At 36.4% G+C, this 50,667-nt stretch overlaps 3 protein-coding genes and 1 long non-coding RNA gene across 5 annotated transcripts; 2 read left to right on the forward strand and 2 right to left on the reverse strand.

The window, feature by feature from the left end:
• The first annotated feature begins 1,434 nt into the window (after nt 1–1,434).
• Nucleotides 1,435–8,320, forward strand: LOC136816065 (uncharacterized). Its single transcript, XM_067072498.1, has 9 exons — nt 1,435–1,554; nt 1,821–2,127; nt 2,510–2,641; nt 3,431–3,508; nt 4,247–4,379; nt 4,950–5,124; nt 5,528–5,632; nt 6,237–6,435; nt 6,701–8,320. The coding sequence occupies exons 1-9, from the start codon at nt 1,462–1,464 to the stop codon at nt 8,254–8,256; spliced, it is 2,778 nt and encodes a 925-aa protein (XP_066928599.1). The 5' UTR covers nt 1,435–1,461; the 3' UTR covers nt 8,257–8,320.
• Nucleotides 8,321–12,194: 3,874 nt separating this feature from the next.
• LOC136816066 (uncharacterized) lies at nt 12,195–12,967 on the reverse strand. Its single transcript, XR_010847796.1, has 2 exons — nt 12,876–12,967; nt 12,195–12,712 (listed from the first exon to the last, which is right to left on the reverse strand). It is a non-coding gene; the product is annotated as an uncharacterized lncRNA (long non-coding RNA).
• A 1,587-nt stretch (nt 12,968–14,554) lies between these two features.
• Nucleotides 14,555–16,044, forward strand: LOC136816067 (protein-cysteine N-palmitoyltransferase HHAT-like). Its single transcript, XM_067072499.1, has one exon. The coding sequence runs from the start codon at nt 14,613–14,615 to the stop codon at nt 16,029–16,031; it is 1,419 nt and encodes a 472-aa protein (XP_066928600.1). The 5' UTR covers nt 14,555–14,612; the 3' UTR covers nt 16,032–16,044.
• Nucleotides 16,045–24,760: 8,716 nt separating this feature from the next.
• Nucleotides 24,761–41,383, reverse strand: LOC136816068 (myotubularin-related protein 6-like). Of its 2 annotated transcripts, none has more exons than XM_067072500.1 (24): nt 41,180–41,383; nt 40,518–40,812; nt 39,378–39,531; nt 38,630–38,735; nt 38,045–38,190; nt 36,824–36,886; nt 36,016–36,171; nt 34,194–34,360; nt 33,712–33,807; nt 32,633–32,705; nt 32,299–32,391; nt 31,861–31,899; nt 31,265–31,354; nt 30,629–30,742; nt 30,097–30,288; nt 29,579–29,725; nt 29,161–29,280; nt 28,913–28,992; nt 28,482–28,620; nt 27,869–27,991; nt 27,463–27,564; nt 26,842–26,852; nt 26,447–26,582; nt 24,761–26,078 (listed from the first exon to the last, which is right to left on the reverse strand). In XM_067072500.1, the coding sequence occupies exons 1-24, from the start codon at nt 41,337–41,339 to the stop codon at nt 26,031–26,033; spliced, it is 2,850 nt and encodes a 949-aa protein (XP_066928601.1). In that variant the 5' UTR covers nt 41,340–41,383; the 3' UTR covers nt 24,761–26,030. The 2 variants fall into 2 exon arrangements, with proteins under 2 accessions (XP_066928601.1, XP_066928602.1); XM_067072501.1 differs by having other exon boundaries at nt 41,176–41,243.
• Between the last annotated feature and the right edge of the window lie 9,284 nt (nt 41,384–50,667).

Below are 50,667 nucleotides of genomic sequence, written 5' to 3' on the forward strand. Positions count from 1 at the left end.
GGTTTGGTCTATTTGTGGCTTGGATTTTTACAGATTTTTACTTCAAGTATTTTTCAGCCATGTCAATCTCTTGATCTAAAAGCATCTCCAAGGCAGTTTTTTGATTTTATATGCTTATATAAAAAAAGTGAACAATCAAAGAGAAAAGCTGTGTTAAAAATGAGTTGTCACCAATCTTAGAGATCTGCAAAAATCAGAATTAAATCATTGGGTTTCGTGAGGTTCCCCAGTTTTTAAATGATGGTCGCGCTCCTATTAGTTTCCTTGTGGTGAAGATTCATTGCCCCTGAATTCCAATTTATTCAATGGAAGGCCAAATTCCAACTCTCACATCAAATTCCCGCTTTCGCCTGAGAACTAAAGATAAAAAATTCCAGCCCTTTGAATCATCGATTGAAACAAATAATAAATGGCATTAATGGGGTGACCTTTATAAGGTTACATGACGTTCAAGGCCCTGAAAAGCCATTTGGGCCTGTGGACCTTTATCATATATATGTTTTTTTTTATAAGCAAGTGTATGCCCCTTGGTCAGGCTCGTGTATGCTTAAGTTCTCAAAGCATCCAGGCATAGTTTATGCTTATTATATGCTTAAGAATCATTCTTATGATTCACCCCGAGCCAAGTTTTTAATGAAATTTCAGAAATTTTGTAAAGTTTGTTCAGATTTTGGGAGCAGTGGAATGTTAGCTAGCCGTGGAATGTCTTATTTTTTACTTGACCTCAACTAAACCTTTTTAAACAGATAAAAATTACCACTTGAAAAATATTTTAGGCTGACATATATGCTCATGTTATGCTTAGGAATTCTGCAAATCTGAGCCTTCATATGCTTATAAGCGTTATGCTTATAAAAAAAAACATGTAATGTGGCAATCTCACTAAAACCTTTTGATTGAATGACTTATATATAGAAGCACTCAGTAGAAGAGACCACTTTTGTTTTTATTGCAGATTTCAATTTTTGTCATTTTTTTATGTCTCAATTACATGCTTTTTGTAAGCATAAACATCCACAGGCTCAACTCTTGAAGTGTGCATTAACAATGTAAGTGTATTTATACTGGTCTTGGTTGCAGAAAGTCACCTCATTTGTGTTGTTAATGATAAGATCTTAGACCACGCTATGTTCCAAAACATTGTGAATGTAAAAAAAGAAGACGTTGCAAAACAAAACAGATCGAAAGGATTTTCCCCCACTATTTTCATCGGAACAGAACTGCTCCGTTTTCTTCGTTCGGAAATGAGTATGATTACTTCCTATCCGTCACAAATACCACATCGGAGCGGTATGAAACCGTAACGTCTGAACATGGTCTTAGAATTAATAGTTCTGCTCTTTGATCACCAGTCAGACCATAATTTATTATATACATGAGTAGTTTGTTTATCGATCAATCTTCTTCATACAGCTTTTCTATTATGTTTTTCAGATGAATTAAGAAACAGATAATATTGTAATGAAAACAATTGAAAGTGTAGCCTTGACAACAAATGGTAAAGAGAATATCAAGGAAGAATTGATTGAAGTCAGGATGGACATTCCTTCACCTGTATGTGTTCAATTATTTTGTGCAAAATATAATCAACTTTTGTCAACTTTTTAAGGATTGGGAAGTCTTAATATTATCAAGACAAAATTTCATGGTTGTTGACCCCAGATATATAGTTCATACACAATACAATAAATATAATTTAAACAATAGGCTCAAAGTGCCAAAATAACTGTAGAGCTTCTACAAAAATTTACTGGTTCTTAAGTGTATTGTTGTATCAAAAAATAAGTATTTAAAATATGTTATTCTAATGTCTATCATAGGAATCACCTCCAAAAATGGTCCGCAAGAGCTTTCGTACAAAGAAAGCTCCAATTCATTTGATTGCAAGTGCTTTAGAGGAAAATCAAAAACTGAAAGCCAAAGCTGCCAAGGCTAAAACAATTCGAATGAAAACACAATATTCATCAAACCTTTACAATGATTTCAAATGTGACCATTGTGGATCAAGATATGTTGTCAACCCAATGCGCAGAGGAAACAAGATTAGTACATCAAAATACAAAGCTGCACCAAGGCATAAAGTTGATCCTGAAACCCAGAATCTTTTGACACTCTGTAATGCTTGCGGTATGAAGATTTCTTTTCGTTAGTCTACTTCATTTTGAAAATGGTCGGGTAGCTCAGTCATCAGAACATTTAGTTATGGGTTCCATCCTGGGTCACCACCAACTCAGCAAAACGAGTGGGTTAGATGGGGTAATCTGATCTGCGTGTTAAATTGCTGGGAGTAGTATGGTTCACTACCTCAGCATTAAAAAAAGGATGGACCCCCTCACTCCTCGCTCCGCAGACAACCATTAAGTGAATATTCTTACTGACTGACTTACTTGAAAACATTGAAAATAATGTTTTATTCAGCAAGGTTAATCCTATTCATGTCTATCAGGTATCAAAATATGCATATTCTTCATTAGTATTCTTTTTATGACACTTTATCCTTAACTTTTAGGCCTTAAATTTGGTCGTACAAAAAAGAACCGTTTTCTGAAGGCACAAATGTCCGGTGAAGATCAAGAACAATTTCTCAGAGAGAGTGAACAGTTTGGGAAAGACCTTGCCCTAAAACTGGAAAATGAATCTGGTAAACCTTATTGTATTTGAAGGGGTCAGAAAGTTTTGGAAAAGGAGCATTTTGATAAAAAGAGAAATGTTGGTGATTCTTGTTAAAACTGATGATATTTTTATTGCTCCTCTTTTTCAGATAATTCCCTTGTGCGTTTTAGTGTGGAAGGTTTTTTATTCATTTCTGAGAGATAATGATCATTGGTACTACTGAAAATAATGAAATATTTAGATATTCTTCCTCTTTCAATAATACTCAAGAAGAATCCTTTTTTACATCGCAACCTATACAAACAAAAAATGCTGGTACAAATAACTAACAACCAAACCATATGTGCAAGGGGGTTCCAGGTCCCACTTGAAAATTCAGGTCCCACCTTATCCTAAAATTCCCAACTTCAGCCCAGACTCCCAGATCCCAGCTAAAAACAAAAAAATATACTAATTCGAGGAACAAAACAAAATTTCTTTACCGTAATATGAAGATGCAATATATTACATATGATATATTAATATGTCTATTATATACATTTAAAAAGCAGATATATTAAGGCTCTCAGCTTATGCAAAATAAAAGCAGCTCTATCTATCTAATTTTACTTTTTCCAAAACACCCAAAGTCCCACCTAAAGAAATTAACTCCCACCTTAACTTGTTTCTCCCACCTAAAACCTGGAAAACCCCAAATCCCACCTGAAAAATTTCGACCCAAATCAGCAAAAGCCCCCCCCCCCCCACTATTCTGGGGAGGGGGGGTGCACACTATGTTTCAAACCAAAAATAAGATTTTTCAATATTTCTTTGATAGCTTCACAGTTGTTTTGTGCTCATACAAAGAAGATTGGATGTGGTTGTATTCAAAAATACATTATCGGAAATTCTGAAGGTATATAAAAATTCACTTTTGAACTAAAATTAATTTAAATTCAAATTAACTAAAAAGAAATTTTCTACACGGGATATCATAACCCCTTAAAGCAACATCATGGGATCATCCCCCCCCCCAGGAAGATGGGGGGGGAATCAGATTTTGGTGCCAGGGGGGAAGTGAAAATTTCAAGCTTGATGGGGGGAGAAAGGCGAATAGGGGGTATATTCAGTCCTCTACCTAGTGGGGGGAGGAATAGGATCCTTCCTGGTGTGTTTGGGCATTCAGGCTTATGAGCCTGTCTTTCTAGGGATTTTGAGAGTCTTTTTTTTGCTATAGTAGCTTGCGAATTGAGGCGAGTCTGGATCATCACTTCGCAACCCTTATACAATACGGCTTGGGGGATTTCCCAATTGGGGGGAGCACAAATTTTAAAGACAGGTGGGGGGGAAAGGCCAGATGGGGGATTTTAGCTCATATTAGGGGGGACCAAAAAGCTGGAGGACGCCATGAACATACTGCAAGATTTTAATTTGACAGATGGTTGAAATATACTCCCAATTTGGCTCTGTTTTGTTTATGTTATTTTATGTATTATTGTTATATTTTTACCTTTGTTCGCTGTTCATTCTGATGGTGAAAAAAATCAATTTTGGCTGATCAAAAATTTTTTGCTTTATTAACTGTACACTATCCACCTAAGTCTTTAAAGATTTCCTAAAAATATTTTCAAAGTTAAATTCTTTTCCATCAAAGATTCAGAATGGTTCACCGAATCGATTACAGAAAGAGCTAAAGAACTTTTGGAGGTCTTGGAAAAAGCGAACGAGCTGAAAAAGATGAAATGTTATGACCCTGCTCAACTGGAAAAGAAACCGGGCAAGACCAAGTAGGTTCAACCCTTTGGTTTTGCTTATTGTAAAAATCCTACAAAATTATACATTCAAAATATAAAAGGCATAACAAATAGCCAGGCATCAACAAAAATGTAAAAATGTGGATTTTGTGTACTAAAAAGAAGAGAAAGACAAATCTAGGAGTTCAGTGTTTAAAGATCTTCCGAAAGCAAACGAAATTATGGAGTTTTTTATCGTCACTTTATCATGGTTTTATTTGCTATAGAAATCTTAATCCTCTAACTTCTTGTTGGAACTTTAAAAAATTTGTCTGTTCTTAATAAAAACTGGCTTAATATTTTATACAGACAAAAACTACCACTGTTTTTCCTTCTTTTTTTGAGAATTTTTACAATTTGGTTTTGAAAACTAAGGGATTCTTTTCTTTATTTTTATTTTAGATTAAGATCTTCCTTTTTAATTTTATCGGTCAGAAATCCAAATGAGTTCGTGTGGTGGTGAAACAGCGAAACAGTTCATTGTTTTTCAATCCTAAGATTAACTCAAAGATTTTCATTTTGTTTATGATTCCCATCATAAATTTTTCTTATTATTTTTTTCAGTTCTTTGAAAATTGGACTTGGTAACGGGCATCGTAAATCCAAAGAGTTTGAAGATTATGTTTTGAACAAGAGAGTTATGTTGAGGAATGATATGAAGCTGTGTGAGAAAGCAGCTCAGAGGATTCTTTCCTACTCCAATAATTTTCTTCACAAACGTATGAAAACTGACCCCAACGTAAGATTGATTTGTAGTTTACTTCTAATTTCTATACAGGGTGTCCCGAAAAAAGTCCTTTGTCAGAACAAGACTTCAAGTAGAAAATTTTTTGTGTCTGTATGTCAAAAGTTTGCATTTACATACTTTGATATAACGCACCCTCTTTAAGTCGAAAATTCGAAAGTAAGAGCAAAACGAAACTGTTAATTCTAATTCTCCATTAATGAAGAAATTCTTCTTTTTTTGTTTATATCATTTGCTACTAGGGGTATAATTTGTTAAAAACTTATCATTAGGATTTTAAGGTCAAATTTCTTAATTTGACTGTTACGTAAGTCCATCCTTTCAAACATATTTAGGGTTTGTTATTTTAAATTTCGTAAACTTGTTCCTGAAATTCCTTGTGTTTTTATTCTTATAGAAAGGGATTCGTGTAGAGAGACAAAAAGGAAAAGCAGCACTAGGAAAATTGAAGGACATCGAAGACCTTCCACTAGAACCTTGCTGTGCTGATAACTGTGTTCGCGTAAGTATCACTCACTTATTGATATATTCTGGTCCGTAAAATACACACCTATAAGACAACTTCAGACAGACAACGAATAAATTCGGAAAATTCAGACATTAATATATGTTTACAAATATATTTCACGTTAACTCTCCAACTCTCCAACTAGTTGACCTCCCCCAGTTCCCTTGACTAATGAAGCTTTCATTCAAATTTGGTGTAATCAACAAGAAATTATGGACCCTTTCTCCCAAAGAAGATTTTTGCCTTTCATGTAAAGGACATTTTTCGTCTTTGTTTAATGCTATCTAACCCTGACCTCGGAAGTTCTTGTTCTTTGGATTTCATGCTTACTACGTTCTTTAAGATGTTTTAATACGTTTTTAAATTCCTTTTTGTTTTACTTTTGGTCTTCAAATCCAAATTTGAGACTCAGCATCGCGTAGTTAATATAAAACTATTCTAATAAAAAAACGTGTTCGTTTTAAAGTGCATCGGAATACTAAAATATTATATCAGCTCAATCTTTAAGAAAGTACTTTTATGGTTCAGTAAAGAGGAACCGAAACTGAACTTCTCGGGAATGTTTGCTTTCCTATTTTCTTCCTATTCGTCCATTTAGATGGCTTTGACCCATTTTCGTTTACTGCGTTGTTGGAGAGAGCGTGCAACCTCTGGTCAAGTCGAAGCGCGTCGTGTGCTAGCGGAGATGCTGACACCTTCAGGTGGTAATCGAGCGAACTGTTACAAATTCATTTCGTGGGTGACGGGGTGTAGCAATTCGACTATTGGAAAAGTCAACGAGCAGATGAAAAGTACAGGTACGTCGACTCATAAGGAGTATTTATATTGGAACAATTTTATCACAAAATTCGCGTTTTTTCGATACCACTTTTAGAATATACCTTTTCTACATTATTCATATTCATGTGTATAACCGTTGAAATTCTAGTTCAATGGTTCAAAATGTTTTTACTACTCTTTCTTTTTAGGTGTCTAAATTTCAAATCTTTCCTTGCAAAATGATCTGGAAGTTTTTCTGTTTTGATACTTATCAATCTGAAACATTTTTCTTTTCTTCGCTAGGCGGAGATCGGGAGCCTCCGGAACACGGGCTGAAGAAATATTGGCGAGTCAATCCAAAGAGTGTAGGATTGAACGGCGAGGAGACAGAAGAAACAGCTTTCGTTCCATCTTACCAAATCCTTCAAACAGCTGCCAGTTCTGCTGGCCTCGCCCCTATGATGCAACAAAGTGCCGAGACCGAGAAACCGTTAGCCGAACCACAAAAGAAGAGAACGCGAAAGAAAGCTAAGAATAATACGGACATCAGTAAGAATGATGTAGGAGTTGTACTGATGGGGGAGAAAATTGATTTCAATTCTGCGAGAACGGGAGGTCGTATCCCGGCCAATATCAAGATAGTCGAAAACACTGATTCACTTGTCTCAATGTCTGCTCAAAACACAAACTTATCCACTTATCCATCGGCTGTTATTGCAGTTAATGGACAATTCTCAAATAACGGGTTTATTTCGATACCGGCAGGTTTGACGAACGAGTCTACTGTGACGGTACCGAACACAATGACACTACAAGCGCTTCAATTACAACAGCAACAACAATTACAACTTCAAATTCAATTGCTTCAACAACAGCTACAAAACTCTCAAGCTACTCTAGCCGCCCAAGCACAGGCGGCCGCCCAACAGGCGATACGCCAACCTATGGAAAATGCTGCTACAGAATATATAGTAACACCAAGTGCAATTGAACAATCAGTCGGAAATCCTGTTGTAGTTCAAGCAGTTACGACTCCCATTCAAGCGTCGGTTATACAACAAAACGTCGTGCCACAAAACCTTGTACCGAACGTTGTAAACACGGAGACAGTGATGCCTACAATCGTTGCTTCAGCTAACAATAATCCAGGACTGGCAGAGTTTCTTACACCAACGGCTAATATGAATAACATACTACAAGCCATCGGAAATAATCAAACCAAAGTCACTCCAAATATATCGCTAATGACTTCTCCACTACGTAATACGAACAATGAAATTAATATTTTGACCACGCTTGCTAATCCGGTTTCCCTCAATATGTTGAACACTTCGAGCATTAGTAATCTTACGGACTCTTCACCGCTGACTGACCTCCGCGCGGCCGCCCAACAGGTGCATTTAATTGCCGCCACTCAGGCTCCACCGACAGTAGCAGCTGTTAGTCAACCAATGACAATTTCTCTGCAACAACCTTCGATCTCTTTAGCTACATTACCCACAATGCTTTTCTCTTCCACAACACACGATCCTTTAGTACAACCCACTGTCCAATCACATACACAGCAGCAACAACTTATCATTCAACAAACGGCCGCCACTACGCCTCAAATACAACGCGTGACTGAGCCTCAACACATGGTTTTACAACGTGCGATTACAAGTTACTCTAACCCTGTCGCTGCAACGAATCAGCTGATAGTCTATACAACACCTCAAACCCCAGATACGAATAATACTTTAAATACAATGTTACCCCCTATAACGTCATTTAACGCTGACGCTTTTCTGACGAGCGTTTCTAGCGGCGTTGGTACCGCTTACACTGTTGTACATAATACCTCAATGGCTGATTTGTAAATAATGAGACTGTTTGTAAATATTATTGGAAACGAAGTGAGACACTAATAAAATCGAAACATGATTTTCTATGTTTTGAAATTCTTTCAACCTTTATAAGCTATAATAATGCGAAATAATAATAATTTAGACAATTGAAATAATTGTTCATTTTTTTTGTAGTGTATATAGAATGTTGTATCAGTTTAAATTATTTAAAAATTCGGTTTAGAAAATAAGGATGAATGACCTTCGAGTTAGAAAATACTATGTACCTACTAAGCATTTCTTAAGTCCATTCGCTTTCAGTGTAGAAACCATACCATCGGAATTGAGATGAGCTGGAGTTTTTACAAGATGCTTAACTGATTGGTTATTTTTAAACAATAGGGATGACGCGTTCTTTAGAAAAAGTAATAAAATTGTTTGTCTCAACATTTAACGACCAACAGAGTCATCAAAGAACTTGTAAAAACTCCAGCTTGTCCCTCGGAATTAGACTAATCCCGTTTGAAAGTTTTTAGAAACAATGGTAGAAAAATGAGTGAACACTTAAAGCTAGAGAATTTACTATTTACTAGACCTATAGATATACACGTTGTTTTTTTATAAGAACAAACTGTATAAGAACATAAGGCCTCGATGACCAAAATATCAAGAACAAGTTAAGAACATATTAAGGCTTCGTAAAACATCCGATTTCTTAGGAGAATGGACAAAAAAACTCAAAAAACGGTGACAATAAGAACATGTTAAGAACATTTTTAGGCTTAAAACTCAAAAAGTTAAGAACATCGAAAGGTTTCAAAATTTTTGGATGTTCTTATAAAAAACGTGTATAATCTTTACAAGAGGTTTATTCGTTAGAGTATGAGTAGGAAAGCCTGTTAAAATTCTAGTTCTATTAAAAATCATCGTTCTAACGACCACCTTAATTTATACGGTCATCGGGTCATAATCCAAACCACCAGGCCAAACACATCTCAACTTTTCAGCATCAAAATATCTTGGTTTCTGACACACACCACAACCCATTGTTGTTCCATGCCAACATGCTAAGAATTTATGTTTATCGGTAGGATGAACTGCATTACCCAGCCAACTTTGACTCGTTTTGGAGCACAAGTCTGGACATTCCTCAATGGCTTTTTCTTGTTCTTTTTTGGTGGGTGTCTTGTACTCGCATGCTAAAAAAAACAAAAGTTTAATTCTTGATCAATTCTCAGTTTAAAAAAAAACGTAAATTTTGGAATAAAATAATCTTGAATCCATAATTCAAAGCAATGGTTTTTAGCGATCTTCGCTCTTAGTGTGCCTTTAGTTTATCAGATTTCGTGATCTCGCTAAAACTTGTACGATTCATCCGACAAAGTCTCTTACCGACGAAAAATAAATTCAATGTTAACACTAGCGATAAAACAATAACAGACTTCATTTTCTTCAACCTTCAAAAAACACTCAACTTTATCATCGACGTATATCAATTGACTGTTTCTTTCTCGTAATACATACTCTTGAAATAATTACAGTTTACGTTAAGTTTAATTACCCTCAGTCGAACAAAAGCGGAAGTGGCTCTAATTAAACTGAACTCATTATTTTACTCGCTAATTGCGTGTATCTACGCTACTTAGATATCTCGTAATCTTTAGGTAGGGAGAAAAGTTCAAATTCCTATCGGTAATTTGGGAGGGGACACTTTTCATATGGGAATTCCCTACCCTGAGTATCAGGGGCCGAAGTTTCAAAACATATCATCTTCTGACGACCAAGTAAAAAACTTTTATCGCGTGCATGTGTCAATGGAAAAAAATTGAATATGGGGGTGTAGGCTAGATCCGCGGCCTTTTTATCGCAAGTTTTGGTATAGGATTTCCTACCAAAGAAATCGCGTGACAACAAGCAATTTCACTTGTTTGAGAGATGGCGAAATAGCATTTGCCCCTACCTTTTTTGATCTCGCGCTCCGAAATCAATTAAAATGCTAGATCCTATTCATCGGCACGGAATTTAAAAAGTCAAATTTTTGCTGCACTTTTTTTTGCTGGAGAAAGCTTAAAGTTTCCTATCTAGCTTCGGGCTTTACAGATCTGTGGGTGTAGGATGTAACATTTTTTAGGAATTTACCCCTCGGATATGATGACTTTTGACCCCCAGGACATTAAAAGTTACCCTCAAACGGAGCAAAATTACCCCGGACAAGGCAATTTTGTAAATTTTTCACTAAACTAAACTTTTGATTGGTAATGTTACTTCAATGGAATCGAAGTAATAGACATATCTTTATGTTTATGTTATGATTCTCTATCACTGACCCTTTTTTAAAAGCGTTGACGATATTTTTGAGTTATGTTTTCAATGACGCGAATAAAAATATCAACTTTAAACATAATCCAAGATCTTGGATTGTCTTCATGGTTACTTTTTTCTGGGTTGATTGCGCGCTGAATAGAATCGCTATTCGCCTTCACAGGTCCGAACCAGATTTCACCCTGTGCTTTTCACGTTAGGAATTCCCTTCTTCTAAAATATCACCCATATTTTCTGAAGTAGATTTTTTTTCAAAAGCTTCGGAAACCCTGTCGGTTTCCGTATCAGAATACAACTACAAGTAGAAAAGTTTTTGTACTTCTTTCTCTCTTTAACGCAATACGGTAATACGGTAATTAACACTTAAATACACACCGTTCTCACAGACCCGGTAGGATTTTTCAGCCAGTGGGGATAAAAATAACGGACTGAAACTCGATGGGGATTGATATTCCCATGTTTTTTATGGCTAGGGATTTGAATTCCATTGTTTCAAGTCAGAAAATTCAGTGGGCATGGGAAAAATAGTATAATATTTTGCTGTGAGGATTGATTTAATTGATTATTTTCAGTGGGGACAAAAATTGGAGGATAATTTTCCACTGGGACGATATTTTGGCAAAATTTTCCAATGGGAAGGGGTCCCAGTGGGTCTGTGAGAAGGGGGTGCTTAAATGGTTACAATGATAAACATAAACGCAATAAAGTTATGAATATAATTCAAATATCAATTGCATAAAAACAATATTTTGATAACTGACGTGTCAAGGAAAAAAAGGCGTTTTGAATATTATGGCTTAATCTTTTGGCTGACTAATATTCTTGTGGTTTTTTTTATTGTTATTTGGCTTGTTGTAGATTGTTTTTGGTAATATGAGTCAAGCAAAGACAAGGAGTTCTACTGAAGTCACAAAAATGCTTGAAGCCATTGACAAAAAATTTGAAACTGTTGCGGGGGGAGGGACTATATTTTATGTTTAAGTAATGTTTTATAATATATGTTCACATTCACAGTGTACACGTGTCTTTGTTTCAATAAAGAAAAAAAAATATATTTCAATCAATTTATTCAAAGATGACAATCAAAAGTAAAGGTTTTGTTTTGATTGAAGGTCCGATGGAACTGAGTGAACGGCGATATTTCAGAAACACACTAGCCCAGTATTAGTATGCGCATGTGTAGTAATAACAAGTGTGACCGGAGGGGGGGGAGAACTTAGGCAAAATGAGTGCAGGGTGTATGTGCGAGCGATAAAGGTCCCTTCTTCACAACCTTGAAAGTCTCTCAAAGGGGTGCAAAACAATCAAAAAGTAAATCGAGTCAAGGGTAAGGGTAAGGGTCCAAATTCACGAAAATCAAAATTTCCTCTCTTAAAGGGTCGTGATTTTCAAAAAATTGGACAATTATCGAGTAAAAATCGACAACAAAAGAAAAGTCTTTAAGGTTTCCTAAGGGTCCCAAAAACGTAATCTCGCAGACCTAGTACCCCCTGGGAATAAGGTGCGACAAGATTAGAAAAAGGTTTTGAAATACTGAAAAATATTGGATAATACTACAAATTACACTATACTGTAATAGTACTAGACGGTATCCGTCATCGCAACACGCTGGGAAGAGTTCTGCTGAACGCGAGTAAATAAACTTTAAGTTAAGTGATAAACAATCAATTTATTTGATAATAGCAACCAAGAGTAAATATGAAGTAAACAAAACTTAGGTAAACAAATTATACTAATGTTATAAAAATGTTGAAAATAATAACCAGAAGCGTCATGTTATAATAGAATACTAATGTTATAAAAGTTATACATTATGTTATACATTATGTGTCACAACCACAAGAGGCTCGTCAGCAAAAGAAAGTTTTAATAGCACTGGCACTGATAAGCATTATTCGATGCCGGGCAATTCGATCTCGAAAGTTGGCAGCTACCACCAGACTTGCCAATTTCTTTACACCGGTCATTGCACGACTTCCAGGCGATTCCGGTCAAAGAATTACTCCAGCGCGTGCAGCGGCTCCATGTCGTCCAACAACCGCCAATCCATGATCTCCCACTGTTACCACCGCCTCCACCACACGCCTCAGTTTCACTCCAGCAAAATAGTGCCATAGTTGCAAATAACAAGATGATCTTCATTTTTCTCACGTGAACTTTTCGTGCACTAAAAATATGAGAAAAATACTATTGTGAATACTAAAAAGAGTTTTAAGAATATGTAGTACCAAAACAGTCTGAAAAGAATTTCAAGGATATGATAGTTAGAATACGGCATTAATAAATTTAATTCCTTAGTTTTTGAAATTTTCGAGATAATTGACACCTACCTTTTAAAGTATCTTTGCTGTAGCTTAAACTTGAATCGTATGAAGTATTTTGATTGGAAAGTTGGGTATTTATACTAAAACCGTTGGTAGTCTACCGGCTATTAGAAAGGACTTATACAAAAGTATTTAACTTTTTTTTGTTCTTGTTATTGTCTCGCGTAACGCATGAAACAAGATTTGTCTGGGTAAAGGCAAGTTAACAATGCACTGGAGGATTTAAGAAAATAGAGCAAGTACGGTCGGAAACATGCGAAGGAGTGCAACACTCGTCAAAATAACAATAACATGACAATTATAAATCTCTCCATCTGATAAGTTCGACAGGGTCTAAAACCGCCTATGCATGCAATGCTACATACATTCCCTTAGAGAGATACGAGCCGTGATAGTAATCACTCGTCATTCTTATCATTCTACCAACTTTCAGCAAAAATCTTCCCTAGAAGTAGATAATTGGATAAACAGCTGAATGGCGTTCCTTAAACACAGTGGGAACAATAGTCAGAGAATATAATTTTGATGTCTTTTTTACTTCTTCTTAAAATTTGCAGCAGCTTTTGATTAGTGTAATCCGCGAGTTAGACTTCCTAGTTTTTTGTCCTCTATCTATCTGACACATTTTATGAAAATTGCTGAAAGCATTGGTTATGACAGGTAAATATATCACATCTCAAAGAAACGATTGGAGAAAGCAGATGAATGTTTACATTGTGTGTCCGAAAAAAAGTGGAGCAGGATTTTTTTTAAATATTAATCCGCCTTATTCGTAAGGATTTTTACTGATCCGTTTTTTTTTCAGCAAACTGTCCGATAGCCTTACCAGGGGTTTTTCTCTGTTTTTGAAAGGCTGGCAAATTCTAGATTATAGGCCAATATTCTCAGCAAGCCCACTGTATTGATTTGGGCGAATTTTTACTTAAAGCGGTGAGCCGAATTTTTAAACCGGCGAATCGTATTTTCTTTTGTGTATTTCGCCGGGCCAAAATAAGACGCTGAAAGCCTTACAAGACAGTAAACTTTTTTATATTGATGTTTCTGGTTCATCATTTTGTAAAAGTCTTTAAGATAAATAGATTTTTAGCAGGGCTAATCCCAGTACCCTCGAAAGGTGTAAAAACCTAGGCAAAAGTTACGGTATGGTACGCGTCTGTGCTTCCCTTTTGAGTGCGTTTTTTTTGTACCCTGGAAAATATTTTTGACAACAGGTGCACGACAAAAAATGTCCCTTTTAAATCGGTAAATCTTAGAAATCTTAGAAACTATTAAACAGTAGAATAGTAATTGGATAAATAGCAAAGAGATTTTTTTTCCCGCATCGGTTTATACTTCCTTATTTTCTTGACTCTTTATCCCTTGTCAATTACTTGCCAGTTCACAGAAAAAAAGGAAATGGGGAGATGAACTGGGGAACTAGGAAGTGTAATTTCAAACAAATCTAATCAGAAAACATTGCATGTTATAACGTTTGTAAAATATATAAGCCATGTATCTAAAATACATGTTTTGAATTTGAAACTGCTATGGTTTTGGGACCCTTTCAAGAAGTCGATAAGTTTTTTTGATATACCCTTTTTGATTGAAAGTCTTACAGGAACACGCACATATATGGTACTGAATTTCTCTTAACGGTTATTCCTGTAAAAAGGGAATATAATGTGATATTTTAGACATTTTACCACAAGGTTTTGTTTTATCATTTATAACTTTTTTAGCTTCAAAGTAAAGAAATAGGCAATAATGAATGGTTTTCAGAAAATCGAAACAACCTTGATCTGGAGTTTAAGGATATTTCTTTGTCTCTATCCTCTTCACGTCGTTTATCGCTTACGGAAGCTGACCTACATTGATGGCCTGGAAGATGGTGCACCAGATGATCATGAATGGTACGCGTGGCGGGAACATGCTCTACCCTTAGGTATAGCCTTTTCCATTTATTCGATCCTTGGTAGATTGATGTCTCAAAATTTTCCAAAATATCGAAAAGTTTACTTTATACTTGCAGGAGCTCTTGCATTGGCCTTGTTGCTTTCTACAAACGCAGTGATGTTGTTTTTGACACATATTATGTTTTTCTACATAATCATTCGTGTCGAAAGACGTTCTCTGATGTGGATCTACGCATTGTTCATGATCTATACAATCAACTTCAAATTCGAAATACAGAAAGATTTCTTCGTCATTAGTCCTCAAGTAGCAGACATCGTCAGATTTTCACTGCTGATGGTTTACATCCGATGCATCGATTATAGTTCTTCAGTTATGGAAGAAAGACAAGAAAACAACCTCACTGATTTCCTTCATTACATGTTTTATCTACCTTTATTTTTGAACGGGCCGCTGATGACTTATAAAGACTTTCAACAGCAAAATTTTGAAATTGATAAATTCAACGGCAAAACAAAGGAATCCAGGATCTCCGAGATTGCCAAAAATGTGATTACGTGTACAACATACGCAGCTTGCTTGGAGTTGTTTATGAATCATTTGTATACTCCAAAAGTGATCCATCAAACAGATTTACTTTCGACGCAAACTGGACTTGAAGCGTTGTCCATCGCTTGGGTTCACGTTCAACTATTTTGCATCAAGTATATCATATTTTTCCGGTTTTCTGGCTTATTTGCAAAAATTGATGGCTTTACTCCACCTGGTCCACCTAAATGTGTTTCCATGACTTCAACTTTTATGGAAATGTGGCGAACATTTGATCGAGGTCTGTACCAATTCCTTCAACATTGTATCTATTATCCAATGGGAGGGTCCAAGAAAGGATTGGTGAGACAGATTTCAGCTTCATTTTTATGTTTTGGCTTTGTGGCATATTGGCATGGTGCAACTGAACTTTTGTTCACTTGGGGTGTGGTCAATTGGGTTGGGATTGTTCTTGAATCGATGGCAAAGATTTTGGTCAAGAGATTCGGCAGTGAGGAATCAATTCGGAATTCTGTTAGACTCCGCTCCGTAATATTGACGGTTCCAATATTGGCTTTGATTTTCAGTAATTTCTTATTTCTGACTGGGATAGACACAGCAGTTCAACTTTTAACACAAATATTTACAAGTTGGAAAGATATTTTTATTGTAACGATATCTTTATATATTGTTAACAGAAGTATTTTTGACGTTGAGAATTATCAAAGTCGTAAAAACTTTTGACTCGATTGTAAATTTTGTGGGTGTCAGGAAAATTGCCCCCGAGAAAACTGCCCCCCGGAAAACTGCCCCCCGGAAAATTGCCCCCCGGAAAACGGCCCCCCGGAAAATTGCCCTCTAGGAAAATTGCCCCCCAGAAAATTGCCCCCCAGAAAATTGCCCCCTATTTTTCCATTTTTCGAAACTAAATCTAACTCAATTTTCAACATTTGGGAGATTTTGGATTACGCAATTTTACGTGATCGCGTCTTAACGGATTAAGAGATCTAGAATATTTTGGGGGCTATATTTTGGTCCAACGGTTGCAGGTTGCAGCCGTAATTTTCATTAAGTTGACGCTTTTTATAAGGAATAATGTGGTTTAACCATGGAATACAGAGAAAGCGTTTTCTCTGTTTAGCGATAGTCAATTTCAATGTGTTTTATACTGTATTTCTTTCGCTATTCAAGTATTTTCTTTATGGTTTTACAAAATTTCTTGGTCATATGGAATGGATAACTTCATTCTTACTATATTCCTCACGCTGACCATTGATCTGCTTTGCATGTTTTAGTTTTTAGTTTTTTCTTAAAGAAAAAAGACGCCTCAAAAACGACTTTTACAAGTTTTGTATGAGGTGGAGAAAGATAGTCGAGCAATAAAATCACTTTCAAAAAAATCTTTCCCCATTTCTTAACCCTAAGCGCCCTATCCATGCTATCTTAAGCTAAGGGAACTAATTTTTACTAACTCGCCAAAATAAGTTCCCACCAAAATTAAAATTTCAGTTTTCTTGGCTAAATAACCCCTGAAATTCAACAAAGTTGCTCAAAATAAAATGAAATAGAACAGATTTGCGCTGTCATTCGCTAAAATTAATTCCAACCACAGTTAAAAAATTAATTACAGTATTCCCCAAAAAAAGTTCCCACCAAAATAATCTATTTTTCGAAAATTTTCTACCCAGGACATTGTTGATCCAACCCCTCCTCCGCTTATCAATTTTTCGGAATCTGAAACTTCTTTTTTGTACGGATTATGCTGTTTTAGCCTTTTTTCCAATCCACCCCCGCTGACCCCCGTTTACTAGGTACCCTAAGAGTAATTCAAAACTACTTAATTTTACAGCTACAATGGCCATTTGAAGTTTCATTGGATTTTATAAAAAGTGGAAAAAAAGATGGCGGGGGGGAGGTAATTTTCCGGGGGCAATTTTCCTAGGGGGCAATTTTCCTAGGGGGCAATTTCTGGGGGGCAATTTTCTGGGGGGCAGTATTCCTAGGGGGCAGTTTTCCTAGGGGGCAATTTTCCGGGGGCAGTTTTCCGGGGGCAGTTTTCCGGGGGGCAATTTTCTCGGGGGCAATTTTCCTAGAACCATTTTTGTATTGTTAAATATACTCCATTATACAGCCATTAGTGAGCGGTGAGATTCACTGTAGCTGAAAGCACGATGATAAAAATGTTCTTAACATGTTCTTATTTTCCCCATTTTGTAAGTATTTTTGTCCATTTTCCTATTCGGGTGTTTTAGTGTCCCCAAAACCTTAAAATGTAATTATGAATTTGTAAAATACCTTTTCCAATGTTTCATTCGGGACTGCGAAGCTGTTCAATCATTGCAGGAGTCTTTTGAAATTTTTTTTGTCTCTCACTTTTTTCCTCTGTGAAGAAAGAAAGTTCAGTCTTCCCGTTTCATATTAGGACAGTGTCTGCCTATTGTTATTTTGCGCTGATAAGAACAAAAAAATATAATTAAATTATTTGTAAATAAAAAGATGGGAAGAGAGGGATATCACATTTTGCATTTACCCTATTAAATAGAAGACCGAGTCATACCTTAAGTGGATAAATTTTGGCGGGGATTAGCTTTGGCGAGTTTTAACAAAAATTCGCCAATTAAAACTAAACAAAATTAAATCTCCGCCAAAAAAATCAAAAACATATCACTCGCCAAATTAAATCCCCATCAAATTTAACAAAATGAATATTATTTGAAAAATGACAACTTTTTAGTATATTTTATAGTAATTTTCACCCATTTCAGTGTTTCAAAATTTCCAATTCGTTAAATCAATTGTAAAAGGGGTTACGCACGATACGAAAATCTCGTGTTCGCAAGCGAAAGGTTTTTTACACTACATACCGTAGGATTGCTAAACTTCCTTATTCCCAGCGAAACTTTCCGATTGCTAGTGTAAAAGAAAAGGACCAAAACGCCACAAAAGTAGATTTAACACCGATTTTAGCCGGAGACGCCTAGAAGCAAAAAGAACCGAACTTGGTAATTTTCATGATCGTCACGAGAGCAAGGAAAATTTCTATTAATGCATTTCAAACATGTACAAACTCTGGTGAACCAAAAGAAAGTTGATATTCTATTTTCAAAACAAACTGCTTTTTTGAAGTTTTTTTAACTCAAATATATTAAAATTTCAACCTAAAATACTTTTTCTCTTTTCTCGTTTTCTTAAATCAGGGGGTAATGTATATCTACAAAAATTGATCTTATTCATCAAAAATTGAGAATATTTTACAATAAGAAAACCAAAGGAAAATTTATATTCTCAAAATAGATGAAATATTTTGCATATACTTTCATATATAAAATATTGGAAAAAAGGTTTAATATATAAAATATTGGAGAAAAGGTAAAATATAGAAAAAATTGAAAAAAAGGTAAAAAATTATAGCATCCAAAAGTTATATTTTTTGAAATGCATGTCAAAAAGTGAAAAACTTTCAAAACAGGGAAACAATTTCATAATTTCAAACATACACTTTTTTAATATTTAGGCTTATAACAATTTTATAAGAACAACGAGGCTCAAAATCACCAAAAAATAAGAACAATTTAAGAAAAATGCTGAGCCTGAAACTACTCAATTTCAATCAATTTAGGGGTCAAAGTAATAAAAATTGGGTATGATTCCTAAAGTACCTGACTTGCATCCTATTAATAAGAACATGATAGAAGCTCAAAGTGCAAAAAAAAAAAAGAACAGTCGAGGCTCAGAAAAATTTTACTGGTTCTTATATAAAAAAAGTGTAATGCAAAAGAAGAAAAAAAAATCTCCTACTGTATATACTGGGAAACATTTTCATAATCTGAAAGAACGCCGAAAGGAAAAAATTCCCCTAGCAGAAGGCATTTTGTAATTTTCAAAAGCATGCTGCAAATGCAAAAAATGTCACATAATTGGCAATCATAATTTCCAAAATTTCCAAAAAGAAAAAAAGTCTTCATGCCAGGATATTGCTTGAAAAAATTTTCAATTGAGGCAAAAATAAAAAAATGTAGTGTTTCTGGAAACCAACCGGGTGAAAAATAATAATTTTCTGAATGGCCACAGACTATGGGTTCATCTATACAGTACTGTATAGTTCATTATAAAGAAAATCAAGTTGGAGCATTTTAAAAGCTATAAAAGTAGTTTGGTTAGATATTCCCACTTGTAGATCAAGAATTGTTTGTTAGTTAGTAGTTGATACATTAGTATATTCAGGGCTTACTTCATACTGTTTGTACATAAAAGTTATTGTTAAAGTTCTATTTCAATGATCTTATATATTACTAAAGTCATCAAAAAAATCAAATAAAAAATTTTTTCTGGCCGGCTGCATTAAAGCTTTTTTCCTTCACCCGCATTCCGGAAACACTACATTTTTTTTTATTTTTGCCTGACAGCAAAATTTTTCTACATTTTTTAAATGCATGTGGAAGAAAATGTCAAGTTAAGGACAAACATTTTCCACATTTTAAACGCACGGGGAAAAAATGTTCAAGTTCACAGCAAAAACTTCCACGTTTTAAAAGCACGTGAAAGAAAATGTCCAAATTCACAACAAAAATTTCCACGTTTTAAACGCACGTGGAAGAAAATATCCAAATTCACAACCAAAAGTTTTCCACGTTTTAAGCGCACCTGGAGGTTAATGTCCAAATTCACAACCAAAGGTTTTCCACGTTTAAAATGCACGTGGAAGAAAATGTCCAAATTCACAGCAAAAGTTTCCACGTTTTAAAAAACACACGTGTGCAAGAAAATGTCCAAACTCACAACCAAAAGTTTTCCACGTTTTAAACGCACGTGCAAGAAAATGTCCGAATTCACAACCAAAAGTTTTCCACGTTGCATTTTTAAAACATCAATCATCAATCAGTAAATTTTGCTTTGGGTTTAAATTTTTACATTAAAGATATACCAGTTCATATCCAACCACAACCATTTCCTTGGGTGCCGCATCTACCATGCATCTGACCATCATAAAAAAGTGAGTTCAAACTTTTTTGATGTCGCAAGTATTTAATTTTTCAAATATAGCATGGTCAGATTTATCCACAAATATTCAGTCAACTGCCTTGTTAGAATTTGTGTAAATATACGGGCAAAATTGAAGTTAGTTTGTTGTGAAAGTTGATAAAATATCGACCGGATAAAATATCCTGTTTTTCAAGAAGAGATTGCATCAATCTCTCATGCCAAACCAAACGAAACATCAAATTCAGGAAGGAATAATAAGAAAACTTCATCATCAACAATTTCTTGTAACAATCACACAAAAATCATGATCCAATTCAACTCATTAAAGCATAAAAACCAAAGAAAAATAGCGAAAGAGCGGTAGCAACCAGTTGTTTATTTTTGCCGCCATCTTTGTTTTGACTGTTAAAAGGCAGTATGGTCCGATCAACAATACGCTTCCGAACCGAGCGACGTTTCCCGATCGAGAAGGATACTTATATTTTCCCGCGACGTTTCTCGAAGAAATGACGTATTCATCGTCGTATGAAAAACATCCTACTGTTGGCGGACGCAAAACCGTCAATCTGTAACTTACGGTACTGATTTTCCAGAAATTTTAACTCTTTGCTTAGTGAACAGTGCTTAAAAGCAGAAGAAAGTTTACACCAAAGATGGAAGAATTGATGCGGAAACTTTTTCCTGAAAATTACAGTTCAACCGGTGCTGTACAATCAGAATCTTTGGTGGCGAATGTACCCGTTCCTGACCTAGCTACCGTGCCCGTGTACCGTGACTCTCAACCTCCGAAAGAACCACCTAAAGAACCACCGAAAGAACTTCAATACGAATGTAAATGGGGTTGCAAAAGGTCATTTTCAAAGCCATCGGGAAGGTCAAATCACGAAAGAAAATGTCCGCTTAAAAGTCACACTAAAGAATTCGAAGATCCTGTATCGAAAAAAACTGTCAACCTTAAAGTGACATCACTTAGCCTAAATAAAGAATCGTCGTCAGAACCGATAAATCCGAAAGATTTCCAGCCAAAAGTATGGGCAATCACACAGTGAATGACATCGATCAGATCCTTTCTGCCGCGTTCAATGAAACCAGTCAATGGCGGAAGAATATCTTCAACGTCCCAAGTGGTGCAGTCGGTAAAAGCTTTGTTGAGGAAATCACTCGCTTGATAAATTTATGGAACAATCTGTCACCTTTGTCGAATGTCGCCTTGAAAGCCCTGTCCGTGTTACCATCGCTCCTTTTACAGAAACCATCAAAGACATCGAAATCGAGAGAACATACGAAACATCTACAGCGACGTCTGGATCTTTGGAGAGAAGGCGATTTTGACTCGTTGATCCGCGAAAGCCGAATGCTACAATCAAAATTTTCAAAGTCTGCTGCTGATCGAGTTACATCAATATCGAAACGATTTAGTGATTTGATGTTTCAAGGCAAAGTAAACGCAAGCAATCAAACTCTTATCTAACTCAACGAATTCACACGGAATTGTACCAATCAACGATACCACGTTGCAAATTCTTCAGCAAAAGCATCCTAGAGGTCAACCAAAGATTGACGAGCTGATTGTTCAGGGACCATTCAACAAAATCGACCCCACGCTTTTTGAAGCCATCGATGAAGAACTCATAAAAAGTATGGCAGCTAAAACAAAAGGTTCTTCCGGCCCCTCCAAGATCGATGCACAAATGTGGCAACGTATCCTTTTGTCAAAAAACTTCGGTGATCGTTCTAATGATTTATGCAAGGCGATTGCAAGGATGACGAGAATCATGTGCACTGAACAATGCAACAAAGAATCCGGTAGGGACATGGAGGCGTTCTTATCGTGCACCCTGATACCTTTGGATAAGAACCCCGGCATTCGACCGATCGGCATCGGGGAAGTTCTTAGACGCATCGTTGGAAAGACTGTTACAACATTCCTGAGGAATGAAATACAAGAAGCAGCTGGCAATCTCCAACTGTGCGCTGGTCAGCTGGGTGGATGTGAGGCTGCAGTGCACGCGATGGCAGACATCTACAACGACGAGAACACAGACGGTGTTCTACTGGTTGACGCTTCAAATGCATTTAACAGCATAAATCGTGAAGTTATGATGCACAACATTAACATCCTTTGTCCAACCTTGGCGATGTTTGCTACCAACTGCTATTCGAACCACGTCCGTCTGTTTGCGATTGGAGGAGCAGAGCTGTCGTCTTCTGAAGGTACAACACAAGGAGATCCGATCGCTATGGCTCTCTACGGCATATGTTTGCTTCCCTTGACCGACACCCTCCGAAACGTACCAGATACCAAACAAGTCGCGTACGCTGACGACATCACTGGTGCTGGTAAACTTGTTGCACTACGCAAGTGGTGGGATGACCTAACGCAACTCGGTCCAACTATCGGCTACTACCCAGAACCTTCTAAGTCATGGTTGATAGTAAAACCCGAAATGTATCAAACGGCACTCGACACATTCGAAGGTACGTCTATAAAGATCACAGCAAAGGGGCATAAACATCTCGGTGCTTCTGTTGGGGAAAAAAGCTACAAGAAGGAATTCGTTTCAAATAAAGTCGAAACCTGGGTTAAAGAAATCAAAACTTTGTCAGACATTGCAATAACTCAACCCCAAGCTGCGTATGTCGCCTTCGTTATTGGCTACCGGCAAAAATTCAACTATATCATCCGAACTCTAGACGATATATCAGAATTGCTTCGACCCATCGAAAATGTCATCCGTTTTCACCTCATACCAGCCATATGTGATGGCAGACAGTGCTCCGATATTGAAAGGAAGATCCTCTCGTTTCCGATCAAGATGGGAGGCCTTGGAATCATCAACATCGAGGATGAGGCTAAATTTCAAAACGAAACAAGTCGTTTGGCAACTAAAGTGCTAGTCGAGCGCATCATAACACAATCAAATGAATCAATTGATCCAAGTCAATCGAAAAAGATGTTGAAATCACTAGCCGCTAAACGAATTGGAGAACAAAAACGATCACTCGATCAAATCGTTCAACAACTCCCATCAATCAACCAAAAAGCTTTGGAAATCGCTTCATCTCAAGGTGCTTCCTCGTGGCTGACCACTCTTCCACTGAAAGAAGAGAATTTTGTATTGAATAAACGTGAATTCGCTGACGCACTCCACATGAGGTATGGCTGGGAAATGAAGCGACTGCCCATCAAATGTGCCTGCTCAGCCAACTTCACAATCGACCATGCGCTATCTTGCCATCTTGGCGGCTACGTTATCCATCGACATAACAACGTTCGCGATACTCTGGCAACCATGATGAATGAAGTCTGTCACGACGTGTCGATCGAGCCCCAGCTTATGGATTTGTCTCGTGAACAGGTCGATTTACCACGCTCATCTGTTACTGGGAATGAAGCTAGGGCGGATGTTAGTGCTAATGGATTTTGGCAGCGGTATCAAAGAGCATTTTTTGACGTGAAGGTTTGCAACCTTTTAGCTCCGAGCTATCGCATAAAATCTATTGGCACTACATTCACTTCCCTTGAAAAGCAAAAGAAGAGAGCATATAACGAACGGATTCTTCAAGTTGAGAAAGGGACTTTCACCCCATTAGTATTTGGTGCTACAGGTGGTGTAGCCCGAGAATGCTCAATTTTTATGAGCAGGTTAGCTGATAAAATCTCGGCAAAACAAAAATGCTCGAAAAGTGAGGTTGTGAATGGCATACGACGCAAAATTTCCTTCGTTTTGATCCGATCAGTGGTTGCTTGCCTGAGAGGTGAACGATCGAGTCGTTCGTTTACCCCAGAACAAGCGGCACTGAAGGACTCCAAACTGACGGAAATTTTGACGTCCTTGCATGTTTGAGTGTTGTGGGTTAGACGATTACATAGGCTACTTTTTCGAGGGTTTCTTTTCAGTTTTTCATCATTTTGGTCTTTTCAGGTGTTTCATTGTTCTCTTTTTTTACAATTTATACAAAAGTATGTTTGTTAATATATTTGACTCATGTTGTATATCATTTTGATTAAAAAAGTGTTATTACTGTTTTTCACGCCGGAGCTCGATTTGGAAAAAATTCATTACGTAATGCTTCCAACAGTCAGTCGGGTACAGGCGATAATTCTCCATATTGGGACTTAAGAAAGTTGCACACGACGACGAAAGTCTGAATGGAAACGAGGCTGAAAAAGGGTAAAAATCGATTTTATCACTCCGCATATCAGCTTTTTTTTCCCGCGCTTTTGCCAAAAGAATCGCACTCGCTCGCCGCGCTCGCTCGTGCGTAATTAAAACCACACCAAAATTAATTTACTTAAGGTATATTGAGCGAAACTCACAGCTATCGAGGACTTACCGTTTACAGATTATCCTATCTAAAGAACTCATATTTTGAAGTTGGCGGTGACCAAACCCACAACACTTACATTGCAAGACGAATGCTTTTCATTTTGATCTATTAGACCGTTTCCACAAGGTATAATTCTACAATATTAATTGTTCATTTATTAAAAATCAAATTATAGTATAATATCACCAATCAAATATCGAATTGATTCCCAAAAATATGCTTTAAATTTTATAAATTTTCCTAAAAATTTTAATAACCTTGTTTAAAATCGTTTATCTTAATGACATTTTAGGCGAATCTTTTAACTTAAATAAATTGCAGTCTTACCTTTTAACGAAAAAAAAAATATTCAAAAATATAAAAAAAATATTACATGAAGTATAAAAAAGTGCATTTTTAACAAAAAAATAATACAAAAGTTTTTCATAATTAAATTTAGCTACTACTTAACTACTTTCAATAATTAACAACGGACTTCGAGGGGGCTGGTAACGAATTGACGAGAGGAATTTTTTCTCGCTGCCCGGTAAAAAAGAACCAATCAAATTCCCGCCAAGACGCTATTCTATATAAGGGAAATTTCCTGTGGCATTTTTTTTCTGCGGTGGAGTGCGAAGTATTTTTAGGATTATCGAATCACTGATTTGTAACTACTTATGTGTAAAGGAATATCTGTGATTCGCAGCTTAACTAAAGTGACGTTACGTGGCTTTACCGCAAAGCTTCGTCGAAATGAATTGTCCAGGTATTTTCGTTTCCAGGTTACTCAATATCTCGCTACTAAGGGTTAATAGATGGGAGGGCCCACCTTGGCTTAAATTCAATATATCAATTTATTTGAGGACCTACTGAAGCATTTTGGCCTGTTTAAGTGAAAGATCATTTTCATCATGCTATTCTGTAAACAGACCCGATATCAACGAAAATTTAAAAAAAATTAACTTCCGGTAATAAGCTAAGTTATACGTGAAATACGCTCTGATACAGAGTAGCTGTCCTAAGGTTTTCGGTAAGACTGATAGACAAATAAGCGGACACTCAGAGTTGACAATAACCATGCAAAAGTCTCTGACAGAGCCTAACAAATTGGAGTTACGTAAAGGTTGATGCACAGGATAACCAACAAAAAGAGATATTTTTACTGTTTTGAATTAACATTCCCTTTGTCTTCAAATTACCATCATCAAGCAGAGATATTCATTCATTAAATTAAGTCTATATATCTCTTCAAAGAAGTCTGTTCTGATCTGAAGCATGCACGAGTCCATGATATAACTAACCAGACATTTGAAGGCGTGGTTAATTAACACTGATTGGTTAGTTTGTACAATTCATTCATCGATTTGAGGTTACAACGCATGCGCATGCAGCGGAGTGTGTTGAGTCAATGAATGCATCCAGCAAAACTCAATATTGGTCAATCCAATATCATGGGAAACACGATACTGAGTCTTCCGTTATTATCTCAAAATCATCCTGACGAGACAAAAACAAGAAAATACAAAAATCGATTGACAGCTATACCGGTCACTATTTCTACAAGGGCAGGTACAAAACTCGCTTAGCTATGTTAAAGCAAACACTTTCTCATTAAAAAAAGAATCTTGAAATTTAAAGGCACAGAATCAGGCCGTTATCATCAAGAAAAAGAAGTCCTTATTTCGCTGAAATCTTTAAAAGGAGATTCAAAGACCACGAGTTTCTTGCTCCAAGTCGTTTTTCTGGAGCAAGAAGAACGATTTTCGTTCCATAATCCACGAGAGAAATTGATGGAAAGATTGAACCATGGAGGATCGCTCAAACGCTGATACGTTGTCAATAGAAACGCCTCTGTCACGTGTTACCTGATCCTCGTCAGCTCCAGTCTTCGTGACATCCAGCCAACAGGCGTCACACACGCGTTCTAATGTATTGTAGCCTAGGCAGGGTAAACGAGTCCGATGCCTCGTGCAACCATTGCAAAACACCTGGCCGCACGCACTAGAATAGAAAATAAAATAAAATTTCTATTAAGGTGATATTGTGGATGAAAGTTAAACTCAGAACGGTTTGAGATTATTCAAATGTAGAAAGGCTCTAAAAAGCAACAAAATTGAATTTGCAGGATGTATTAATGAGAAGTGTTACTGATAAGAAAGGAATCAAAAGAAGACAAAATCCAAACTACTCCGAAAGAAAAACACGATTGCAGACGGGTGTTTCGAATAGCACAGATGACAAAAGAAAAATCTTTACTTACCGACAATGATGCTAAAAATAATGAAAAAGAAAAGTGTTAAAATTGGTTAAGGTAAACAACAATGCTAAATCAAAACCTTTATAACATACGATAGCGGACGGACTATACATTATACTAACATAACATTGAAGATGGATGGCTTACCTATTTTTCAATATTATGGTAACTGATTCCTAAAGAAGTTCATATTGAAGTGTAATCGATTTTTAAAAGTAATACTTGAAAGAATGAGTCAGTGTCATTGCATTCAAAATAATTTATGCAAAGATCTATCATAAGGTTAAAAGGATTTTATTTTTTTTTAAAGGAAATTATTTTACGTTGAATGACTATCGAGAAAAGTTGGTTCCAGTAGAATATTCTATTCAGGTATGAAACCATTTGTAATCGAATAATGAGGTTAGTATCTCATCGAGCTAGTTGAGATGAAAAATTTCTGGAACACTACTATTCATGATATGCACCATTGCAATGTTTTCCATGTAACCAACAGCTGATTGGTTGAAAGTGACGTAATGACTGATTTTACGTCACTTTCAACCAGACTGTTGGGTCCATGATAGACATTGCAATGGTGCACATCATGAATTCTCCTGCCCGTCCACTAAAGAATATACTGACCCGTCGTCGTATTCCAGTGAACTTTTGTTTACAATCACCACATTCTCGTACTCGTTCATCGGGTACCCAAATCACCGTGTTCGTCGGTGCCATTGCCAAGTCCTAAGTGTGAAAAAAATATCTTCTAATTAGTTCCAATTACATAAAACAGATTCACTAGTTTGAGCAAAACAGGCGAATTGGGAATGTCATACTCAAAATTTCATCTCATATGGGTTGGCAGTCCTCAGATTTAAAAAACAGATTTACAAATAATACAATCGGCTGGTTCAGTTTCGTGAAACATTAGAGCGTAGTCTCAACTGAAGTAGTTTTGACTCTTTTTCAAGTCTCTCTTAAATGTTTGATTCTTATTGTAAAGTAAAAATACTATAAATTCAATAACAAAAACCTGTTGTAATCTTACCTCATTTCTATCTTCAAATTCATCCAGATCTCCGATTCCCGATGACACGGAAACATCGTCATATCTCAGGTAATATTCTTTCCAGAAGTACAAACGGCGCAAGTTGAATATTGGATACAGGACCTGTATATTGGAAGAAAGATTTAAACCCCCATTTTCTGACGAATGGATGAGTGGGCGACTAAAAAGCGTAAACAGTCGACTTTGAACAGTTAAACTTCAAAAACCTAGAGCTCGCCAAACTAAAGATGCTTTGAATAGCATGAAGTTTTGATTAGAATAGTCTTATTCAAGGCAACGCTATCAGGGAGAGATTCTTGCTATGTATTTTAATTCCCTTCTTACACTTTACTATAAAACAAACAAAAACATCCGACTATTAACTTATTTGAAAACATTTTTAAGCTATCAGACGGTTTATTAATAAAGACGTATAGAAATGAAATACAAAACACAATGCCTGTAGGGCATGAAGGCCCAGCGACGCAAAAGACAAGGCACACTTTCTTCCAAAATGAACTTGAATTGACAAAGCACTGCTTCTTGGAAAACAGACATATAACACCAGGGACAACGACATGCTAATGGAAGGCTCGATGCTGGGCAAACAAACCTCATCTTTGGCTGAATCGTAAGATGGATTGACAAAATCCTCTCCTACAGCATCCAAGTGTGCCCATAATGAAGTAGCTGTTCTCATGATGTTCTCCTGTTCCAAGTCTTTCTGTGTGTTGAAAAAGAAATTGCCAAACCTGACGAAGAAGGAAGAAGACATTAGCCTTTCAATGGTGAAAATTGAGATCGTCTGATTGGTTTTTTGAAAAGATTACGTCATCAGGGAGAAAAGCGCTAAAGCAGAAATAGAGACTTTCTTGTTTTAAATTTTAGGCTATCAAATTAGTAGTACTCACTGAGCTTTCCCTAATGTTTTACGTATAAAATTTCTACTCATTCAAAAACTCCAAGACAATAAGAGGTAAGTATTTGCTTACAGCCGATCATGTAAGATCAAATAAGTATTTCCCTCATACTCCCTCAACTTACCATCCGGAGTTTAGATGCTCAGCAATTCTCACCAAATACTTGTTATTGAATTCAAACGCATTTGGAAATTGCATCAAAATCTAAAAGAAAGGATGGCAGTCGAATTAATCATTGCCAATCTATTTGGAAATTGTATTAGTGTTTCACCAGATTTTTTCTCCATGATATAAACTTAGGACAAAAAGAAACTTTAGTTGTTTTTAACTTAAATGAAAAAGACCATCGAAAAGATTTTGGAAAAATTATACCTGGCAAATACAGTCAAGAAACTGTAAGAATACAGGCGATCGTTCTTGTGTAGCGCTTGGATCACCCAAACGATGGTTGAACTTATGACCAAAAGATATCCAATCTTTCATGACCAAAATCTAAAAATAAAGTTAAACACATCAAAAACTAGCCTTAACAACTCAACCAGGGCCACGTCACCTTTGATTTGATGATACGAAAAATAATGTAGTGGGACTGTAATGAAAGAGCTAGGGAATGATTTACAATTTTTGAATTAAAACTTAAAAAAAAGGTTTGAGTACAGACTTCAGATTCAATTGATCGTACAGATAAGCTCTATCAGAATAAAAGGCCATATGTAAATACGATAAATTACTTTCGGCGTTTTATTTAAACCAGTTTAAGAAAAACTTATAAAACGTGTAAATAACAAACCTTGAAACCTTCTCTTGTCCTATAAAATGGATCCAATAGAACCTGAGCGATTGAGGTTAATTGAGGTGTTCGATCCCAACCATCTGAGCAATGGACCAGTACTGAAACGTTTTTCTCCGTCAAATAGCGAGCAATCAAAGTGGCTCCCTGGTAATTGTAGAATAGTATACGACTTGTTGAAATTGAATTGTAATACCAAGACTCCATTAGCGCGCTGGCGATCGCATTTTTCCAACAAAGATTCTGCACTATTGTTCAAAAGAAAAACGAAGCTATACCACAGGTCCGAAAGTACGCTCTGATTATTTGTACTAGACAAAAAATCCAAATGCAGCAGTCAGCCTTTATGTAGCAGACCTGAAGGCTCATTAGTTGGACGGTGCGCTTGCTCGACAATTGATGTCGAGCAATTTATCTGTTAAAAAAATTGAATTTATCCGGCTTCGGCAGAGCTCTCCTTTAACAAACACAGGAAATCCTAAGAAATCGTTCACAAATTTTTAAAGATTGAAACAAACCTTGAGAACTGATCTTAAATGAGACATCCAGTGAGTGGATTCCAGTTGTGAATACCATTTGTTTTCTTGCACTGAATCGCATACGTTGAAGAGTTTATCCACGCTGTCACGCATGGCGTGTATGTTAGCGATATCAAGAAAAAGTAATTTCATCCCTTGGTAACGATTGACTATGTCCTCAGTTCCTTTACCCTAAGAAAGAAAAACTAATATAATAATAATAGAATAGAGGGTACAACTAGCTACGGTTAACTTTCTCTAATTCCAATTCCTATTATTACAACCTTTACTTAATTCGAACTAAAATATTGGTCCCCTCAACTGGAAAATGGTTTAAACTACTCTGTAATTTGAATCTTTCTCTAATTCGAATAAAACTTTTGATCCCTTGAAGATCGGTCAACTGTATGTTTTAGTTGGTAACTGCCTGCTTCAAGTGACATATTTTAAATAGTTTGCTTTCTGACAACAGTTTATAGACCATAATAAGAAACACATTATTAAAAGGTAAAAGAACCATGTTACAACGTACCTTAAGTCTATTCCCACCAGCGGCAAGCATAGAGCGTGCATCGAAAATAACCAATCTTTCAGAAGGACTGATCTTTTTGGCTGCTTGAACAAGCGCTTCGTCTTCCACTGAATACTAAAGAAAAAAAGGAGATATTTCGAAAATGTAACAAAAAAGGAACCAAATTCTGACAACCAGATAAGGGTTCATAGTTTCTAGAGGGCTCAAGACCCATCCTTAGGTAAGAGGACCCCCCCCTTAGGAAATTCATTTAAAATTTCATACCCCACTTAGAAAATCAGTATAAATCAGTATAATTGAAATTTCGCATAATTCAAGGAAGACCCCCCTTAACTGGCAACCCCCCTTAGGAAAGTCATATTTTTAACACCCCCTTGCGTTTGGTTCGCCCTAAATGTAGGGGGGGGGGTACAAACTATGGGACCTTAAAACCTACAGGACACCATGAAGAACTTTGAAGATTTATAAAAGTGACGTCATAAAAAATTGTCCAAGCTTTCGAAAAAATCGCAAAGTGGAATATATGTTACAGCGTAGAAAAAGCCGTAGAAAAAAAGCCGTAAAATCTAATAAACGTTTTATCCTGGTTAGCAGCGGGATCGATTGAAGATTAGATCTAAACATTCGTCAAATTACTTTTCCTGTAGCACCAGTTTTTGGTTGTGAGCACCTCATGATGAATGTTCCATTATTCCTGTTGAACCACGTTAGGGTAGGTATGCGACCCTAAAAAGTCAAGTGAAGTCAAGTCATTAAGTCTTTTAAGGGCTACTTAGACTACACAATATATTGACGAACAATATTCGACAATATGGTTTGCGGACCGTAATGTACGAAGTAAACAACTGGTACTCTATTATAAAAAGGAATTTTCTTTCTGTAAACAATCCCCCTTTATTGTTGGAATATTGCAAATCGAGCTGACAATATATTGCAGACACCTTTTCAATATATTGTCGACATTCAGCAATATATCATCAATATATTGCCTGACAATATATTGTGTAGTGTATGTAGCCCATTAGATCTTTGTTCAACCAAACTGTGGACCAAAACTAATCTTAGAAAGTTAAAGAAATCCAAAGAAACAAACCCTATGACCTACACTACAAGGAAAATCTCGTGAAGATCAAATACTGAACATTATATTGCTCTGAGAACCTGTGTTGTTTTTACTGAGAATAAGAGTCTTCTCATAATACTTAAATAATGTGTATCCAAACGTCGTTTACCTTTGCTCTGAAAGTGGCCGAGCCTCGGATGTCCTCTTTCTAAACGATATGAAGCGATTTCATTCATTTCAAAGTTCATCCGAAATTTCACAGATAGAACTTTCGCGAATTCATATAAAATTTTTTTGGTAACAAAAACTCATAAAACACGCAAAAATTTAGCAAACAGTGCAAAACTGAGTAGGAAAGTTTATTTTTCGTGAAAAAAACTTTCGCGTTTCTCAGGTTTACATGACAAAACTTTCGCGAAAAAGGATCAAAATCGCGAAAAACGCGAAAGTTTCTGCCCTAAGTAAGAGATAAAACAAAGCCTGTGCCAAAAAATAGACGCGTGTATTACTTTCTAGTGTCCAGTATTTTATCAAGGTTTATGGAAGATTCATATGATTAACTATGACAAGGGCTAAAGAGTATTTTATGAGACGTATCTAAACATACTTTGGCAGCAGCTGGCACATACAAATATTTAGGATAAGTAGCCGACAGCGAATAATCTCCGTTTAACGTCGAAAGCTTCCAATCTGAGTTGATCTAAAATGTAATGGAAACTAATTTTAAAAATATGTAAAGTGACTTCTATAGCGGCAGTCAAACAAAGGCAAATCATAAGAAAACACAGATCAATGAAAAGCAGAATGAATGAAAAGTACCCTGTACCATTTTCGAAAAACCTTTCCGGGTATCCCTTATTCTTTTCATCGAAAAAGAGTTTGGTACAGGACAGCATCTCCGTGACTTGACATAGATAGAATATTAAGAGAATAAGGCAAACCTGTTGACGTTTGAATTCTTCTTCCGGCAGATAAACATCCCATCCGTTCAAATAAAAATCCGATGTCTGCGTTCTGGTAGAGGAGATATTGTGCAGAAATTAGATAAGACAAAACCTTCAATAATCAAATTTTAATAATATAAGGCCTCAACCCCCCTTGCGTGAGGTACACCAGAGGGAAATATCATCACGTGCAGTGATTAGAGAAACATTATTGATTTTTTACTTTTATCAGCAAAAACTGTTTAACAAGCTTAAAGGTTTTGTTTGATTTCATTACCTAACTCGAGATATTTCATGCGTTAGTTCCACTTTTCGCCACACTTTGGTCTAAAATTGACCATAAATAGCATCTTCTGCGTGAATTATCTTGAGCTAGGTAATGAAATCGGCTATACCCGTTTAAAAGTCTTCTATATAGTTTTTCGAGAGCTTTCGAATGGTATACTTGATAATGTCTGAAAACGAGTTTGAAATTTTCAAAAAATTTCGCCCTTAGGGTTTTGCCTGGGGAAAAAAGAAATGTCCCAAAAATGTTCCACCAGTGGGATTTTAGGGGAATTTTTCCTGAGGCATAACCATCCTATAGAGAAGGTCTGGAGAGAGTTTCAGCTAGATCTTATTTTTTTCCCGTAAATTATGCTAAACGACCCCACTATATTATGCTGATATAAGCAAAAAAATATTTTTCTTTTACTTTTTGACCAACCTTGCTCCACATCCGTGTCAATCAAAAGTGAAAAAGCTTGTGAATTAAAATTGATGAGTAAACAAACGATATCCCTCTTATTTAAAAACAAAACCTTTAATCCCATGAACCCGGATGACGTATATGTACGCTATTAAAAGCACATTTTTACTATACTGGAACGACTATTATAAGTTGAAGCAGTCCAGACCATTCAAGAAATTCAAGAAAAGAATTTATGGCCATTCTTGATAGCTGAGGAACAATATTACGCTTGGTATCTTAAATTTTACCAACTATACCCAGATACCTACATCAAAAAATTTAGTCTGGCAAATTTGAAATTTTCTTTCACTGAAAGACTTTAAACATTGAACGACACTTTTCATACCTGACAAAAGCGAGAGTGGGAGCCAATCGGTTACCGTTCCACACGATAAACTTCAAACGTTTGTGAAGAACATGGAACATCCTTGAGATACAACCACTGAGAGAGTAAAAACAAACAGAACAATCAATACAATACATTTAACAAACAACCTTTGAGTCGTAAAGAGCCTGGGTTAGAGTTCACCAGGTAAAATTGACGTCTAATCTAACGACATTACATTGATTTTCTAACAGATACAGACGTACATTTTGACGACGTCATCTCTTTTCGTCGTGTTTAGAGTTGATATGGTTGGTGTATTTCGAAAATAAAACTGCAGTTCCTGACTTATTCAATAGATTAAAACTTGAAATAAGGCTAAAAACTTGACATATTCATTTGCCCCCAACCTGAAATTTACCCAACCCGAAACCATGTCAGCTACCGTTGGTCTGGAAGCTGACATGATTTCAAAGATTGGCAAAAAAAGTAACACAGCGCACCTTTTATTTTTGCCATTTGCTTCAACAGTGAATGTTTCTTGTTTGACTAATTGTTTTTGTTTATTCTTTTGAACATCTCGTTCTAGTGTAACATCAGCCTTACAGGCCACACTTACAGTGCGATCAATGACCTTCACTTCGTTCAAGCTCTCTTCCAACTCTTCAACCTATTGAAGCAAGAATAAGATCAACATTTTCAATCTCTCGTCTTTTTCATAGCTCAAATAGAGATTCCAACATAACAATTTTCTTCATTGTTATTTCACTGATCGTAATGCGTTTGATGATCTATTCATGATATGCAACACTGGAGAGTCTTCTGAGAATTTTTAAAATCCCCCCCCCCCCAATACGTCACTTAAACAATAGAAAAAGTGACGTATTGGGTGGAACAAAAACAGATAAGTTGCATAATTTCGTGAAGTCATTGCCGTGGTGTATATCATGAATAGAGCAGCCAGTGAAGTTGATGACCTCTATACTCATGTCGAAGGGTTTGATAAAAAGTTCGATTCAAACAAATAGGATAGAGACTATTCTGATTATTCTTAAATGAATGTACTACAAGAAAATTTGCACTAAAGTTAAATTATACACCGCAGCAAGGACTTAATTTAAAACTGTGTAATTGGTCAGCCTAAGCTGGGCATTCAAATAGGTAAATTCGGTTCCATAAGACGGCAAAAAAAAAAATCCGATTTCCCGATCTCATTTTGATTGCTAAACTTTCTTCCGATCGGGTTAACTTTTTGGGCACTTTTAGCGTGCGTTGTTTTTGCAGATCATAATGTGGTGTTTCAAGATAGCGGCTCAAGCGATAAGTCAGATGTGATAAGTCAGTGTTGTACCAAAGTATTTCCAGTGTAAATCTGTTGCAAGCTTCAATTTCTGTCATTTGTTTTTTTAACTCGGCAAATCAAACACATGATTTTCATCAAGGGGATTCTTTTACTACATCTTTTGAAGGTTTAAAGCCGTTTGCTCAAGTTTTTGTTTATGTTGAATTTTCTGATACTTTTTATTGCTGGTTTTTATTAGTTTTTGCAATAAAAACATATTTTTCTTGTTTGCCTCTAGGGGGGGGGGGGGGATTGATGGAGTTATAATGTTATTGGAATCTTCATAACAAAGGGTAGCAAATTCAAAATAACAAGACGTAACCGATCAGAAAACTTGATCACGGAATTTTATCGATAAAAGTTATTTGTAAGGATTGAACTAAGTGAATAATTATTGAATCGAATAATACCAAAGAGATGCTAATGATTTAGCATCAACACAGTAACCATTTGATGTGCTGTCGATTATCATTTATTCGACAAAATTTCGAATGAATTAGTCATTTGGTTATTAAGAGGTTATTCCATTTTCTTCGATAACCGTTCGATTATATAGCACTAGGAATAGAATTATTGAACAACAAATCATGAAAAAGATGGGCGAATTCGATTAGCCCTATTAACAATTAGTTCGAGAAATGAACTCTTCGTTTTTCAAGCTGCAGAGCCACTATCGTTTTTAGGGCCAAAAATATGGGAGTTAATTCCAGATGAGTTCAGAGACATGGGCGATTTAAGTATTTTTCAAGGAAAAGATTAAGCAATGGAAGCCTAATCATGTCTGAGTAGAAAATGCCGTTAACTTTAATTAGCCTTTGCTATTCATGATGTAATGTTTTATACGGAAGCACCCAGAATAGTCCGGGCGTTTGTCACTAGTTTTATTGTTTAAATTCAAAATTAGTGGCAACACCCGATCTTTTTTGAGTACTTCCGTATTAAAATATTACATCATGAATAACACGAATAAACTTTACAAGTACCTCGTCAATAATGTGAAATTTCGTTTCTAGATAAGTATGCCAGTTAGGTTTACTCTTCAAAAAGGTGAATCGAATGGTTCGGAAATCTTCACATTTCAAGATGAGTGTTTTGACGTCAGTTGTCCCTGCTGTACCAGCTTCAGTCTTTCGAATGACCTAAAGTAAGAGGAGTTATGACATGATTAAAGACGTTACGATTTTGTATCGCTCCGGTATAGTATTTGTTATGGGTAGGAAATGTTCATACTGATTTTGGAACGTTTCGGAGCAACGGAACGGAGCAGTTCCGTTCCGATGAAAATAGTGGAGAGGATCAGTTTCGATCTGTTTTGCTTTGTAACGTCTCACCAAGTCCACACGCTACAATCATCTGTGAAAATAGTGAGACTTTTCAGTTAATTCAGGGTCCCCCGCTCCCCCAAATCAATGTTGTCGATATCGGAGGAAATTTGACCATCAACGCTTCTCGAATTCAAACAACATTGACTTGAGGGAGTGGGGGAATGTGTCAGTCTCACAATATTATGCAGATGATTGTAGGGTTCCATTTCACAGTGACTGAAGCGATTTGGAATAACCCACAGTTCTGACCCGCAAAATCGAGAACGGTAAAAGTGCTGATTTACCGTCGTCTTCAGCTGGTCAGGATCTAGTAAAATAAGAACCTTACCGTCTTTGTCGCAGAAAACACACACATAAAAACTCAGTATTAAAAAACACAAAAGACAGAAGGAATAATAATATTACAAAAATTCCGAACTATTGAGACTGGAAGTTTATAATAGTATTTTAAATGGGGTCGCAATACCTTTTGTTCGTCACCTCTTTCAACGCTGCTTATCAAGTTCAGTGGAATGTACATCGATAAGTCCTGAAATAGATAGATTGCAGACAAAGCTATGTAATAATGATATGATAATTTTATATAGACCTTACTGTTAATAAACTGATCATTGTATTTTCAATTAAAGTTATAAACAACCTCAGACAGAACACAAAAAAACATTTCGAACGGGTGTCCCAGGAAAAAAGTCATAAACTGTTAAAGATTAAATCCTTTAGCATTGGAAAGAGGAAGGATAAACTAAAACTTTTAGGGGTCATTTGTTAAATTCGATCAAATAGATAAAAAACTATGGCCTAAATGCTAAAACATTACTTTTCCATCAAAAAAGTTGAAAAAAGGCGAAAAACGAGGGTAAATCATCATAAAGAAAGCAATTCTCTTTTCAATAAATATCAACGATCAAAGTCCCTTCGTTCTCTTCGTGGCCAGTTTCCAAGAAAGGTGGTCAACAATCGAGGAGATGTTGAGTAGCCCCCAAGATAACCTGATCCCACTGCATGTGATTTCTTTTTGTGGGGTTACACGAAACAACAGATCTTGGTGCAACCCGAAGTTGGCAATCCCAGACCCTTGATCAGTTGAAAGCTTCAATCAAAAATGATGAACCCTCAAATGATTCGAGACGCCTTTACAGGAATGGTTAATCATGTAAGTAATTGCTTTGGTAAAAATAAAAATAAATCTCAAGCTGAATGAAAAACATTTGTGGTTTTACCTTACATTAAATTTAATACCCTCATTTTTCGCCTTTTTTCGACTTTTTCGACATAACTTTTGATCTATTTGACCAAATTTGACAAATGACACCTCAAGATTTAAGTTTATTCTTCCTTTTTTTCAATGCAAATGAATTGATTCTTTATCAGTTCATAGAACTCGAGAAAATTCAATTCAAAGTGAGGTACTTTTTTTGGGGCACCCGGTAGTAACCCAAATTTCAAATATAAGTTCAAATATTTTGTAGTAAAAACATAATTCTAACTTATAATAAAATATGAGTAATCTATTTAAGACCAATGTATGTTTAGTTATACATAAGATACCGTTATTGTTACCCTGACTGGGTTGAAAAGTCCTACCGCATCAGTGAGAAGGGGATAGAAGGTAAGGCGAGCTCAGTCAAACTGAAAAACCTATAATAATACATGGTGTAAGTTCTCGTTAACCTATGAAGAGACTTACAGAAGTCTTTGCCAAATTTGTCGAGGTAGCATCAGTACAAAGGATCACAAGTCTGAAGTCAGTCAGATAGATTCGTCCCAGTCCTCTATGACCACTGATTTCAACTAACACATCATCCATCACGAATTCCACGTGTTCGCTTCGACCTTCATCGAAAACGACAGATCAAATGTTAATATTAAAACTAAAAACATTTTTTTATATGAACAATTTTATAAGAACAAAAGATTTAATTTTGGTTAAAACCTAAGAACAAATTAAGAAAAACCCCAGCCATATATTTCAGCCAAAGCTGGTTTCAACTCCCTTTTGAGTCCAATGGGTCAATATAGTCAATTTTAAGAACATTTAAGCCTGGAAATTACAAAAAAATATGAGCAAAGCGTCAACCATATTTACTTGTTTTTATAAAAAAGCGTGTTGTGATGAAAAGAGAAGACTTGCTTTCATTTTAATTATTTGTTAAATAATATCATAATATCGCAACATTCTAGCAGTCAAATTCAAATCAAGCACAATCAAGATAAAGATAACAATCAAAATAAATATGAAAATTAATAAAAATATAGAAGAGGAGTAAATCACCTGGATATTGTATGACATCATTGCCAGAAACGAGCGGTAGTTGAAAATCAGGACACCTTTCCCCATTGGTGAACAATAAATCATCAATCGCCCACCTTGCCATTGGCTGATGGAAAAACATATACATTTAAAGCATTCCTCTTTTCCTTAAGAAACTGGGGGATAACATTATTTGAATGAAAAGAAGGGAAGCAAAGAGGATACATACATACATACAAAAACTTTCAAGTGACTATATTACTTGTGACAATATTAACTGACTTTCTTGGCACAAAATCTTTACATCCCCCCTTTAAGGGCTACCTAGACTACACGATATATTGCCGAACAATATTTGAAAATATAATTTGCAGACTTTGATGGGGTATCTTCAATAGTCCGACAGCAAAAAAGTAGACACTCATAGTTCGGACCCCCCTTTCTTAAGGGGGGATGACACCTTCCAAAAAAGTGAAGAAGGGAGGGGGGGTCAGAAATTTTCATTAAAAAAGGGGGGATAGCAAGGAGGGAGAATCGTTTAAGAAGGGGGGTGGGCTTACATATATTGTAGATTATTTTCCAGCACTGTTACGAAATTTGGTCTGCATGAAAGGAAGTTTTTCTGTTTGAGTAGTCTGAGTCAACAAGAAGCAAGAAAGAAGTTTGTTATTTTTTCTCTTTCTCTCTCTGAAGATATTTTCACATATATTTGTTTAGCCCAAAACCCTTGGGATAGGCATTTTTAAAGGTGTTTTGAATATTTTCTTACCTCAGACTCATCCAAACTTCGAAGTGTGAGTGCGATTTCAATTTTCCCCGAAGCAGAAGGAAAGTTTGGAGTACGACCAATTGAATACCATCTACGTGAATTTCCCATTGGTATGGAAGCAACAGGAATAATCACTTTCCCCATGTAATCGTCTCTGAAGAAAGTAAATTATTATCAAAATACGACATGTTCTTTTATTTAAAAGCATAACACTTATTAGCATAGTAAGACTGAGATTTGGGCTTGAAAACAATGGATCTATTGTTATAGAACGATAGAAATTTAAGCATGTGTCCAGCCTCAGTTCAAATGAGTCCTATGCTTTGTCAGCTATTGCCTAGTACTATATCGATGTGTTTGGATTCTTATTATTTAAGATCCTTTCATAGAGGATACCCTTCCTGTAGAGAGCTGTCTAAAAGTCATTTCATCGGAACTGTCTTTCAAATGGTTTATAACTGCTTCCAAGTTTGTAAAACATTGACCATAGTGCGGAAAGGGGTCTGACCCCCCTTCTTAAATGATCCTCTCCTTCTTGGCATCCCCCCAACCTTTAAAAATGTCTATCCCCCTAGGGTTTTAGGCTAAACTTTTTATGGTAAAAAGGGAAGGGAAACAATAAAGAAAAAATAAGTCTGGCAAATATAATACCACTTTTTAGTGAAAATAAAGAACTTCCTTTCATGCAGACCAAGTTTCATAACACAGTGCTGGTAAATAATTTACAATATTTGTAAGCCCCCCCCCCCTTCTTAAACGACCCCCCTCCTTGCTATCCCCCCCTTTTTAATGAAAATTTCTGACCCTCCTTCCTCAATTTTTTGGAAGGTGTCATAAGAAAGGGGGGGGGGTCCGCAATATGTTGACACACATTTTTTGGATCCAGTACGTTGATCCGGCGTGAACCACTTTTAAGGGAACAAGGCCAGCGCACTCTCACCTTATCTAAGAAGTGTTGTTGAATCGATACCTAGCACAGTATTAACATAGTCGTATCAAATATCCTATTTAGCAAATCAAGCATTGAAAGATGTTATTGCTTTGAAGAAATAAATTAAATGTTCTAAATTTAAATTATAGTTTAGTTAACATGGTTAGGCTATGGACCTTCGTCAAAACAGCTGTATAATTAATCCATACCTATTCAATGTGTCTTTATCCCAAATATCAATATGGATATAGTACAACAGTTCACAAAGTGGAACTTGAGTTATCTTTAACTTCCCATTTGAATTCCGCGCATTGGCTGAGAAGGGAAATGCTGTTTGTGGGATATTATCCACTTCAAATATGAATGTTTCATTCCAGACAGGTTCTGTTGTACGTTGCTGAACTGTAGTGATATGCTCCTCATTACCAAATTTGACGATACAGTAAGGGTCAGCTTTCCCATTTGGCCCAGGGTCCATTGCAGGTAACTCTTTGGCTTGCAAAACTAGAATGGATCAATTTAGCACATTATTGAGTTACAGTGTAACAGAACTTATGGAATAGTGTTTCTTATCAGTTATCAGAAAAAAGTAATATTAAATTGAGATGATGTCTGAACAATCTCAATCAAACAGAATTGATATTTTATTGAAATTTGATGGTTGATTTATTGAAATTCGATAGTTGAAGGTAATCAAATATCAACTGAACAAGACCATAATTTTCAAATTCGATTAGGTAAAAAAAAATAAGATCTTACAAAGAAATATTATTTTGTCTGAAAAAAGAAAAGAAAAATGTGACGCTGAAAATGTAATTGTAATGTCCTGGGGCATGTCTCGCCAGGGACAAAAAGCAAAGAAATTACCTACTTGATACTTTGAGCCAAGCTTTTCTTGAACTTCTCCATGTTGGGTTACTATCCAATGGTTCATTATTTTTGACATTTAAGTCAACAGCATCTTCATAATCTTCATACATATTGTTTTCAGTGGGTACGTACCATAAAGCAGAAGCCATACGTTTGATCATACTTCCTCAAAATAGAATTGCTTCATTTTGATCCTTTCTTACTCTAGAAAGTGAAGAATGATTTACACATTATATAAGTGGAAAAACGAGCAGAAAATGTTTAAACTTGTTGAACTTTTGCTGTTCTTTTCATGTGAAAGTTTTTGGCCAGTCATACTATTAAGAGTCACAGTCTTAAAATTAGTTATGTTTAGGTTTAGCACTCATACACCGACCCATTTACATGTGTGGAATTATTTTTAGTTTAGAGTGTAATCAAGGCCTTGCAGTTGGGGCACTATCCCGGGAATTGAATAACAAATTTTGGTTGGTTTGTAAGCTGGATGCTTCACGTTAAATTGGTCATTATGTTTTGCTTCAAGCTTTCGATTTTTACTTAATTGTCTTGGGATCTTCAACTTGATTCAGGTAACTCTCACCCTTGTTGTTTCAAATACATCCTGTAGATGACGGATGTTGTTATTTCTAAAACCTTGATTTCCTAGTGCGACTAACTGACTTTAGCCCTAAAGTAGTAGGGTGCGCACTTGTCGGGATTTTTGTCGCGGAACAAGGAAGAATTCACCAAAATGAACTTCAATGCAGTAGTACTTACCTTTAAAATCATTCAAATCTTTTAGTTCTTTTTTTAGTTCAATCAGAAATTATCAGAAAACAAATAAAAAAAACTGCATCTATATCTCTTTTCTTTCCAAAGATGATGTTTTTCGAATTAGCGCTGGTTTATGACACAGGAAAATTCTTGACCCACATAGAAACAAATGGCTGTCGCTAATGAGCTAGTTAATCTTTTCAATTGCGGTTTTTTAGTAAACCCTGGGTAAGATTAGGCTACAATCTATCACATGCTGCTTCTAGAATTTCTTACACAGTATGGGCAAATGACAAATAGGTCAAGGAAGATCAGTAAGTCACATGGCAAGGTAGGGTGCATGCGCGAAAACCAAAAATTGGGGTTTACCTTGCGCGGCTTTGAAAATCAGTCAACCAGCTTCAAACTTTTGTTTACTACAAATGAAGTGAAAAAGATATTGAAAAACGGTTTCCACATTTGAAAAATAGAAGCATTTAGCTTTCGAAAACATCCACACGTTTAGTTATAATATAACCTTTAAAGTTTCAAAGAAAATCTGAAAACAAAACTCTCTTTTTTGTCTCTTTTGACCCAAATCCAGAGGAAAACCCGAGTAAAGCGTTGATTGGGGAAAAGCAGGAATCATGTAGCAAAAGCATGTGAAAAAATTATGCTGATAGACGAAAGACATCACTCGTAATTGTTATTTATGTAAGGGTACCTAGAAAAATTTTCGGTGCCATTTTTGTGGAAACGAAACATGGCAGACCGCACAGTGTGTTTTCTTTAATATTTTAGAAACAAAGAAAGACATGAGAATGCAGATTTTTATAGAAGAAAGCTGAGTAAATTCTCTTTAGTTTAAAAAAAGATTTGATGATCTTTTAACGTCAACTGCTCTAGCTTGGGACGATTGGTCAAAACATGGGACTGTTGATATTCTGGCCTGTATTTTCACTTACTGTTAAATCTCTTTGACAACAAATTTGTTTTGATAACTCCACCAAGTTTATCAATAATACTTTCTGTCATAACATGTCATGATAACTTTCAGCAATAGCACGCCAGCTTTTTAACTTTCAGTTAGTCACACTAGGGTCCCGCCGAAATGCCTATCAAAGATTAATGCTGCGAAAGCGCTGTATTGTTTACTTGACTCGCAAGCAAAAAAATTTGCTGCAAAACTTCCAAAGTGATTCATGAAAAAATAACCTGGCGCTTTTTAATAAAATTTACATTTTCAAAAACAATGAGAAATTGCCTACAATTTGAACCATAGATGAAAAAATTTGAGCCAAGCCAACCTTGAAAACTAATTTGAAGATCAACTTCCCAAGAAAAAGATCTACAGGGAAGAAATTTTGCCGGACCTCAAACACTGACCCATTTACATGTGGGAAATTACTTTTACTGTAGCGTATAAACAAGACCTTAAAAATCGAAGCGCTGTCTCAGGAATTGAATGACAAAATTTGGTTGGTTGATATTCTGGCTACTGCACGTTCACAATAGGTCATTTTGTCTCATTTTAAGTTTTCAAGTTTTAATTAACTGTCTTGGGAACTTGAACTTCATTCAGGTAACTCTCATACTTATTGTTGCAAATACATCCTGTAGATGACTGATGTTGTTTTTTCTGAAAGCTTGATTTCCTAGTGTGACTAACTGGCTTTTTTATTTTCATTTAAAATGACCGAACGCCGATTGGAGAAATAGAGAACATCCGCTGCCTAATAACCGCCTATCGCCCAACGGGATTAACAAATAATGAGTGTGTAACTCGCCGTGCAAGTGAGGTCAAGCGCCTGCAAGCGCTCCATCGTTTTGCCACTAATTTGGTCTTCTTCATTCCAGCCATTCGCGTGTGTTACACTGCAGATTTTTTTTTCATATTTCGATTTAAAAGCCTACTCGGTGCGAAAGAGAAATGGTGTATTTTTTCATAATAATACGGTGTTCATTACATCAAATTAAATGACTTTGGAGGTTCGGTGAAATGGTGGCCGAATTGCCCATGTTTTGTCAGATAGTCCCGCCAAGTTAGAGAAGTTGACGATAGCTACCGTGAGTGGTCCTAAATCTGACAGCCCTGCCTAAATCCGATGGCGTCTTTCAATCAAAGATACAAACTAAAATAAAAACAAACCTTTTGCTGGGACGCAATGAAGATACCGAAGTGTCAACTAAACTGAGAGATTTTATACACTGAACCAATTCGAACGCAATCGACTGATTGAAATTCGATTGTTGAACGCAATCGAATCTCAATCAAACGTCAAAATTCTGGGTAATAGTCTATTGGTTCGATTGTTGTTCGACTTCATTCGATTGTCGTTCATCTGCGTTCGATTGCTGTTTAATCATCTTTCGACTACGTTTGACAGTATAGACCTAACTCTTCATACAAAAATTAGGGGAAACACATATTTGGACTTTGTAGCCTATGCTGCACACAAGCACGTACAGTCAGGGAATTCCCTCAATTGCAGTATACTGCAATTGCGGTAGTTTTCGTTTGTGGTTAGCCTACAAAGGCTTATAACGGCTACATATAGTGCTGGTCGACAAAGATAAACAAACATCGACTGTAGTGTAAAAAATTGTACGAGGAGAAAAGCTTTTCTTTGTTAAAGAATCTGATCTACAGAAAAAATGTTTTGTCTGTGCATTAAAAAGATATGATGAATTGGGTACAAAAGTTGCCTGTTTTCTCCTTGAAGAATCTTCAATTCTGTTTCTTGAATATACTGCAATTGTGGTATATGAAAAATATAAAGGTGACGTTTATACCGCAATTGCAGTAAAAAATTACTACCACAATTGAGGGATTTCCCTGACTGACGTGCGCTAAAGTCCTGCAAAAGCGGGACAAAATTAGTTTTTTGAAGTTTGCAAAAAAACGCCACATAGAAGATCTTTCAAATTCAGTATGTGAATAGAGCAGTAAAAAATACAACTTTTCTATCTTTCCTTTTTATTGCAAAAGTTCTAGGAATGAAAATAAAGGGATAATGATAATTGAATACTATCCACTGATGATCCGCGGCACTATCGTAAAGCTAGAATCGTTTTGCGTACTCTTCGCTTGAGAAAATGATTGACAGATTGAAGTTTTTCACCCGCGTGGGAGTTCGTGGGCATTCTGCGAGCATTTTGCGAGCGTTCTCGGCTCAATCCTCGGACCCCTCTAAAAATGGTAGAAGTAGCTGTGATAGATCATTTTGATGAAAGTTGTTGGAATGTTTACAAGGCTCTTGACAGAAAATCGTTTGTTTTATTGTCAATGATGACGTTATTAATTTTGTTAGATCTGACATATTGATGTTTGTAATGTAAGTGCACTTTATAGTTTTGATTCCCATTGAAGAATTATATTCTGGTTTTCATGTTAAATGCTATTTTGGAGCTTTAGAGCTAGCCTGTTTGATAGCTCTATGCTCTAAAGAAGGCCGATTTTCCATCGTAAATCAAAGAAGAGTGTTTGACGCCCTCTGATGTCCCGAAAACATACAATCCACCACTTTTGTCATATCGTCAATTAAAAAATATGCGATTTCTCTTTCGATTTTACAGTAAGTGAAAATGCAGAACAGTCCCATGTTTCGAGCAATCGTCCCAAGTTAGAGCAGTTGACGGTACTTTCTCAACCGTATGGAAAGGATATGATTTGACACGTGACCTAATTCGGCAATCCTTCCGCCCTCATGATAACACTTGCCTTTCTTATCCGTCCTTGCTCGCTTTGGGTCGAATCCTTAGGTCACAGTTCAAAACCACATGTTTTCCCGTGCAAAAAGAAGAAGCGCTTCAATGTTAGCGAAACAAAAGAACGGGAACCATGACATAACCGCCAGCACCGAGCAATCAAACGCAATCGAACGCAATCGAATCTCAATCGAACGCAATTGAATATCAATTGAATATCAATCAAATCTGAAAATTGCGGTAATATTCGATTGAGATTCAATTGCATTTGGTTTGACTGGTTCGATCGTCGATTCCGTTTGATTGAGATCGTCTGGTAATTGCTTTTTTATATACGAAACATAATTTTTTATTACTGTACAAAATTTTTTCATTGCAGTTATTTGGGGGGGGGCAGATTTAGGCAGGGCTGTCGGTATTAGGACCACTCACTGTACTTTCTAGTAAGATATTTCACCCCAAACTTTATTTTACTAAAATTGCAAATTTTTTACCGTGTGAGACACAACCCTTTGATGGTGGCCACCCAGTTTTCAGAGTATGGCAAAAATCATCGAGATCTCAAGGGCAGAGATTGCTCACTTTTCAAGGGCAGGGACAAAATTTTGATAATATCTACAGTTCAGATCAGGGGCAAAATCATTGAAAACTGGCTATATTTACCAGTCTGGAAAGGGAGGAAATATTACGCCGGAGTTGCACCAACTTAACTGGGAAAAGTTGAAGGCAGCAGATCTCAAACCTCAAATCTACGCCGGAGATATCCCGGCGGCGCGCGCACAACACAAGCCGCAATTTCCAGACTGGTGTATATTTACCTGTTTTTCTGGGTTTTTTTGTGGTGGGAAACGGATCTTAGGGGCAGAGTTTTATGTTGGAAATCTTTCTTGGGGGCAACCATGACATGCTCTGAAAAACTGGGTGGCCACCCTATTAATAGACCTTTTTTTAATGAGGCCATCCACCCTGTTGAATAATTATGTAGTCCAGCAAAAAAAAACGATGATATAGATAGCCATGCGCATAATTATTATAATATGCATGAAACAGTAATTATGCATGGCTGTATCATTGTTTTTATGCTGGACTACATAATTATTCAACAGGGTTGCCTCTTTAAACCAGGCGTCCGCGCTCGATAGGATCGATCATCGGAACGGCGCGATGACGGATCGATATGTGATTGATGGATTACTTATCGATCCGGATAAGAGATCGATAGAGGATCGATACTCAAGATTTTTTTAAGCTTATGATTAGTTATCGATCTATCATCGATCTATCATCGATCTTTTATCGATCTATCATCGATCTTTTATCGATCTATCATCGATCTTATCGACCCTATCGACTCTTTCTAAAAATCGAGCTCTAATATTAATCGATCTTTCTCGCTATCGATTACCTATCGACACCTATCGATCCAATCAAAATATCGACCGTTTTTTTATATTGATTAATCGATCCATATCGATCTAATGGCGTCAAACCGGATTTACTTATTTATCGGCACTTATCTGGCACCCGATGTAGAAATTTTCTTTTGACACGCTAAAAAAGCTCTGGGAAAAGGTCTGGGAAACTTTCAACATCTGCTGGAAGGTTTAGATTACGGAATTTCGCCTGAGCCCTAGCTCCGAACTTAAAAAAGCGGAGGGGGCCGGCTTAAAAATGGCCGATATGGTACTCTCGGGTACCTAATATAATAAGCGTCCCCAACCCGCTAATTAATTTACAGGCTCGATGCATAATCGTTTTATAATCGATGCATACTCGATTAACGACCGATGACGAATCGATTAACGATCGATGACGAATCGATTAACGATCGATGACGAATCGATTAACGATCGATGACGAATCGATTAACGATCGATGACGAATCGATGTCGAATCGATGTCAAATCGATTAACGATCGACAGTTAGCCACACTAGCGTCCCGCCAAAATGCGTATCAAAGATTAATGCTGCGAAAGCGCTATATCGTTTACTTGACTCTCAAGCAAAAAAATGCACCGCAAAACTTCTAAAGGGATTCATGAAAAAATAACCCGGCGCTTTTTAATGAAATTAACATTTTCAAAAACTTTGAGAAATTGCCTAAAATTTGAGCCATAGATGAAAAAATTTGAGCCAAGCCAACCTTGAAAACTAATTTGAAGATCAACTTACCAAGAAAAAGATCTACGGGGGAGGCGGAACCCACCTAGATCCGCGCACTGCCGGATAGGCTATCTCCCGGAAATTTTGCCGGACCTCAAACAATGACCCATTTACATGTGCGTAATTGTTTTTACTTTAGTGTATAAACAAGGCCTTAAAAATTGAAGCGCTGTCTCGGGAATTGAATGACAAATTTTGGTTGGTTGATTTTGGCTGCTGCACGTTTTATTTTGTTTCCAACTTTCAAGTTTTAATTAATATTGTCTTGCGAACTTGATTCAGGAAACTCTCATCCTTGTTGTTGAAATGTATCCTGTAGAGTCCCCTGCCCAGTTGGCGACCGGTCCAGTTGGCGACCGAACGTCTTTGAACCCAGAAAAGTCATACAAAAACAAACCTCTGGAGAATTTCTTTTGGTAGTAATCTGCCTTGACCTATTTCCCGTACTGTGTAAAAAAAGTTCTAGAAAAGAACGAGTAGAATCCGAAAGATCCAACTTTGCACGGAAGCACATGAAAAACCCGGATTTTTCGAAAAAAATAAAAAATGGCTACCTGTGGACAAAAAAGCTTCGTAAGAAAAAACGCTTCAACTCCCACTCCAAAAAATACTTGTCCAAAACGATGAATATGTTAGAAAGCATTTCTGTAAAAATCAGCTCGATACAGTTTCCTTCGTTTGAAATATTGATAAAAAAGTTGATGCAATCAGCTTCGAAATTTGACGTCCAGTCTGCGACCGGCCAAACTCAAAAAATGAAAAAGAAGACTCTACATTGCGATTAAAACATTCCAGACGCGAAGAGAAAAAAACAGACATAAAAAATTCCCGCGTTTTTATCAAATGAAGACTCTCCATAGACCGCCACTTTCAAAACAAAACAAAAACAAACTTTAGAAAAAAATGGCGACTTGAAGAAAAATTCTGAAAAAACATGCCGACGGGAAATGTAAGTGAGCTATTTTAAAACAAAAGAACGAGTGTAAATAAATGTAATACGGGAAAGCTTATGAGTTTTTTTATCATCCTGATCAATTAATACGACCTTACCTGCAAGTAGAGCACCGATTTTTTCTTTCTCGCGATCGGTCGCAGACTGGTACCGTGAGTGGTCCTAAATCCGACAGCCCTGCCTAATTCCGACCCCCAAATAAAGGTTATGAAAAAAAATTATATGTTTACAAACATTCCCTCTCCAAGTTGAACGATAAACTATTTCAAGAACAAAACATCTAACAATGATGACTTAAATGTCAAGATGTCAATTAATATGATCAAAAAAGTGTGAATTGTAAAAATAATTACCTTTTATTCTTAATCCGTTGTTTGTGTTCAAAATGTTAACTAATGTTATTTGATTTAATGGGTTCAATGTGTTATTTAATGGGTTCAATGTATTAAATCTCTCAGTTTATTTGACACTTTGGTATCTTCGTTGCATCACAGCAAAAGGTTTGTTTTTATTTTAGTTTGTATCTTTGAAAGTCCCCATTGGAATTAGGCAGGGCTGTCGGATTTAGGACCACTCACGGTACGTCGGTCGGGAACTGGGCACTAGTACCGCTCGCTTCGAAAGTTTTTTATTCTAAGAAGATCACCTCAAATAAAAAATCAAAACAACACGAAGAGCATGTTAAAAGTTGTCTAACCGTTGGTTGAAAAGGATTTTCAAAAAAGTAAAAAGTAAGTGAAAAATTTGAATCAAAAAATTTCGGTCGCCAACTGGGCAGGGTATATACTCTAGATGACTGATGTTGTTTTTTCTGAAAGCTAGATTTCCTAGTGTGACTAACTGATCGATGACGAATCGATATACTCGATTGAAATACTAGCTCGATAATGGATCAACGAAGGATCGATACTCAAGACTTTTTAATGGCTGAATCTATCTTCCATCGATCTCCTATCCGGATCGATAAGTAATCCATCGATCACATATCGATCCGTCATCGAGCCGTTCCGATGATCGATCCTATCGAGCGCGGACGCCTGGTTTAAAAAAAGGTCTATTATTTCCTTAGTGTGACTAACTGAATCTGAAGATAGCTAAGGGGTCACTCACAAATCGATTTTAAGTTCAAATAACGTCATATGACGTTTTGATAGCTAAACCACCCACCCACCCCACATAACGTCACTCAAAAAAATCTGGTACTTCTAATTCTTTTTCTTCAGCCAAAACGTCAAAACCAACACCAACTCATGCTCAATGCCATCACCATATTTTCGACTCGAGTGTTGCAACCAACCAACAAAACCAACGCGGCTTTGACCACTGTTTTCTAGACCCGACTTGCCCAGACTGATAAAGCTCGATGCTTGCCCAAAGTACTCGTTGCTTCCAGCTGGAGTGTGATGCGTGCAAAAAATGAAAATGTTTCGGCGGACAAATACTATTTGTCCGACAAATACTATTTGAAATAGTTCCGTATTCTTTTCCGAGAATTCCGTATTCTTTTCCGCAGCTTTCCTTTTATTTGATAATTTTCGAGGTGCTCTTCGTTTAAGTCCAACAGTCAACAAAATACAAAATGCAGCGATCAAAGTCGAGCCGTCGTTATACAAACTTAACTTTTGAGGGGTCTGGTTTGTCTGGTTATGGTTTGACTGTTTGTTCTGTACTTTATCATTTCACTTATATTTTTTATTCTTTCATCTATACAAAATAGAAAAGAGATAATATATTAGATGAAAGCTCTATCTCAAAATCGATGTTTTTTATAACCCATTCAAAGCGTCATCCTACCTTGACCCACCCACCCACAAACGTCATATGACGTTATTTGAACTTAAAATCGATTTGTGAGTGACCCCTAAATGTAATGACTTTTCTGGGTTCAAAAACATTTGCTAATTTCTCCAAGAAATCACTTAAACCTTTAAAC

This window comes from Clytia hemisphaerica, unplaced genomic scaffold (genome assembly GCF_902728285.1).
Source record: "Clytia hemisphaerica strain Z4C2 unplaced genomic scaffold, Clytia hemisphaerica genome assembly, whole genome shotgun sequence".
Lineage (NCBI taxonomy): Eukaryota > Metazoa > Cnidaria > Hydrozoa > Leptothecata > Clytiidae > Clytia > Clytia hemisphaerica.

Coding starts and splice junctions, on each gene's coding strand:
- LOC136816068 (XM_067072500.1), bottom strand. CDS start 41,339: ATGATCAAACGTATGGCTTCTGCTTTATGGTACGTACCCACTGAAAAC. Junction 34,361..36,015: donor AATTTCACATTATTGACGAG/GTACTTGTAAAG, acceptor TTGCTTCAATAG/GTTGAAGAGTTGGAAGAGAG. Junction 28,993..29,160: donor TTCTTGACTGTATTTGCCAG/GTATAATTTTTC, acceptor CCTTTCTTTTAG/ATTTTGATGCAATTTCCAAA.
- LOC136816067 (XM_067072499.1), top strand. CDS start 14,613: ATGAATGGTTTTCAGAAAATCGAAACAACCTTGATCTGGAGTTTAAGG.
- LOC136816065 (XM_067072498.1), top strand. CDS start 1,462: ATGAAAACAATTGAAAGTGTAGCCTTGACAACAAATGGTAAAGAGAAT. Junction 1,555..1,820: donor GGATGGACATTCCTTCACCT/GTATGTGTTCAA, acceptor TGTCTATCATAG/GAATCACCTCCAAAAATGGT. Junction 5,633..6,236: donor GTGCTGATAACTGTGTTCGC/GTAAGTATCACT, acceptor TCGTCCATTTAG/ATGGCTTTGACCCATTTTCG.